Consider the following 72089-nt stretch of genomic DNA (forward strand, 5'->3'; position numbering starts at 1 on the left):
GAAGCACTGAGCACTACCAGTCATTATTACAAGAGTCAAAATTTTCAGACGCACGTGTAGTTTTGCAACACCTACTACACCACAACCAAATCTTGAAGTTAGAAAGGAAGAAAAGAAACCAGGTGAGGGTGGTCAAGAATTTAGTTATCATGGATTTGCATTCCTTGTGCAGAAAGAAATTAATATTTGGTTCAAATAACTATAAGTTACAAGTTGAAGCAGAACTGTTTTCTTAAAAAAGAAAGAAAGATACTATGTTTGTGGGGATAAACAAGGATCAGAGGAGACGAATTGCAGTGCTTCCAAAAAGTACAATATGAGGAATTCCCAATATTCACAGACGAGCTACAAACTAGTGTTTTTCAGGTCTCTCCAAGAAAGAATAGCCCAGTCCCAATGATCGTCAAATTCATTCAAGTCAAAGATTGTTTTTATCCTAAATCAGTTTACAACTAATAAGGCAGGTGTACAGGTAATGATGCATTTATCTACGGTACTGCTACAACAGCAGGACACTCACAAATGATAGAATGGACAGGTTTTAACGATCAAAGTTGTGAGGTCTAGAGTACCCATTATTACTACGTCTAAGGGAACTACTAAGATAGGTGACTACGTGATGCATTTATCTATAGTACCACCACAACAGCAGGACACTCAAGAATGATAGGACACAGTTTTAACAATCAAAGTTGTGAGGCCTAAGGTATCAATTATTACCACGTCTAAGGGAGAAAAGAATCATATTCTCTAATTCAAAACAACCAAGCATGCTGGGAAACTTGTGGAGTTGAAATAAATACCATACTACGATATTATAGAAGGCAACAAGTGCAGGTGGTATGATCATAGAACCATGATACACTTAGAAAAGACACTCACGTCATGCAGCTTTTTGTAGTTCAACCTTTCTATGTGCCTCTTCCCAGAAACAGGAGCTGCACCACCTTGGCCAGGACCTGACTCTAATAAAGATAATAACTCATCTTTTAAAGGTTGTTTCTTTTGCCCATGTCTAGAACTTTGTTTGCCGGAGCCTCTAAGAGGCCCACTTTTGTCCAATGACATTGACTTGGGACTTTCAACATCTTCGGCAGACATATTATTGTCGTCAAGAGAAGCTCCAAGATCCTCAGAGTCAGATGTAAAATCAGAACTTAAACTTTCCTTCTTAAGTTCGTCGGTGACTTCCGGAGCATCAGGATTATAGTCATCATCCTCTGAATCGTCAGAAGGAAGTCCAAAGTACTGCTCGTCATTATTTTTTGGAGTCTCTAGTCCATCAGATGCAGATGCATATTTAGATTCATCATCAGAACTTGATTCTTCTCCCTGAACTTCATCATCTGTTTCTGGACCATCAGGGTCATAATCATTATCATCAGAATCATCTGATGGAAGTCCATGGGTGTGCTCCTGATTAAGTCCTGATGCTGCAGCAGCCGCTTCAGGAAATACCTTCTGCAGATGAAATAGGAGTGCGATAAGAGATCAGAGTGTTTAAGCAAAAAAAAAAACCCACACACACACACACAACAGCTTTTGACCTGACCTCCCAGCTGTCGGCAACAGAAAGATCTGTTCCTTGAGACTCATTAAGCAAATCAAAGCAATCAACCTTGCAGTCACATCCAGGGCATAGCCAACCCTCGTCGTCGGGTGGAACTGCAAGCCAAATGAATAATTGAGCAACTAAGCAATAATAAGTAAAAAAAAAAAAAAAAACAAGGGAGTGCTTTGGACATTACTGTCTTCACTTAATAGTGATGGTTCTAAACAGAACTGGTGGAACCCACGGTCACAAGCACCATCACAGAGTATAATATCATTCTGAAGAGAAACGTCCTTGGATCCACATTTTGCACAGAATATCTGCCCAATGATATAAGTTTTAATACACTGTTACTTTTATGCGCGAAACAGAAAAGAATCAGAAATCAGAACGCGTATGTAAAAAGCACAAATAGAAAAACATAACAGTATTGTCATGTGACTCATGCCAGAGGAAAATTAAATCAGACGACAAATCATGTCAAAGGAGAGAAATATAATTTTCTTAACAAGTGGAACAACTTAAAATTAAAGAATTCTCCTACATCCTCACTGTCAATCTGTCCTTCGGAATCAAATAAAGATTCTGGAAACATTCCTTCAGAACATAGCGAATCGAGACGTTGAAATAGATCTCTTATCTTCAACTTGCGTCGAAGTATTTCAGAAGTCGCTCTTTGAAGCTCCTTCTCTGGCTTCAGTTTTTCTAGGCTGCAAAATTACAAAAGCAATCAGAACTCAGAAGCCAAAGCCCAAGATACTACTCAACATAAAAAGTAGAAAATTAAACATGACCAAATTGCTGACAAAAAAACCATATACCAGAAGACCTCAAGTATTAAAAAATCAAGATCTTTCTGAAACAAAAATATCTAAATCCTCTAGCATATTATAAATAAAGACAACTTATGCACCTGGATCCTTTCCAACCTTCACCGGAGTAAGCATCAATCAGAGATTTCTCATAGCTTATCCGGTTCAGCAAATATCTCAGATGTTTCCTGACTCTTGAAAATTCATCATCTATGACTTTATTCCGTTGTCTCTTCTTTCTCCTCTTCCTTCTTTTGCCTTCAACATTACTTGGATTTGCAACACTATTACTTGATTCAAGAGTTGAAACATCATTACTTAATTTAGGATTTTTAGTCTTCTCCCCTGTCTTTGAGCGCAGAACTCTGTCACTGCCAATGGAAGATTTTGACACATATTTCTTCTTTCTTGATTTTGGATTTTGCTTTTCCTTCGGTGCATTCTTAGATGGCTTTTCCGTCTTTTCAAGACTAGAATTTTGGGTCACATCTGCTGGAAGTGGTTCCATTTCTTTATCAATAGGAGGACTCTTGCTTGCATCTTCAAGGGGTAGTTCCAAATGTCCAGTAGGAGAATCCTGGGTCATAGCTTCAATACAAGGCCTTGATTGTTCAAAAACAATAGAGCTGGGTGCTGCTTCAGTAGTTGTAACTTCATTATTATGAGCAGGTACAGAGTCAAGCTGATATTTTTGTGTTTCTGGTTCACCGTGTACGCTTCCACACCCAAATTCATTGATCTCCTGTAATGTAGTCTGGTTACAGCATGAAACTTTGTCAGTCTGACAAGTCTTTGACAGATCTTCAGGAGGCAGTCCTGCTTGTTTGTTAAGAGAAGTCCTGTTCACATTTTCACTAGATGACTGCAAGTGTTCATTGCTACCACAGATGGGTACTTGAATAATTGCTTGTAACTGATCATTTTGTACATGATCTGAGGCAGAAGGATGCTTTTCTTCAGCTAGTTCACTAGATGAAGTTCCAAAACCACAATCATTTTTCTGTTCCAATGGCAATTGTCCAGAGCATGAACTTTTATGGGTCGGACTATTCACTCCCAGATCTTCACAAGGCATTTCCATTTGATCAATAACAGAATTCTCGCTCACGTTTCCAGAAAATGATTGCAGTTGGTCCTTCATAGTACAAGGAAACACTGCAGCTGTGGTTTGAAACGATTCATCTTGTTTATATCCAGAAATGGATTGATATCCCTGTTTTGCGAAAACATTTTCAGCTCCACTTTGACTACTCTTGCTCACGTCTTCAGAAGGCAGTCCCAATTGTTCAAGATGAGAATTCTCAGTCACATTTTTAGATAATGACTGTGATTGTTCACCAGCATTGCAGATTTCCCGTAGCTCATTCTGGACAATGGCGCACCCAATGTTTTGTTGGGTTGGTTCACTACATTGACTTTCAGAACCAATTTCATGCATCTGTCCTGACGTACCTTCTGCTTGGCATTTTGTTGCATGACTGCTATCAGATTCTGGAGGAATATCCAGTTGTGCAGTATCGGCCATATTACGTTGATAATAATATGCACAGATAAATATCAGTAACTCTGTCTGTTTGATACTCTGTGAAGAAATTGGTTGTATTTTTCCAAGGACTCAATCCCAAGAGAAAGGGTAGTAATGCTATTCAAATAACTAATCAGGATAATAACTGACCAACAACTCTTTCCACTCTGCTATCTGATCATATTTAACAAATATAAAATCTTTAACATACAACATGCCTCACCCCAAAATGACAGTGCAAGTATGATTTCCAACCATACAAACACTCTCGATGCTGTTGCATTGAATGACACCAGACACCTGCAAGCAGGAGGAAAATGATTATAAGATTGAAAGGAAATAAGTAGTGATGAAAGAGTTTTGCAGAACATAAAACTAGCCACTCAATGCAACACCGTCCACACAGATCATGAGAACGAGAATTCCACTGAAAATCTTGTATTTGTAGTAAAGATTACACAACCTATTCTATCGTAGCCTTTGATCCATTGTCCTAAATTTTCTAGTGTGAACTTACTCAGCACCACAAATCTCGCCAAGAGTGTACATATGAAATGCATCTTGCCTATATCTAAATTTAACAGTTAAGATACAGGTTCGTATTGCCACTAAGTACTATACTACTAAGGTTTGGTGGTATTCCTCTTCACTTGTAACTGAAAGGTCTTAGGTTCGAATCTTGTGAATGGACCAAATTAGGTTGCCCATTATGTGGCTTAGCCCAAATCCCCCTCCCCTCCCCTGAGCGTAAAGTATATCGTTGTACTAAAAAATAGATACAGGGTCGTACTTAAAGACAACATTGTTAGAGACAACTACTTATTAGAGAATAAAAATAAATAAATAAATAAATGTTAACGTTAAAAATATTCACGGAAAAAAATGGTCTTAATGCTGAAATTAATAACACAAAACTCAGCAGTAATGCCTAAACGCTTGCAATTAATTACATCAATTCGTAAATACTTATGTCCAGCTACTATATTTTTTAAGGTTGAACCAGCATCCTCAAACAAACCCATTTTTTAACAAACAAAAACTAAAAGAGACAAGCAAAACAAGAAGCATTCTTTCCAGCTCTTAACTCTTAACCTCTGTTTGGTTGCCAAGAAACGCCGTACAAAGAAAAGAAAACTACTTCAACTTATCCGCAGCTGAGCTCACTTCTTCGCCACCGAAACTCAGTGAGTTCAGGCAACTTCTCCAACAATGATCAAAATTGGAGAAGAAGAAGAAGAAGAACAACAACAAGGCCTAAAGCATGATGCTCTTTTCTCAGAAACCTAATTTTTCAGAAAGAAAAAAAAAATTCAAGTAAAAATGTAAGTTAAGCTAAAAAGTTACCCGGTGAAATTAGTAGCGGACACCGCTGGAGAGAGAGAGAGAGAGAGAGAGAGAGAGAGAGAGAGAGAGAGAGAGAGGGGGAAGAGGTTGGGATGGGAAGGGAAGGGAAACGGATCTGTGTTGTGTGGTTGTGTGCGGTCCCGCTAGTTGTTGACACCGCCAAGGGAAAAGAATCGGTTCACACTAAACACAGTCCTCTATAAATCTGGGCCGCCGTTGCGTTCTCGCTCTCTCTCTCTCTCTCTCTCTCTCTCTCTGCTATTTTGTGCTTGCGGCGCGTGTTTTCGTTTACTGAGTGGGCTGGGCCTTGAGGAATAAAGAGACGGTTTTGTTTTTCGTTTGGAGGTGGCGACTGACAAGAACGTGATTGCTTTATTAGGCCCAGGCCCAAGTATTTGCATGGGTTTCTTTCGCATCCTACTCTACAAGCCCCTTTTTGTGCAAGGAGCGAGATAAAGATGAAACACAATGGAAGCGGGAAATGACTTAACGTCGTTTCTAAGGTGCGGACGCATCTTTGCGGATCTTGCGTGTGGACGGAACGTGGATCGTTGGATAAAAATTAAACAGTTAAAAACGAATCCATCATAATGAGTTTAGGGTGAAACCGAGTCATAAATAACCCGTCAATTAATTCAAATGGTACCCGACATGAATTCAAAATTTCTCGGGATTTAAACTATTCCCCTCCTAACATCAACACTTACCGTCTTTAGTAAGTCTTGTCTTTGTCCAAAAACACCTCTCCCATGTTTGCTTATACATTATTGCTGTAAAAAACATCCTTCTCATTCGAAAACTTGCTTTCCATTCCAAACCTAGTTATAGTTGGTCTATGCTTGTGTTGTCCAGCCTTACAGAATCTAGACAATAATGAAGAAAATTAGGGAACTTTGGTTGAAGGCTGTGCAGTTGGTTTCACAAAAAGGACGTGTTTATCGCTTCATTCGAGTTGGGTTTAGAGTGCTTCTGCGATAACTGATGTCATATTTAATTCCACCAGTGAATTTCAAATTTAGTGAGTTTTGAAAATGGAACCCTAGAATTTAATTTTGTTATTTCTGTTAAGTAGTATAAATTAAGTTAGGTGTAAGGTTAACTATGCATGTTCGTTGATGTAATTAGCTGGAATTTGTGGATATATGTGAAATTTTTTAGAAATTTGGGTGGGTTGTGAAGCATTGAAGCTATGTTGACCAGTTGTGTAGAGGTTGAGTCGTTATCTGTTGTTTTGGTAGAGTTGTAGTTTTGAGTAGAGATTGATTTTTGTATCTGAATTATTGTTAATTTTATAGTGGTAGAGATTGATTTTTGTATCTAAATTATTGTTAATTTTATGACAGGACTTGAAATTGCTTAAGTAATTATGCTCTGTTTACAGTAAATGTTGTAGCTATGAAGCTTTGGTGACAGGTTGTTGTTAGGTTATGTGTTGTTTATTGTTGATGTGTGTGTATTGTTATGTGTACAAGATATGGCAACCTAGGGTGTTAAACTAGCAACCAGAGAAGAAGAAACATATAGGGGAAGGGTTAACAACCTATCTCAAGCCCCTTATGTGTCAGGATTGATTAGGGAGAAGTCTTGGTGCCATTAGGGCATTATATTTGGCCACCATCAGGGTAAGGATGAATTGGTCCATGAGTTGTCACTTCGTAGAGTGGCAAATCAAGGGGTTAAAGACCTAGAGAGGCTGACGTATGAATAGGCTGTGAATTGAGCCGGTTCCCCAAAAATTAAGGTTGGTAGGTGAAAGTAGGAAGGGGAGGAAATAAAAAGGGAAAAGTAAAGCCAAGGCTAAGAAAGTCACCAAAAAAAATATCCGTGACTTGTGGGAAGCTTGAAAGGGCGTTTAAAGAGTGTAAAAACATGGACACTGCCTTCAAGTTAGGTTTGGTATACTTTGCCGAGGCTGTGTTAATAGTGGCAAAGAACAATGTTGTTGTGAATCTATACTACCTCGACCTCATGGAAGATATGGCTAGGTTTAATAGCTTTGCATAAGGTTCCATCTCCTTAGAACAACTTCATGACAGCTTCTCGTTTGTTGCCTCAAGGAGAGATAGAGGTGGAGTTAAGGGGGATGTTAAGGGAAATGAAGAGGAAGAAGAAGAAAAAGTTAAGGGAACAAAGAGTGCGCAACTGTCTGTATGGGGTTGCAAAGGATGTTCGCAATCTTTTTAGGTAATATGTGTTGATTTTATTGGTAATATTGTCTTTATTAATGTGATTGAGTATTCATTTATTGAGGAATGCGTGCAGGTGTGGACATACGAAATAATTTCCTAACTTGAGAAGCCCCTACATTACTGCAAGATGGTAGATCCGGTAGCTACACCGAGAATTTTGTGGTGGAAGACAACGAAGAAGTAGCCAATCCATGAGCAACTACAATTGTATATAACCTAAGAGCTGACAGGTATAACTGTATTGCAAAACTTTTGAAGTTTATGAATGAAAGTGAATGTTTATGAATATTGTATGTATGAGGAATGTATTTATTATATGTTGCTTTAAATGGCAGGATGTGGGGATTAGAGAAATTGTTTCGACTGAAGCAGAGAGGAACAAAGAATATTATATGTGGGGGGATGATGCGAATGTTGTGATTCTTGAGAACCTGACTTCGGACACAAAAATGTTGTTAGTGAGTTAAAAATATAGTTGAAGGAGTTGAAGGTGTCATTTGCACGGTTGACCCATAAGAAGGAGATATCAAACATAATTTGTTGAATCACAGTGGAAAAGTTGTTAAAGGTGGTGAAGGAAGTAAGGAGGGTAGTGAAGGAAAAACATGTGGAGGAGAATACTGAGGAAGAAGAAGAAGGAAAAAAAGATGTGGGAGAACAAGTTGAAGAGGAAGAAGAAGATGAAGAAGAGGGAGAAGAAGAAGATAAAGAGGGAAAAGAAAAGGAATGAGATAAAGATGAGGAAAAAGAAGAAGATGAGGGTAGTCAAATTCGTGGTAATGTACAAACTATTGTGGAAGAAGAAGAAGATAAAGATGAAAAAAATGGTTTGGCATGAGAGGAAGAAAAACTAGTGGGTGAAGAGGGGAATCATGAGGAAGAATTAAGGGATGAAGGCAAAAGAATGAAGGGGAAGGTGAGGGATCAAAAGGGAACAAGGTAATATGAGCTATAAAGGAAGAAGGTAATGAGTTTGTATGGACTGTTGATTAGGCCAGTTCCTTAAATGTATGCACGAAGATGGTTTGGTTGGAGAACAGGCACCATAGGAGTATAAAGATGTCAAGAGTTCAGATGATGACAATGAGGTGGTGATATACATACTTAAGGGCCAGCATGTGGGAACCAAGACAAAGGTCCTGTGCATAAGGGCAACGTCAAAGTCTGTGTGAACCAAAATGGGGTAGAGAAAGAAGATGAAAGTGGTTCGCCATACCATTTGATCTTTTGAAGTCACAAAGTGCCAAAAAATTCATGTCAGTCAGCCCAAGAACGATGTTGTGCAGAGAAGTGTTAAATAATTTGTTGAAGCACAATGGAAGAGTTGTCGAAGGTGGTGGAGGAAGTAAGGAGGGTAGTGAAGGAAAAACATGTGGAGGAGAATACCGAGGAAGAAGAAAAAGGAAAAAAAGATGTGGGAGAACAAGTTGAAGAAGAGGGAGAAAAAGAAGATGAAGAGGGAAAAGATAAAGACGCAAAAGAAAAGGAATGAGATAAAGAGGAAGAAAAAGAAGAAGATGAGGGTAGTCAAATTCATGGTAATGTACAAACTATTGTGGAAGAAGAAGAAGATAAAGATGAAAAAAAATGGTTTGGCATGAGAGGAAGAAAAACCAGTGGATGAAGAGAGGAATCATAAGGAGGAATTAAGGGATAAAGGCAAAAGAAGGAAGAGGAAGGTGAGGGATCAAGAGGGAATGAGGTAATATGAGCTATAGAGGAAGAAGGTAATGAGTTTGTATGGACTGTTGATTAGGCCAGTTCTTTAAATGTATGCATGAAGATGGTTTGGTTGGAGAACAGACACCATAGGAGTATGAAGATGTCAAGAGGTCAAATGATGACAATGAGATGGTGATATACATACCCGAGGGCCAACATGTGGGAACCAAGATGAAGGTTCTGTGCACAAGGGCAACGTCAAAGTCTGTGAGAACCAAAATAAGGCATAATTAGAAGATGAAAGTGGTTCGCCATACCATTTGATCTTTGAAGTCATAAAGAGCCAAAAAATTCCCAAGAAAGATGTTGTGCAGAGAAGTGTTAATTAAATCCATGGATGCAAAATGTGTGGTTGAGGTGATGCAATATTTCCATCACTTGAATAAGTTAAAGGAGAAAGACAAGAAGTTACTCATTAACGTTTTGATTTTATGTATTGATGAAATGAATACAATGATGGGGATAATTTTTTGTTTACATTGTTAGTCCGATTGCCTAGTTGGAATTCATGAAGGTTGGACACATTGATTTTTGAAGTCGACTTCTAAACCAGTAAGATTGGTTAACAGACGTAGGTGACTAAACCCTATGTGTTACGTAGTGATATAAATGTGTTGTGATTGTGTTGGTGTGATAGGTGAATTAAATTTTGTATATTGCAACACATTCACTTGCAGTCTTATCTCCTGCGGAAGCATGAGCACGAGGCTCAAAGGATTAAGAAAATGGTGACCACCAACATAACAGATTGGTTAAGTGTGTTTTTGGCTTGAAAAGTTTGGCAATTGTGATGTTAAGTGTGTTTTCGATTTGATGAAGTGTTGCATATGTTTTTTTTTTTTTTATATTTATTTTACACTTTGTGGATAGTTCTTCTAACAATGAAGCTACGATGAAAGGAATGCTGAATTGAGTGGAAAGGGGTCGTGTCCAAATAGTTTGAGTCGGTTCTGTACAAAACAGTGAAAGGGAATGGGGTGAAGTTAGGTGCATCATAGGTGGAGGATGTGGATAAGGTGTACATGTCTCTCAACCTTGATCATCATTGGGTGGCAATAGACTTGAATCTTAAAGATGGAAGAATATCTATGTACGACTTAATGAAGACGACCATCCACACGCGGCAAACGACTACAAAATTGGCTCCCATCACTCATGTCTTGCCAAATGTCCTCCTTAGCCTATCAAGAAAGGTGAAGAAGGGACCTTGGCCGATCAATGTAAGTCCAAGGTCCCCACAACAACAGAAATGGGTTAGTTAAAATTTCATTGATTTGTTATTGAGTTAAATTATTTAATTGTTTCTAAAACTTGTTGAATTGTTGTATTGCATAGGAGGACTGTAGTATTTTCACCTTCAAAGTGATTGAGTTGTTGTCCGCCTGCCTTCCTTTGGATGTAATTACGCCATCCAAAATCCCTGCATTCCAACTCAGGATAGCACTTGACATGTTGCACGGGGTTTACAATGTGTAGAGTGAGTTAAAATTAAGAATTTTATTCTAGTGTTAGTGTAGGGAGATAACGTGATGAACAATGTTAGTCTAGAAACAAAATTTTTGATTGTTGATATGTTGTGATGGAGATCTTTTCCATTAGTTCACAAGTTTGTAATTTTATGGGATGAATTTAATGTATTGGACAATTGCGTGATGACTTGTTACTGTTTTTGGATGAATTAAGTGGCATTCCTCGCAATTTTATATGTTGAATGAATATTTGTGAGAATTTATGAAACCAACTATTATACTAAATAAATGTTTGTGATAGTTTATCCAACCAACCCTTATTTCTTAATATTCTTCTAGATTGGTACTTGTATAATGAATGTATGTGGCAAGTTATGAAACAAACCATATTGTTGATTGGTCATTTATGAAACCTACCCTAATGTTTATGATATTACATTTTTAGTTATCTCTATGATTAATGCGTAAATGACATTTATTTCTCTAATAACCCAACCAATAAGGATTATGATAGTCTCATTCACAGATATTTCTTGTGACCAAATAAAGGCATATAGTAGTGAAAGAAGCAAATATATTAATTAAGGCTAATGAGTTCGAGCATCAATTGTTAAATTCTGAACATTGAAACAAAATTTTACAAATGATGAACGAAGATTAAAGAACCTATGAATTGCAAATTATAGCTACTAGTTAAAACATGAAACATAAATTAAAATGTGTTAAACATGAAATTAAACCATGAAGTACGATAACATACTTTAAACATGAAATTAAACCATAGAGACGCTTGGGATCACTTTCTCTACGTCATGATCATGTCATATGGCAATGTGGATTTTTAGAATGATCGAAACGGTTGTGAATATTGTTTTCTCTAAATTGGCTCTAAATTTGTGAAAAAAATGAAATAATTTGTTCATAAATAGGAAGAATGTGAAAAAAATAATAGAAACCCTTGTATGGAGATAGAAGTCCAAACCCTGTAGCAGAATCTGTAACGGCCAATACTAACCATTAGATTGTTGTTTACGTTTATGACTTGATTGGTCATCGTTGTTACGGTTTTGTAGGTAATTATTTTCCCAAAGTTTCATCTTTTGGTTGAATGCGAGAGATGAGCGGTTTAGATCGTTGACATCTCGTTCGAAATTTTAGGGGTTAGCCAAATATTGGTTGATGTTTTATACGTTTTAGAAATTTAGTGAACATCAAGCAAGATTTTAGCAAACTACAACTTTCCTAATGAGATCTCAATGATCTAAACTGTTCATCGTTTTTTATTCCAGTAAAAGATGATACTTTAAAAATAACCCAAAAAATCTTTGCGGCGATGCCCTATCAAAGTCTATGCGTAAACAACAATCCAACAGTTAACATTGGCTGTTACAGATTCTACATTATGGGTATAGAGTTTGGACTTCCGTCCATCATGAAAGTTGTAGGATGCGTTTCTATTATTTTATTTCACATTTTCCTCATTTATGAAAAAAATTATTTCATTTTTTACAAATTTATGGCCAATCTAGTGAAAACACTATTCACGACCATTTTGATCGTTCCAAAATTCACATCGCCATATGACCATTACCATGACGTAGAGAGTGTGAGCCTGAGTGTCTCCATAGTATTTTTAAATTTTTAGCATTTTCATTTTATTATTATTATTATTTATTCATTAAAATTCAATATTCCTAACATACTTCCACGTGGCATAATCTGAGCACGTCACGTGGATAATTGAGGCGGCAGTTGCGGGGAATGAAAATTTTGAGGAACCTTTTCCCTACAAATCTTTTGGTCTTCACAGAAGGTAGCAAAAAGAAGATTTTAGTCCCAAGTTTTCACCTAAATCCCTTCTAATTGGTGTTAACATAGTTCATTAACTCATATCTCTCTTTAATTGCTAGCTCTCCTTACATCTTTAATTCCCTCTCTTTAATTCCCAACTTTCCTTACATCTGTGATCAATCAGTAACTCCATTCAATCATGGCAACATCACCCAAATCACCTCCTCCAACCCTATTAAGTACACCAACACCAAAAACTCCTTGCGGAATCTTCTTTGATACACCGACAACCATAACTCATCATCCAATCATTGTTAATAACCCACCTCGTCCTATTTAATACTCCCACTCCCTCATATGTTTGTCCTACATCCTATTCCAAATCTCAAAAGCCAATCCCCATGAATAAACCCCTTGGCATAGAACCAAAGTGTGGCAACAAGCGGCCACACTCAGGCCGCAATGATGGTAGGCGTCATCATAACCGTTGAAAGACATTCAGTTGGTTGGGGAAATCGAACATATTTGTCGTGAGTTGAAAAATTGTTGAAAAGGCAAACCAAAAAATATAAAAATATAGGCAAGGGGGATTCTTGCCTCCATCCACCACATGAAATACTTGAACAAAAATAAAGAAATCCAAGAGCCGTACCTACCTAAGGAGGAAGTGGAATTGAGAAAGAAAGTTTATGTGCATGAAGAGGTTAATTCTTTTTAAGTTTTATGCCTAACTTGTTTTGCCTAATGATCAGCCCATTCATGATGTAAATGTACACGAGGTTTTTGTATTTTGTAATGATTCACTGAATTAAGTTTTTGCATGTGGGTTTTGTACATGTTTTTTGGTTCTAAACTATTTCTACAATGTTTGTAAGAGTGGATGTGGTAGTGGGACAAGTACATGATTTTTGGACCACAAATGTTTGTACAATGTCTTTAACATTGGGTGCAGGGGGATGGCAACATGTTTTCTTGTTCTCAAATGTTCAAACTATGTGTTTAACATTGCTTGTAGGAGTGGTGATATGTTTTCGTCTACTTGTCAGATTTTCTATCAATGGTTACTAGGAAAATTTATTTTGTGCTTCTGAAAGGACCTAACTCACAAGACTGTAGCAGAGCAAAAACAAATATTCGTAACTATTGATAAGCCTGCACAAAATCAAAACTAAATGTCACACCCCATTAAATGTGACTACACGTATGGAGGGAGGGAGGTAAGGCCCAATGGGGGCACATGCCCCTTTTCATCCCATTCTTTTTGCATTACAAATTATTCAATTAATCATTCCTATATATATATATATATATATATTTTTTTTTTTTTTTGCTTTGCTGATTATTCAATTAATCATATTAAAATAGTGAAAGTCCTCCTTTAGTTTTTAAATGCCCTTCATTCCTGTATATTTTTCTCACGCACTAATGTCTAAAGTTTGTTGAGTTGCATGCATTTGGTTAATTAGTACAAATGAGCATTAGATTGTCAATACAACAATTAAAGACAACATTAGACAATAAAGTAATAAAATTAGGCATTTTGTAATTAATTTTTTCAGCATTTGTAAAAGAACTAGCTTTATTTGTCCAAAAAAAGAGCTTAAATTTTTTAAGGTGCCCCTTCTTAGTTAAATTTCTGGCTTCGTCCCTAACTACATGAACAAAATAATTCCTAGCAACAACAGCACATCCTTAATATAGTTATAGAAAAAGGTTAAGGATTCTAACAGAATTTGGACTCAACTAGTTGTAAGTTGTATACGAACTGAATATACCTATAATAGATTGTTATATATCAATCCTGTCCATCCAGATTTTTATTGGTGTAGATAATTTAATGACATCTAAACCCTACAAATACAAGCCAAGGAAAATACAGGTCCTAAGACTCACTTCGCCCACAATCATGGCAACCACATATGTCATGTGTGATTCGGGGAGTGATACTAATTTCAATGATCCGATCGATCAAATTGCATAAGTGAAAGTCAAATTCAGAAATTACTCATGGTTCGTCACTGTGTGGCATCAAAAGTGCGACGAACATGAGTCTACCTTGGTTGTGTTACAAAAAAAGCTGTATGAGGCGTTGCACAAATCAGCCAATTACAAATGCCAAATACATAGCCTAAAATGTAAGTTTGATGAACTAGTTCTAAAGGAGGAGGAAGATGTATGTCATATGTCAATCACTTTATGGGCGACAAAGCTGCTTTGAAAAAAGTGTGACTCTGCTTTCTTAGATGGGTTTGAGAAATTTCATTCGTATCTCTATTGTAATTGCAAAGGGATACATATGATTGAGACTGCATTTTCCCTTACACTTGGAGGACATCGTAGGAGATGGTGGTGATCATAAGGAGCACGAGTACGTAAAAGCATCTCACAAGCCACCCAAGGATCCTTGAGGTCAAATATGTCTTCTTATATATTCATGACTTGTTGTTATGTACATTTTGCGCACTTTTTCAAGTATATCATAATGTCAAGCTTCTGTAAGTAACTCAAGTGTTTTTGTCATAAATGTTCATAAGCTGTCACAAGTATTCATATACATTCATCATATGTCACAGTTTGTGTAGCACATTTTCCAACACTGGTGTGACACTGAAACTTTCTAAAACAACCATGCCCACAAAAAAATATTAGTTCATCCCCCATCCAATTACACTTCAATGTCTACTTGCTACAAAACTTCACAACTACAACACAATGTATCACAACCCAACACAAGTTTTATACCTATATATCTGTTTGGGTCCAAAATATTATTGTTGGGCCGAGCAACAGGATGTGCTCGGCCCAAGGTGATGACAAATACTATGGGTCGAATAATAAATCCCGGGCCAGTTGGCTGGGTCGGCCAAATCCTATCCTAAGTAGTCCGGATAAATAGAAGAGGTCAAGGAAGTCCTGGTGCGACCAGGATTCTCGACCGGCAAGGAATAAAGCCTCGAAATGATGGAAAATTCAGAATCCCAGTAGGAGTAGGTTTGTTCGAGTTAGAGGTGAAATGGGACAAGGACTCCCAATCCGAATTAGAATGTGAATTGGTCTCAAGGAATGGGGTGCTATAAATACAAGAAATCACGCAATAAAAAACCCCTTCAATCAGCATACAATTGCCCTGCGCAAAACCTCTCAAACACCTTGAGATTTTTCCTTTTCTTTTCCTGCCGACACACCTTCAGTTTGGCTAAACAGCACTGTGGAAGCACCCGGCGAGCATCTTCAGTTTGGATAAACAGCACTGCTGCAGCAGAATCAGCCGACCGAGAAGCACCTTCAGTTTGGACAAATAGCACTGCGTTGAGGTCGACCGGCTATCTATCTAAGTCTCGGCCGAGAAGGGTTTTCGAACCTTTGTTGGCAAAGGTCACCTTGCTAGCCTTCTCGGCATAGTCAGGTGTTACGAATTGCATTGCTCGGCGTACTGGACGCCGAGTGATTTTATGATTGGATACTCGCGAGTAAGTTTCAGGGTTCGGCACTCCGACGACCGAACTACGTTTACCATCAAGACATACATCGTATTTGAGTACCTGTGCCCATATAGTTTGGTCTCGATTCGGCGTGCTTATACTCTTACGAATATAATCACAGTGACCGAATCAGGCTCCGACGATTTGTGAACTCCGTAGAATTAGTAGCCTTGTCTTCAGGCTATAGAACCCAGAGACCGAGAGCGTTCATTCCTCGATCGCAATCGCAAGATACAAAAGTCAACAGCGCGCTCAACGCGACATCAACAAATTTTACTCCTCGACCAAGCTCAGCCGACGAGTTGGCACGCCCCACATTCAACCGAAGGACGTAGTTAGCTTATTAGTTACTCGGCCTGCGCGCCACGTAAGTATTGTAATTTTTAGAGTCAACAATATCTAAATTTCAAATTCACGATTTCAACCAAGTCTAGTCCAAACCACATACCATTACGGATTAAAATCCCTGATTTATAAAAACCCATTGGAATTGAGCCATTCACCAACAAGCTCCCTCTCTACCTCTTTATCGCCCTGACTACAACTCTCAGTATCCTTCTCTCCGACAAAAACACATATAGCGAACCAAAAAAAAAAAAAAAAAAAAGGTATAAGATTTACCGGTCTCAATCAATCGACCTGAAATTGAACCTTCCCAACTTCACCAGCTCTTTCTTTTTACCTTTCTTTCTCGCCAAAGATAACCCTAATCTCCCCCTTTCTCGCTGACAAAAGCATCCTCACTGAATGAAAAAAATTTAAGGTGTAAGATTATCTCCCCAACTGGAATCAATTGTAGTCGCAACGTAGCTTTAGCCTAACTAGAATTCGCTCCTCACCCTAGCTTCATGTCTCTGCCTCTCTTTCTTTCCCTCTTCAAAGGGCGAGCATATCCCTCAGCTCCCAGCCTTTAACTTTCTCTCCGACAAGTACATACCTACTAAATAGAAAAAATTAAACTTTTAATTAGACTGGGTCACAACAACCTGGTTCTACTGTGAGCTCAACAAATCACCATCGTCTGATTGCAGTCCCCATGCAAAGTGTGTTTTTAACGTTTACACCTTAGAAACGCCCGAAGACTTAATTGACCATATAGTTTAATTGTAATTCAAAAATAAGTTGAGCCTATCCCTCTTCACTTGCAAAGAGGTCTCGGGTTCGATTCTTGCCAAAGACGAATTTGAACCACATTATTGATAGCCCATTGTAACATCCCACATTGCCCAGGAGAGTGGATCCTCTAAGCCTTATATGTATATTCCCATTTTTACCTAGCACAAGGCCTTTTGGGAGCTCACTGGCTTTGAGTTCCATTGGAACTTCGAAGTTAAGCAAGTTTGCCTGAGAGCAATCCCAGGATGGGTGACCCACTGGGAAGTTCTCATGTGAGTTCCCATAAACAAAACCGTGAGGCCATGGTCGGGGCCCAAAGCGGATAATATCGTGTTACGGTGAAGTCAAGCCCGGGATATGGTGGGGGCCTGGGCTGGAATGTGACAATTTGGTATCAGAGCCAATCCCTGGCTAGAAGTGTGTTGATGAGGATGTCGGGCCCCTAAGGGGGGGTGGATTATAACATCCCACATCGCCCAGGGGAGTGGATCCTCTAAGCCTTATATGTATATTCCCATCTCTAAGCTTTATGGGTGACCTACTGGGAAGTTCTCGTGTGAGTTCCCATAAACAAAACCGTGAAGGCATCGTCGGGACCCAAAGCGGACAATATTGTGCTACAGTGAAGTCGAGCCCGGGATGTGGTGGGGGCCCGGGCCGGAATTCGACAAGGACATCGGGCCCCTAAGAGGGGTGGATTGTAACATCCCACATTGCCTAAGGGAGTGGATCCTCTAAGCCTTATATGTATATTCCCATCTCTACCTAGAACGAGGTCTTTTGGGAGCTCACTGGCTTCAGGTTCCATCGAAACTCTGAAGTTAAGTGAGTTTGCGTGAGAGCAATCCTAGGATGGGTGACCCACTGGGAAGTTCTCGTGTGAGTTCCCAGAAACAAAACCATGAGGACGTGGTCGAGGCCCAAAGCAGACAATATTGTGCTATTGTGGAGTCGAGCCCGGGATGTGGTGGGGGCTTAGGCTGGAATGTGACACCATTGTGAGGCTAAACCCACCACCTCCCCTTAATATAGATAATATTGTTTGTTCAACCATATTTTGAGAATTTTGAAAATAAGAGTAAAAATCTTTTTGAGCCTAAAAAAATGTGACTTGTTTCAAACTTCCTGACCTCTCTCAAAGCCACTCATAAATCCTACCATAAATTTAATTGCCTAATTTTTATCATAATTACAAATATTTCATTAGAAAAACTTGAAGTGTACATCAAGATGTTTATAGACATCAAATATACTAAGTAATAAATTCAACTGGAATAACTGCGTACCCACATCACAACATTTAAGCAAGACTCAAAGTCAAGCCCGTATAGTCCACAATAACCAAAATTCTAATGCAACGCATAACCATAAACCTTGATTGGCATCGCACATCAAAGCGCTGACATAGAACTCATCGCATCTCTCCGTAAAAGAACATGTGGAACAATTGACGAACTCGGATTTGATCTCAACGATCCAACTACGAATAAAAGTGAACCCAAGTTTTACTTGCCTATTTTTACTTGTAATCAGAACTTGTATTCTATCTTCTTTTCTACTTTTGAGTTTGATCTTGTGCAATCGTATTCATGTCCATCCTTTTGTTTATTTAGTATAATATTTAGGATTCAACCAACCAAAATGACATATATGTTTTGATTAACTAAAAGAAACACATATATATAGAAAAAAAAGAATATTGAGTAAACAAATTTGATGTCAATGGATGATATAGTATATAATTCTAATAAAAAAAATCCTAGGAAGATCGCATTGCACTTCTCTTGTATTGATGGACCATACTAGTATTAGAGAGGTAATACAATTTTAATGTACAGATATGTAACTTCCTAACACTCTTCCACTTATGACATATGCAAGATGAACTTCATTACGACATGTTGTAAAACTTTGGAACAACGATAAATTGTTCGATCATACAAAGGGTATTGCTATTTACACACCAATTTTTATGTTTCATATGCTTATCTCAATTTTTTATCGTTGGATCAAATGAATTGAAGAAGATCAATGAAAAAAAATTAACAAGGATGTGTGGGAGGTAAAAATGAGTGTGAATATCACTATCCTTGTATAAATCATGTAAAAGTAATTTTTTATTTTTGTTTTTAATTTTGAAAGAGAGAGAAGACGCGAGCGGTCTAACAACGTATATGCTACAAGTGCGTTTGTTTGCCATCATTAACTTTCACTTAACTACTTATAAGTGTAGTCCTGTGTTGGTTTCACGCACGACTAAATTTAATGAGATTAAACAGGACTCCCTCGACTAAAACCCTCGCTAGAAGGTCTTAGTGAGATTTATGAAAAGCACCAGATTGCTAAGACAGTCTGCTTCGCTTCGCCTCGTGCAAGTTCTCGGCTCTGCGCTTCTTCGACTCCATAAAGGACGAGAGCGACGGTGGGAGGCGCATGGCCGAGCTTTGGTTCAACTGCGCTCTCGCCTATGCTCCTTCACGTGCGTCTTATTTCCTAATTCTTCTTTCTTTCTTGCTTTTCTCTGCTCCTTTATATCTGACATTTCTTCAATTCTAGTTGTGCTTTTATAGTTTTAAACTTGTATGTTTATTGCGTCTTCTTTGTCAGGGTTTCTCTCTGATCCGTTTTTCTTGAATTAGAATTGATTGGGATATTGGGGCTTTATTCTTTTGTTCTCTGAATGGGTAGATTTCTGTAAAGTGAGTGGATTTTTAGAGTTAATTTTTTTTTTTGTGGCCAATTTTGACACAATTCCAAATGTTTCTTGAAATTGAAATCGATTATGAAATCTAAATGGTTGCACTGTTTTGTCGAGTTTGATCATCGGAAATTTTGCTAGGTTGTGTTTGCTTCCCAAAAGATTAAGGAATATGAATAACAATTAGTTATGTTATCATTATCATGCTTCCTAGTCCAACACTACACATAACACCACTCAGTCCAGCTTAGTCCCTGAAGCTAGTTTAGTCCAAGATCGTAGCACACCTACAACTAAAAATCTCATGATTACAAGATTATTATAATCAAGATGTTTCTACAAGTGTTCTATGTTGTTAAGTATTGTCATTATTACTACCTAGTGCTATGGTCTAGTGGTCCGGTCATTATTTTTTAATTGCTAAAAGTTTTCGTAAATATTTGCTTGCATGTCATACCTCTTATCTTTGGACAATGTATAATGGACAGGACGAGGAATTTAGAGGGTTTGACTGGAGAGAGTCAGAAACACGAGAAACTACTTGGAAAGTGGTTGGAAACCAGAACCGTGTCCGCGCATGTTAGATCGCCACCGCAGTTTGCCACGTGAATCGGCAACGAGGAAACATCCTTGACGCCGAGGATGCGTACTCCTCTCCCCTAGCTTAAAAACTTTCACGTGCAGAGTTTTTTATTTTTTATTTTTTTTATAATTTTAATTGCCACGGACGGCTTTTGAGTTTGGAGTCAAAACGTGTGGCAAACCAGCAAGACACAAATTTGCTGCTGCTGGCTTTCTCCTTCCACCACACCTTCCTTATTATCTCCACATTTCCTCCACTTTTGCGAATAATAAAAAATCAACTCTCTCAAAGTCCTACAACTTTCTCCATCCAAAATTCCAAACGTGTTTAATTGTTATTCCTTTTGGGGGTCCATCCCTTCTCATACTTTTATGACTAAAAACTGACAACTTTATTTATTTATTTTTTTTTTGTGTGTTGAATGTTGATCATATTTTGATCACAATTATGTGTGGTCTGAGATGAGGGTTCTGCCAACGCCCGTGAAGAGAAAGTCTCGTATGTAATCTTACCCCAAGACTTTTATTGGGGAAAGTGATTGTTATGTTAGCATAGTGCTACATCATCTAGCTAGGTAGGTAGGTGCGGAATATGCACGTTGGTCGTAAGCTGGTTTTGTAAGGGCAAGTTGTTAAACCTAGCATGTTCGTGCGAGTAGAAACACCATGAGAAACTAACCTTGCGAAGTCATTGTATTTAGCACAGCAGTTCACGAATTGCAGCAAGCATAGCAGTCCACGAATTGCAGCAAGCACACAAGCAACGCCAAGAACTCAAGCAAGGCCTTTTGCACACTCACCACCACTGTATCACTTGAACTTGTGGAGAATTCTTCTGAGTTTTGTTTCGGTGGTATGTGCGGGGACCTATGCTTAGTATTTATACTAACTTAACCCTAATGAATCCTCCCATAATGATGTCCTTAGGATTCCTTGTTGTACAAGGATTAACCTACCAAACTCAATCCAAATAGGATAGAATCAAGAGCCCTTATTCTCCAAGATTAACCGGAATTCTTTCTTTACTTGGAGTCCAAGCTACATCATATTAACTAAACCCTAATCCTACTTACATTCCATAACATTCCTTATTAACTGTAATAACCTATTAGCCGTTGGATTAGGGTCTAATATCCAACATTCTCCCACTAGGTCAAACAGTTAATTCAGGAAAGAATTTCAATGAATTTGTAAGCAAGACCACTTTATTTGCCAATGGATTCGGTTAAGCTAATAGGTTAGCTGCATGCGTTTGTCAAAAAAGAAAAAAAAAAAAAAGTTTACTTACTCAGAACTATCGGAGGCAATGAACAAAGCAATTATTCATAAGCTCTTATAATCATTGAATGAGCTCTTTATTCACGTGAAACAATTGATCACAGACTTGGTACATAAGTGAGAAACAAAACCACAAGCCAAGAGCATTGACTCTAGCAATTATTCATAAGCTCTTATAATCACTGAATGAGCTCTTTATTCACGTGAAACAATTGATCACAGACTTGGTACATAAGTGAGAAACAAAACCACAAGCCAAGAGCATTGACTCTATCACTTCCAGGTCAACTTTATCAGCCTCACACCAGACTGCTCTTGAACCATAAGAACAGCTTAAGCAACCTTATATAAAAATCTCAGTTTTCATGTCAAATAACCTGATGACATAAACCATTTCCAGCTATAAGCCTTAGTTGCTGCAATGTTGTACACATAAATTGTATATAACATTTCAGCAATTTTTACAACATACAGGGAACATAACCACATTAAAACAATGTAATTGAAGACTGAATAGCATCCCTTTTTTAAAACCTTCAATTCAAACAAAAGCAAGTAACTAACAAACTTAAAAACAAACTTTGGCAACAAATAACATTCAAAATTAAAAGTACTTAACATCACTCCCTCTAATTCAACATATCTAGGGTTGCAATCACTACCATATTGGTTGCATGCTTGTGAAAAACTGCATTACGCAACACCTTAGTGAGTGAATCAGCAAACATTGAGTGTGTATCAATATAATCAACCTTGATCTCAGTGGACTTCACCTTCTTTTTGGTCAGCATGTACTTGACAAGTGTCTGGTTCCATCAGACTTTTAGAGCCTGTTTGGTATCTTACCATAACACTTTGATTGTTCCTAAAAATAATTTTCAAAAAACATCACTTAAACACAATTTTCTTTTAAATCTCAAAATTTCAAAAATCTGTTTGATAGAATTTTTAAAAATAATTTTTTTAGTTTGAATTCAAACTACCTTGAGCATAAATTGGAGGAGAAATAGAATTGGGAAAGAGAAAAGAGAGAGGAAACAATTGGTGAGGAGAGAGAAAGACATGAAGAGGGTGAGGAGGTGAGGGAGAGAGCAGAAAATTAGGGTGAGAAGGTGATGTGTCACATCCCGGCTCGGGCCCCCACAAAATCCCAAGCTTGACTCCACCATAGCACGATATTTTCCACTTTAGGTCCCGACCGCGCCCTCACGGTTTTGTTTCTGGGAACTCAAATGAGAACTTCCCAGTGGGTCACCCATCATGGGATTACTCTCGCACACTACTCGTTTAACTTCAGAGTTCCGATCAAATCCAAGGCCAATGAGCTCCCAAAAGGCCTCGTGCTAGGTAGAGATGAGAATATACATATAAGGCTTACAAGATCCTCACCCTTGGGCGATGTGGGATTTTACATGAGGAGTGAGAGGAAAGAGAGGGTGATGAGAGAAAGAGAGAGAGAGAGAGAGAGACAAGATAAAGGTTGTGGAGAGAGAAAAGATAGGGTATGACAAGGGGAGAGAAGAAAGAGAGGGTTGGGAGAGATAAAAGAGAGGGTTAGGAGAGAGCAAAAAAAAATTGTTGGAAGAGAGCAAAAAACTCTAAAAACTCACCTTTAGTGGTTTTAAGAAATAACCTATGTTTTTAAGTTAGTTTTGAATCCAATTTTTAAAAAGAATCATACCAAACAAAGAATTCAAAGACTAAAACTCAAAAAGTGTTTTTGAGTAAAAAAAGTTGAAATCAAGTAGGATACCAAACAAGTCCTTATTGTTCTTGGAATAAAAGATAGCAGCCTTATTGTCACACAAAATTTGAACTGATCTTGATATAGAATCCATGATCTCAAGACTGCTTATAAAAAATTCCTCAGCCACATTGTGAAGTGGCTTCATAACAGTTTACAAATTTAGCTTGCATAGTGGAAGTGGCAACAATATCTTGTTTCACACTCTTCCATGACACCGCCCCTTTCAAATTGCTTTGGTATTTTTAATGTGCTTTGGTATTTCTAAATTGCTTTGATATTTTTAATGTGCTTTAGAATTTTTTAAATACGATGGCTATTGTAGCAAGTTTTTTGAGTAGCTTAAAATTATCAAACTCACTTTTTTTCTTAACGGGTTACCCGTGGGTAAACTTGTGTTCTTAATGTTTGACTCGACAACGATCTGATTAGTTAACGTGTTTACCTAAATCCCGTAATCTTCGTGTCATTTCGGTTCAAATTAATAAGTCGCGTAAGAAATTGCTAGGTCTAATATTATTATGGTCAACAAGTAGTTGTACTACTAAAATTTTGGTGAAACAAGTAGCCAATTTATAATTATAGATGAGACTAATTATGATCAAGTTGAAACCGGGGCAATACTACCATACAGAAACAGATTTATAATGGCCAGCTAATACGGAGGCTGTTCCGTAGTTCAATCAATAACTAGTTTGTACGGTCAAAAGGTCGGTTGGATATAATTTATATTCATTCGGGTTATATGGTTGAAATTTTATCACTCGGGTCTAATCAATTTTTCTGGTCTTGCTCTACTAAACTAATAACCGACCAAAATGATTAATTTGCAAGTATATAAATACAAATTGAATACATGTTTGAAACATTCGTCTGTTTTTTTATTATTAATATAAGAAACACGTTTATTTTTATTTTATTTTTCTAAAATCGATTGAAATTGTGAATTTCAAATTTTGATTAATCGTAGAATGGAATGCATTCGACAAACAACAAATAATAATCAAAATAAATCATATTATCTACACTAAAGAGGTACGGGAGTGGGTTAAGCTCCACACTAGGCTAGCCATAATAATGTGGTTCAAATTCTTCTTTGGCGAGAATTGAACCTAAAACATTACTCTTACAAGTGAAGGAGAATATTATCATCATTTCAACCTTTTCTATTTCCTTTTGAAGTTCTTCACAAATACTAGTAGTTACTTTGTTCTCGTTAATTTTATACTGTATATTTGTTAATCCTCTTCTTGCCAGCCAGTTTCTATATTTTATCATGCCAAATTCATTACTTTTCTGTCTGAACATGTTCTTGGTTTTCTATTCTTGGTGCAGGAAAACAGGAATTGATGTCCACTAAATTGGAGTTTGTGACTTTGTCTACAAGATTAATTAGTTGTTAACCAAGGGTTACAAGCATATGCAAGCTTCCTAGTCAGAAGCACCTCAAAAGTTTGATTAATCAAGTTAACTGTAATAAATAGTTCTTAAATAATCTTTGTTAGAGCACTTAAATTAGATGCTGTCGTCCAAGCTGTGGTCTAAAAAAAATAATTTTTATGCAGAATGGCACAAACCAAGTATTTTCCTGCAACATTTTTTATTTTTTTTTATCTTCTGCAGTCAACACTACTTCGCTACCTTCATTCATGCAAATACATATTTAATATCCACCCATTCCGCTATTGGTCTCCCAAAGGCGGGAGTTTTGTTGTTGAAAAAATTAACTTGTATTTAAATAAAGGGTAACAATTTCTTATTCTGTAAATAGTCTAAAATGTAATATGTTGTGCGTAGGTTAAACACATGTATACGATCAGGTTCTTTGAGCATGTCCACCTATTAGTGGAAGGTAAGGGTAAGTGTTGATCTTAAAAACTATATAGCCTATGTGGCGTGTATTCCGAATATTTAATAAACTAATTACATCCTTAGGTTGAATGTGGGACGTGCCAACTCATCTGCCGAACTTCGGGGAATGAATGAACGTTGTTGTGGTGTTGGGCATGCTGATGACTTCTAAATCTTGCGATTGTGGTCGAGGAAGGACCACATCTCGGCCTTCGGGTTCTAGAGCTTGAAGGTAAGATTGTTAATTACTATGAAGCTCAATATTAGATTTGGCTTTTAGTGTGTTGAATACTAAGTGATTTGGTAGCACCCTCACTTGCCGAAAGGTTAATGGATGACCTCTTCCAACAAGGACTCAAATAAGCCTTGTTGACAGAGACTTGGATAGGTAGTCAACCAAACCAAAAGCAATGATGTTTATCCAAATGGAAGGTGCTTCTTGGTCGCCTGACTCTACGGCTCTAGTGTTGTTTGTCCAAATTGAAAATGTCGCCGGTTGCCTTCACAGTGATGTTTATCCAAACTGAAGATGTGTTGGCAGGAAAAACATGTTGCCATGAGTGGTTTTAAAAAGGGCATGTAAATATATTGTAAATATTAAAATCCTTTATTAGGAAGGATATGTGTGTGTCCTTTATTGTTTCCTTATAGAACAAGGATTGCATCCTGTATATATTGTTTATTATGCAATACAATGAGAATTAAGCCTTAAATTCAATTTGGCATCAGAGCTAAGCATAACCCTAAAAATTCCCACTGTGCCGCTACTACAGTAAAAGCAAAAAAACTTCGAGAAAACCCCTCGCACATCTGTGATCTTTGTTGTGTTTTTGCAGCAAGTCTAGACTGCCGTGTTGCTGTTGTAGGAGACAAGGACCACATTAGATTTTAGGGTTTGTCGTTGCATCCCTGTAGCAAAACCGTGTGCTTTCTGCTCCGTACCGTGTGTAAGGTGTGTATTGTGATTAATGGCGAGTGACAAATGAGAGGCTGTGCTAAAATTGGAGGGTAGGGCATCTAGCTCTACCCACGGGTCAATTGTCAATCATGTGGTTATTCAAAGTGATGCTTCAAACGTACCAAATACCGTAAAACTCAATGGATCAAATTACCCTATTTGGTCGAAAGTATTAGAGATGCATATTGCTGGGCGTGGAAGAAAAGGTTTCGTGACAGGGAGTATTAAGGAGCCCAATGAAGACAATGTCGAATATGATGCTTGGGAGACAGGGAATGCAATTGTGAAAGAATGGTTGATTAACTCCATGGATCCTACTATCATGGGTTTTTTCATTCATCTTCGTACTGCTAAGGAAGTATGGGAATAAGTTGCCAAGACGTATTATGATGGATTTGATATCTCTCAGATTTATGAATTGAAAGTGAAGTCATTCTGACTTCGCTAAGAAGAGCAGAGAAGTCCAAACAAGATGGAGTGTGTACTATGCCGATCTTAAAGTTGTTTGGCAAGAACTTGATCAGAGAAGACCAAACAAGATGGAATGTGCTCTTGACTTGAAGACACTTAGGGAAGAAGTTCAACTAGACCATGTGTATGCTTTTTTAGCAGGCCTCAATGATGTTTTTGACAAGGTCCGTAGTGATATTCTGAGAACTCAGCCTTTACCATCCGTGGAGGAAGTGTTTTTAGTAGTTAGGCGGGAAGCTCAACGCCATGCTACTATAATGGGAGGTAGTGTCACTGGGAACTGATAGGAGCATATTCATGCGACTTAATTAGCTTGTTCTCATGCATTTATATTGTGTTTACTTAGTTATTTTAGTGTTTAAGGCCACTTTTGTGTATTTTCAGATTATAAGGCCAAAGTTGCAAGAAGATGCAAATTGGAGCCTTTTGGAGCGAAAGAGGAATGAATGAGTTGAAGACTTGAAGAAACGACGAATTCCTACTCCAACGACGAATTCCTACTCCAACGATGAATTTCTACCAAAATGAGGAATCCTACTCAAACAAGGATTCCTACTTGAAGTAGGAAAGTTAACCCTAGGTTTCCCGTTTTGCCACCATCATACATATATTCCCCCCTAGCTGTCACTCCCATCATTATCCAGCCACATATTCTCCCATAAACAATTAGCCACATTCTCTCCCTTTTGCCGCAGCATTCACCCTTAATTCCAGCCATCTTCTGCACCTTTTCTCCTCTATTGCAGCCACTCCAACCATTCCCCACTCCATTCCACACATCCACATACCATCCACACTCCTTGCCGCATCCCCAACCCAAAATAACATCCAAAACCTCCCTAGACCATCTCTGCCGTAGCAAGGAGAAGAAGAAAGAGGAGCCTAGACGCGCATAAATTCAAGTGGATTCGTTGGGCATTCTAGGTGTAATCAATCCTTTGTTCGTTATGTTTAAATTCAATTTTATTTCTCTTTCTGTGAATATGAGAGGCTAAATCCCTAGTGAGCTAGGGGGTGATTCGAAACCATGTTTATGCTTGCAATATGAATTGATTACATTTGGTTGGAATTTCATGAGTTGTGGATTCAATTTGTTTAACTGTTTGATTGATAACTTATTTATGTATGTTTATTGAGAGTGCACACTTAATTTTCATGCATGAATATGACGCTAGAATATAAGTGAGTTTCACCTAATAGTTATGAACTTATATTCACAAGTAATGGAGGTTGCTTATAAACAATCGCGTTAAATGAATTCTTGGCACTAGTTTCATGCTCATCATAGTAACGAATGCCTCGTCAACACTTATAGTTTTCATGATGCTTAATGATCTTTGATTGTATCTTTATTGTGCTTTTCACGTAAAGAACTTTTGGAGAATGTTTTGAATTGCGTTGCGCTAACCCATCCAATTCATTAACTTAAGGAGAACTTGACGGTTAATTTAAGCGGACCTAATTAACCCGGGGTGTTGAGTTTCATAATTCATCGAAAGACCAACTGAAAATCATCTTGTATGCAAGTGTAACATGTGTGGAGAAGAACCTTCTAGCTAGCATTCATCCATATTTTCATCACATTCATATTTACATTCTGCCCTTAATTACATTCTGTGCATTTAGTAGTTAGGCGGGAAGCTTAACGCCATGTTACTATAATGGGAGGTAGTGTCACTGGGAACCAAGGAGGAACCCTTCCCATGGCTATGGTGTCACGGCCTTCTTCTTCTGGCTGTTACATCGTTGGTTAGGACATGTTTCTTTTGGTTATTTAAGGCGTATGTTGCCTAATATGTTTCATGAAATAAAGGAATCAGACTTACATTGTGAAGTATGTATTCTTGCTAAGAGCCATCGTGTTTCGTTTCCTTCTAGTATAAATAAAAGATTGCTTTCGTTTGAGTTTGTGCATTCAGATGTTTGGGGGCCTTCACCCGTTAATACAGTTTCAGGAGTTAAGTGGTTTGTTACGTTTGTTGATGATTGCACTCGTATGACATGGGTGTATTCATTGAAACATAAAAGTGATGTAAGTGCAATTATTCGGTCTTTCTCTCAGATGGTGGTTGTTCAATATTCCTTCGTTATTAAAGTTCTTTGTACTGATAATGGGGGAGAATATATTAACTCTAAGCTTTCCAATTTTTTCCATGATCAAGGAATTTTCCATGAGACAACTTGCTTGTACACCCCACAACAAAATAGGGTTGCTGAGAGGAAAAACCATCATATTTTGGAAACTGCTCATGCACTGCTTATTGGTGGGTCTGTTTCGAAGAGTTTTTGGCCAGACGCCATCACCTATGCTGTGTATGTTATCAATCGTATGCCATCCCCAGTTATAGAATTTCGTACTCCACTCCAAGTGTTGACAGAGTATGTTCCTGTTGTTTCTACCAATATACACTCACTCCTCGAGTGTTTGGATGCGTGGCTTATGTTCATATTTAAAAGATTCATCGTAGTAAATTGGATCCTTGTGCTCTTCGGTATGTCTTTGTGGGTTTCGCATCTACCAGAAAGGTTACAAGTGTTACCACCCTGCCACTCGCCACATGTATATCACCATGGATGTGATCTTTTTTGAGTCTGAATATTTTTATATTCCCATATCACCACCTTTTGATCACAAAATGGAGAGTTCTAACTGTGATCTTGATGGTGTTCTCGGATGGTTGGATGTACAAGAGGAAACATCTTCAGGGGGAGTGCACGGTGTGCGGAGGGATGTAGGTGATGATGCTCAATCTCCTTCTGCCGAGCCTGCTATTGTGAGGCAAAGTCTCACCGAACTTGCTCTAAGTATCTCACAGTTTCTCACCGAAGAAAAGACAGCTAGTCTATGTATTGGTGTTGCCGAAGGGAAGTGCACTGGTGATCAGCCAACTATTGCCAAAGCTTCCCCCTCTCTCTATCTCAATAGTGTCGTCATCCAATGCATTTTCTCTGGATATCCTTGAGGTAAAGACTAGTGATACTCATGCAACTAATGATATTATAAGTACATATAAATTGCCACCAAGGCAAAATCATGGTGTACCTCCAGATAGGTTCTCTCCAAAAGGAAAAGTGAAGTATCCCATAGCCAATTATGTGTCATGTAAAAGTCTTTCATCCGAACGTCAAGCATGGGTGAATAATGTGGACTCAATTCAACCAACTCGGGTCGAAGACACTTTGAAGAGTTAAGAGTGGGCTGAAGCAATGGATAAGAGACAAGGGCATTGCAAAAAAATAATACTTGGGAAGTAGTTGAGCTACTAACGGGAAAGAAACCAGTTGGGTGTCGATGGGTTTTTACTGTGAAATACAAGGTTGACGAATCACTTAATAAGTATAAAGCAAGGTTGGTGGCGAAAGGGTATACTTAAACGTACGGAGTTGATTACCATGAAACTTTTTCTCCCGTGTCTAAGATGAATACAGTATGAGTTCTTATCTCACTAGCTGCAAATTTGAACTGGCCACTGAAATAGTTTTATGTAAAAAATAGCTACAAATTTGAACTGGCCACTGAAACAATTTTATGTAAAAAATGCATTTCTTCATGGACATCTGGAGGAAGAAGTGTATATAGATTTCCTTCTAGGGTATAGCAACGGAGGAAAAATTGGAGTGTGCCAATTGCGGAAGTCTCTTTATGAGCTTAAGAAGTCACCACGTGCATGGTTTGGGAAGTTCACTCAGGCTATGAGAAAGAATGGGTATTATCAGAGTCATGCTGATCATACTTTATTTATGAAGCGAAGAAATGGTAAAGTAAAAACCTTGATTATTTATGTAGATGATATGATAATAACAAGTGATTATTTAGATGAAATTGTCAAATTGAAGAAGAACCTTTCTATCAAGTTTGAGATGAAGAGTTTAGGTCACTTGAAGTATTTGCTTGGTGTGGAAGTTGCTCGTTCGTCCAGAGGTATTTTTTTTGTCTCAACGGAAATATGTTATGGATTTATTGAAGGAAACAAGGATGCTTGGTGTAAACCTGTGGATACTCTTATTGTGGAGAAACATTACTTGGGAATTTATTTAGATCAAGAACCAGTGGACAAAGGCAGATATCAGAGACTGGTAGGAAGACTAATTTACTTAGCTCATACCCGTCCAGATATAGCCTATCCAGTAAGTGTGGTGAGTCAGTTTATGCACTAGCCAAGTGTGGATCATATGGCAGCTATTATGTAGATTTTAGCTTATTTGAAGTCGGCTCCAGGAAAAGGAATTTTGCATAAAAATTCTGGTCATTTGAGGATTGAAGGATTTACTAATGCTGATTGGGCAAGTGATGTAACTGATAGACGTTCTACTTCTGGGTACTTTACATTTGTTGGTGGAAATCTAGTTACTTGGAGGAGCAAGAAGCAAAATGTGGTGTCAAGATTATCAACTAAGGCCGAATTTAGAGGTATGGCACATGGAATATGCGAAGTCCTTTGGTTACGTAAGTTACTTGGTGGTCTAGGTTTCAAAGCAAAAAAGGCGACAAGTTTGTATTGTGATAATAAATCTGCACAGGAGATTGCAGAGAACCCGGTACAACATGACAGAACAAAGCATTTAGAGGTTGATCGTCATTTTATTAAGTGGAAGCTGGAGAAGAAAATTGTTTCAATACCGTTTGTGAACTCGGAAGAGTAGCTTGCGGATATCCTCACTCATGCTTTGTGTAGTAGATCTTTTGGTGACTCACTTGTCAAGTTGGGCATGTGTGATATCTATGCTCCAACTTGAGGGGAATGTTGCCATGAGTCGTATTAAAAAGGGCATGTAAATATATTGTAAATATTAAAATCCTTTATTAGGAAGGATATGTGTGTGTCCTTTATTGTTTCCTTATAGAACAAAGATTGTATCTTGTATATATTGTTTATTATGCAATACAATGAGAATTAAGCAGTAAATTCAATTAAACAATGAAGTAAAATTTCTCAAGAGGTTTGAGAGGATTTCCGTAAAGCGAGTGTTTGCGTAAGGTACACAAATAAAATTTCTTAAGAAGTTTGAGAGGATTCGCGTAGAGCGAATATTTACTCAGGGCAGATTTGTGTGTTGATTTGGAGGGGTTTTGAATGTTGCTCTGCCTTATCTATTTGTAGTGATTATTCATTGTGGGACCGAAGTAGAATCCCACTCAGATCGTAATTCTTTTGACTTCTCCTATATCCTTTTTAGATAGGCTTCAGCCATTTCTATCAAACTTAGGACCCTGAACCCACCATTTTTCCATTTTAGATTCAATCTTTGGCTTCAATAGACACTCCTTGACTCTTAAAGTATCATTGACATTCAATTCAATCCTGAAGACTCCTCCTTGTATTAGGATTTAGACAACTCTATCTAGGCTTATAAGGAATCTGATTCATGGTAGGACTTGGCCGCTCTTCCTTGGGCCTGGCTTTACTTGGGAATATTCCATGTTCCCTAAGGCTTTTCCCTTGGGTTGAGCTAATGATTGCTCTCGGCCTAAAACTATTAATTTGGGTCCAAACAATAAGGTAAGGGTAAGGGCAACACAATTGCCCTTACTATTCACTCTAAATAGTAATTACCTTTGTGAAAGTCTAATTGTTTGGAAGGAGGAAGGGCAAGGCAAAGATGATTACTATCCATAAATATATTGTTTATTTTTCTAATGTTTTCTTGGTCTTATCCTCCACATGTTAGTATCGTTGTAGATTTTGGTTAAGATTCTCAACTATCCATGTAGTGCTATGTGTAATTATCCATTAGTAAATATTCGCTCAGATTTTTTATAAGATTCTCGACCATTCATTTAATGCCACATGTCATTATCCAATCTTATGATTTCCTCATTTTTCTCCACATAAACCTTTAAACCACCAGATCTACTCACACCATACCTACTCCATCATCTTTATGCGTCTTAGTTCATAGATTTTTACAAAACAAAATTCTTTGAACAATGGATTTAGGAGATTTAGGATGTGACCACAGTTATTCAACATAATTATGATTGCTATTTGCAACCATGATAATTACTTTGTTCAAAAGAAGGATGGTGCGTATGCTTAGGTTTTCTTGTTGAGCAAAAAATCACGAGTCTCTTGTGGATGCTTGCTTATGGGTGACCGATTGATGAGATAACAAGGATGAGGGGAATCCACTATTTTGAGGTACTTGATAGGTTCTGCTATGCAATCTAATATTTATACACCATAAGTAGACAACTAAGGTTCAAGTTTTCTTGGCATGATTGGAAGTATTGAATGCATGTATTGGCAGTGGAAAATTGCCCAAATTCATGGCAAGGAGATTACGAAAATTAAAAGGTACAAAAGTATCATTTTAGAGGCAATGACATCATTTGATACATGGATTTGGCATGCCTTCTTCGGTATCCCAAAAGCTCAAAATAACCTAAATGTTCCTGGTCAATCATCTATTTTCAACGTGGTGCTGAGAGGAGAGTCACCTCAAATCATGTATCAAATCAATGGTACATAGTAATCAAGGGCATACTATCTAGCTAATGAAATTTATATCTTGTGGTCCACTTTGGTCAAGACAGCACCAAATCCACACATAGCGAAGGAAAAACACTTTGAGACAAAGCAAGAGGGGTACATGAAGGATGTGGAGAGGTGTTTTGTTACTATTGACCCTAAAAACTACCAAGCTTACATGGTGCACAAGCTGAGTAACTAATAAGCTAACTACGTTCTTCAGTTGTGTGCGGAGCGTGCCAACTCATCGGCTGAGTTTGGTTAGGGAGTAAAATATGTTGATGTGGCGTCGGGTGCGCTATTGAGTTCTTGATCTTGCGACTGCGACTGAGGAAGGAACATGTCTCGACCTTTGGGTTCTAAAGCCTGAAGACAAGGTTACTAATCTCTTCAAAGTTCACAAATCGTTGGCGTCGTGTTCGGTCTCGATAATTATATTCATGAGAGTATAAGTAGGCCGAATTGGCACCAAACTATACGGACATAAATACTTGAAAAAGATAAATGTCTTGATTGTAAAAGTGGTTTAGCCGTCGGAGTGCTGAACTCTAAAATGTACTTTTCAAATATCTACTCATAAAACAAAACTCGGCTTTCAATGTGCCAAGCATAGTAACCTGGTAACATCTCATTTCGCCAAGAAGGCTGATGAGATAACCTTTACCAACAAGGACTCATAAATCCTTGTTGACTGAGACTTGGATAAATAATCAGTCGGTCTCGAAGCAGTGTTGTCTATCTATACTGAAGATGCTTTTTGGTTGGCCGATTCTACGGCTCCAATGCTATCTATCCAAACTAAAGGTGTGTTGGCGGGAAGAAAAGGGAAGAGGAAAAAATCTCAAGGTTGTTGAGAAGCATTGCGTAGGGAAATTTGTGTGTTGATTTGGAAAGGCTCTAAATGATTCATTCCCTTCTCTATTTATAGTAGCGAACCCCCCTCATGGCCGAACTAGAAATGTACTTTGATTAGAACTCTTTAACCCAATCTGATTAGGTTTCGGCCAATCCTAACCCCTATAGGACTTTTAACCAAACTCCTTAACAAACCATATTCATCCCCTAATTCTAAGCATCTTCAGCTTTAAGACTCCTTGTTACATTAGGGTTCGACTACCTTACCCTTATCTAAACCAATCCTTATAGCAACAGGATTCGACCGACCTTGATTGGACATCACATGACAAGATTCTAGATGAATGTTACTGGGCTAAGAATAACTCTATGCTTGGCCCGAAATATTATTTTAGGCCTAAACATTACCCTTTTGTTCCTGAGGTCTTCGACCTACAATTCCTGGCAGACCCTTGACCTTGAAGAAGTGATTCATTGCCAAAGAATAAACCCTTAGCATATTCCTTCTAGAAAAACCAGAGAACATTGCAAGCCTCAAATACTTTAACCACACAAATGCATTTATTAAGCACGACCTCTCACCTCTGGCAGTTTTCTTGACTCGTGGCAGCTTTTCATCACAACTATCCATCTTTAATAATGCGTACCACTTTGCGTAGCTTGATTTGAACTTTCATGCTTTTAACTTTTAGAAATTCTTGCCATTTGCTCCCAACCTAGAAAAAAGAACCCAAGCCTCGAAACCCAGAACAACTCCAAACCTTCATCAATGGCCTCTAATACTTTCATCACTAAGCTCACTGAGGAATGTAACAAATGCCAAGACTTCATCAATCGGAGTGCCATCAAAACCCTTCGATTTGAGGGTGATTTAAACACCACTCACCAGATTCTGGGACCACTCTTTAAGGACAACGTCCTAGAAATCATCACTGAGGTGCTGAAGGCCCATTGCCTAAAACCCCTATTCCAAGGGTATGATTGGTTGAAGTGGGAATCGACTAAACCTCAAGGAGCTTGGCCTTCGACCCCCGTAACTTGGGCTGATTAGGTTACTCAAATAGAACCACACTTTTGGTGATGAGTGAAAGACTCTTGGCATCTTTGACGCAATCAAACTCTTGACCTTTGAAATCAACATAGACCGAGGCTCCTGATGGTAGCCCTGAGCTTCTGGTGTTTGGCCACCAACACTATGGTTCTTCCTCTCAGACCCATTGGTCCAACCATGCTGGGCATTATTGCCATACTCGATATTTCTCCTGCCAGTATCCTAAGTGATACCAATGTTTCTTGGTATCAGTTCAATCTGGATCTAAAAGCAGTCTTCAACGATCGTACCATCGAGGTTTTGACAAAGAAGGATCAACAGCCATCAAAAGAAGATGTGCACAAATTGCACAAAAATTTCTTCAACTACAACACCTTAATCAACCACTTTGCTGGTCCAGAGAAAGAAGATCTTAAAAAAAGAGAGCACAAGGTCTTCTTGTTTTATTGGTACAATAAATTCATCTTTTGTACCAAGTCGAACAAGTGCTTGGTCAAAAATATGCCAATGGCAGAAGCTCTGGCCAACGGCCATATCCTGGCCCTCAGCCCGACCATCCTCACTAACCTCAATTGGTGCTTGGCCTAAACTTCTATAGGGAAGATCGATCCACACCAGAAAGGCCCACTATGGGTCTTCCAACTCTGGCTGCAGGTCAACTTTTCCACGCTGAGGCCAGAAATCCCAAGCTTCAACTCTTATGAAGTGATGGGTCTTCAACTGGCCTCGTAACCTATTCCTACTCACCCGGTCGAAAACATCTTTAAGTATTTCTTCGGGTTTGAAGATCTATCAGACGATGAATTTCTGATTTGCCGCTGCCAGAAATATCCATCTTCCATCAAACTCTCTACATTGGCATGGGAGGAGACTGAGGAAGCCGACCTTCGATAGTCTTGGCGGTCGCTTACGGGCTCACGACCTTCTACTTAGTTGCGATGCTCGATGAACTAGCTAGAAAGTCTACCATCCCAACTTCGTGGCTTGTCAATTAAGCTTCTTTCAAGGCTATCCTATGCCACTCCTCACTTCTCACTCACTTTTGAGCTAAGAACGCCTTTCCAGCTCTTCAGAGAGGAAATACGAGGAAACCGAGCAAAAATTTCAAGAACTATGTACCAAATTCGGCCTTCGGCCGAATACTCCAAAAACCCATAATACTAGCACTTGCACCAATTAGTGGGATGCTTATATCAATGAGAAGGCAAAGAAGGGAGAGTGGAGAGTCAGAGATTTAAGTTATTTCAAGTTAGACCACAGAAACAACCACTCTTAGTATCATTCTCTATTTTCCTGTTATTCAAGTCTAAGTGAAAAGACCACAAAATCCTTTGACCCCAACCATGGGCCAGGTGATCGAGGTTCAAGCCACCACGCAAGCTGGTGTTAAAGTTGAACCAGTCATCACCCCAATGGTCGAGGAACTTGCGATCCCAGAGCTGACCGTTACCCTTGCTGATGTTGACCCTGTAACTGCTACTCTGGAAAATGTGGCAACCACAGCCGAGAGAAACTTTTTCCCCCAATCCAAAGAAGAATCCAGTGATCGTCCTGGAAGAAGAGGTATGACAATTTCCTTTAATAATGTTTTCCTTTCATTTTGACTAGATCTCCCAACTAACGAACAATTTTCTTTTATGATCAGGAGAACGAGAACGAAATACCCTAGCTAGTGAGGCGCCATCGACGGGTTGAACCACTTACTATAAGTTCTTTGCCTCTGAACAATGGTAAAGGTGTCGCATCCCCTCTGGGTGATCTCTAACTGGCGGTCGAGATGGCTAGCCAGATCAACCCCTAAGTGGTCGAAATAGGTTTGGGATATGAAGCAGCACATTCTGTTGAACCAGAAGCAACAATAGAGACGCCGATTCATCCCTATGACCAGAACTTCGATATCCCTTCTCAGAAGGTCACTTCGACCTTTGTAAGACTCATCATCATTTTCTTTTATTAATTTCTTGCCTTAGAACTCTAAACCAAGAAAAACATTAAATGCCAAGTGCCCAATCGCTCATTTCACTGAAAATTCTATGCGTCGAATTTATATTTCCTTGCCATCTGATTGGCCATCAAACATATATAACCTTCATTGGCCGCATGAATTGAAAAGTTGCCTTAAACACTGGGCTCGGCCATTAAGCTTTCTGGGTTTGACCAACGAACCAGCAGACATGGCTGAAGTCTCTTCTTGGTAGGTCTAACACAACCTCTTTCTCTGCCAACCTTTTGAATTATCTTTTCTCTAACAAATCTTTTCTATGCAGCCTTCATGGGAAGTCAAGCTTGACGCCTTTCTCTCTAGCACTTCAGGGACAGCTGGGCCATCTGCAACCACGGTCGAGTCTAGCGTCTTCGCCAAGCTACATGAATGACCTTGCCATAAATCCTTTAACGTAAAGGTCTCAACTTTATGGGAGAGTGCTTGAACGACCTTGCAACTGACAGCCTGCTGAGCAACGAGAGTGTTATTCATCTGTCAACTGTCCTGGAAAGAACTCAACAATATCAAGCTGTTTTCTAGAAGGCTCTTCAAACAGAGGACGACTTCAAGGTTGCAATAACTGCCCACGAAGCTATCTGACTAGAGCTCGAGGTAATTAAGGCAAAGAAGGAGAGATTGGCCGACCTTGACCGTCAAATTGTTGAACTTTATCATCAGAGATCGAGCGTTGTTTTTGAGCTTGAAAAGGATTTTGGGTCGAATGAACCTCAACTGGTAGAGTACATAGCTGGTATGAAATGGATAAAGCAACTAAAGGCTAACAAAAGAACACGACAGGCCGAGGTCACGATAGGCGAAGTGAAGCTTTTCTTCCTTCGACTCCTTAGGATTTTTATGTGCCAGCTTGTAGCCCGATCGGTTTCTTTTTGTAATTTTACGTGTACGCCCTTTGAAAATTAATGAAATCAATCCTTTATTCTTGCATCTCCCAAGTGATCGGATAATATTTCTTTAAGAATTTCCCATTGATTGGTAATTTATGAATTAAACCAGTTCGATCCTTGAGGTGGTATGCCTCTCTGCCGAGAACTTTTTGGACGATGAATGGACCTTCCCAATTCGGCAACCATTTCCCAAATTTGGGTTCCTTAATCCTTATTGGTAACACGGTTTGCCATACTAACTCACCTTCACTGAATGTCTTTTGCCTAACTCGTCGATTATAAGCCCATTCTGCAAACTTTTTCTGCACCAATAGTAAATTATAGGCATCGAGCCTAGCTTCCTCGATATCCTCTAACTCTTGCCTCATGGCCTAACAATACTCTGCACTGAACAAACTACTTTGTTTAATAACTCTTAACGAGTTTATGCTTAGCTCGATTGGTAGCATTGCGTCGTGTCCATAAGTTAATGCATATGGGGTCGTCTCTGTTGTTGATCGGAGTGAAGGTTAATATGCTCATAATGCCTTGTATAACTTTAAATGCCATATACCAGGCTTTTCTTTTATCATTTTCTCAAGGATACCGATTAGAACTTTATTACTTGCTTCGGCCTGTCTGTTTGCTTGTGGGTAATACGGCGTGAACTGTTCAAGCTAGATTTTCAAACTTGCTATGTATTCTTTAAACCTATTGATTGTTAAAATCATGTCGTTGTCCGTTATAATTGTTTTTGGTATGCCGAATCTTGTCACAATGTTTTCTTCTACAAAATTGCAAACTTTTTTTGATGTTAACTTGGTGTATGATTTTTCTTTGACCCACTTGGTGAAGTAGTCGGTCCCTACAATTGTCCATGCATGCTTTGCCGATCTGGAAGACGGCGTAATCTTACCGATTACATCTATGGCCCATCCTCTGAACGTTCATGGCTAGGTGACCGAGTGAAGTAATTCGGTAGGGACCCTTTATATGGGCCCATGGATTTGACATTGTATACAACCTTGCGCGTATTCAATGCAATCTTTTAACATACTTGACCATAAATAACCATGTCGGCAGAGCAACCAACGTGTTTTGCTTCCGGATTGATGAACCCTGCATATTCCTTCGTGTACCTCTGTAATAGCTTAGATGACCTCATCCGGGCCGGGGCACAATAATAACATACCGTCTTCACCTTTTTGGTATAGTTCATTCTGGTATATTATGTAATTTGTGGCTTGTACCCTTGTCTTGCAGTCGTGTTTGCCACTAGGATTATCAAGATACTGTATGAATAATCTTCTCTAGTCGTTTGATAATGTCTCAACCGCGCAGATATCCATAAGATCCTCTTGTTCCAACAATGAAGGTAGGGACATAACTCGTGTATGGATTATGTGGTCGTGTTGGAGAACTTGTTGATCAACTAAGGCCGGGTGTAGATGTTGCACCACTGGTTAGACCTGGCCCTGTTTGCCCCTAGGAGTTGTGTTCCGGAAGCTATTTAAGCTAACTCGTCTGCGTTAGTATTTCAAACTCATCAAATGTGCTTGAACGTAATGCCTACAAATGATTATCCTAAATAGCTGGCAACCATATGATAGGACGCTAGAGTACAACTCATGCAACGATAAGTCCCATTGAGTTGGTTAATCACAAGTTCTAAATCACCGAGAACGAACACATAGGCTGCCTTCAAGTCGTGAAGGACATTAAGGCTGGTAATGAGGGCTTCATATTCGGCCTGATTGTTTGTATAGTCAAAATCCAACTTGAGAGAAAAATACCATCGGTAGTGATCAGAGGATTGGATGACGATTCCAACGCTGGCCGAGGTCGAGGTACTAGAGTTGTCAAAATACATCGTCCAATAATTATCACGTGTTTCCACCATGCTAATTTTGACGTCGTTGCCCCCAAAACCATATAGAGAAGGATGTTGAGCTAAGAAACCGACCAGCGCCTGTCATTTGATAGCTTTTTGGGGCATATATTGCAAACTAAATTTCGATAGCGCCATTGTCCATTTCCCAATTCGGCCTTTTACTATCAATCGAGTGAGAATATAGCGAATAACATATGTCTAGGCGATGACCTGAGTAATAGAAGGGAGCATGTAATGCTTGAGTTTAGACGCATCAAAGAACAAAGCCAAACAAAGTTTCTCGACGGCTGAGTAATTTATCTTAGCTGAGTTCAAATTCCAGCTAAGATAAAAAATGGCATGCTCCCACCCAGTGTCGTTGTCTTGCGCAAGAAGACAACCAATGGATTTCTTGGCAGCTGAGATATACAACTTAAGAGGTTTACCGCGCCGAGGTGGCACGATGACATCTAGGGTGGTGAGGGAGACCTTAATTTGCATGAAAGCATCCTGATGTTCATCGCGCCATTCAAATTTTTCAAAATCCTTAAGTTTCAAGAGTGTGGAAAAAACCTTCATTTTCCTCGTTGAGTTAGAAATGAAATAGTAGAGGAAATTAATTTTGATGAGTAAGGATTGTAATTGCTTCTTGGTTGTTGGGGGTGGAGCATTAATGATCACTTGAGCTTTATTCTCATCTACCTCGATGCCACGATGATGTACAAGGAAACCCAATAAGTTATCTGCCGATACACGAAATGCGCATTTGGTAGGGTTCATTTTAGGGTTATGTTGGCGCATACAAAGGACAACTCACCAAAAATCTAAATGCGTTTGGCGGTGCTTTGATTTGACCACAACATCATCGATGTATACCTCAATGACTGTGCCAATCAGGTCATAAAACATGGTATTTATAGCGCGTTGATATGTGGCATCGACATTCTTAAGTCCAAAAGGCATGACGACCCATTCGTAGGTCCCGAGTGCCTTGGGGCAACGAAAAGTGATTTTGTGGATGTCGACCTCAGCAATGAAAATTTGGTTATAACCAGCGCGGCTGTCCATGAAAGATAACATCTCGTGGTTTGCTGTAGCGTCAATTAACAAGTCTGAAATTGGCATTGTATATTCATCTTTAGGGGTTGCCAAGTTCAAATTACAAAAACAATGCAAATACGTATAGTACCATTTTTCTTTAAAACTAGGACAATATTCGCCAACCATTCAACGTATCAAGCTGTCTGAATAAAACTGGTTTTTAAAAGTTGAATGAGTTTATCTTTTATGCCGAGATGAACTTCGATCGAGAATCATCGGGGGGGGGGGGGGGAGATTTGGCGAAAAGGTTTACAACCAACCTTGATGCATAATTCGTGCTCGATGAGTGTTCGATCCAGGCCATGCATGGTAACTCTAAGTGAAACAGTCTTTAAATTCTTTGAGCAATTTACAAAGCTCAGCTTTCATAGGTTGGGGCAACAAAGAACTACTAAATAAAGGCCGAGGGTCATCAGTCATTCCAACGTTTATTTTATCTAATGGATCTTTGACTTAGGGACGACTGTCTTCGAGCTCGGCTGGGGCAGCTTGGATTTTATCAAGTGATAGGGCTGGATCGTTGTCTCTTTCAGCAAGGAACTCTACTAAGTTCATGCCAAAATTTGGTTGCTCGGAAATAGTTTACTAATTTACCAGCAGGCGTTCCATGATAGATGAAACTACGGCCGGGCGTCTATCCTATTTGGTATCAAGTATCAGGATCGTTAATTAGGTTAATCAACTCGAGTCTTGCTGAATCCTGCTAAACAGTCTAGACGCCAACCTCGATGGCTTTTTGAACTAAGATCCGAGTCGGCCATCATTTTTCCTTGAAACCTTGTAGGGTGATGTAACCGACATGATCATCGTAATAGCATGCTTGAATCATATTAGCTTTGAACGGCTAATTATCGGCCGGATGAACTACATCTGATTTGCAGTCCTAAAAGATGGGGACTTAACATAATGATGAGGAGATACAGCCAGTTTGGTGGATCCAATCACGACCAAGCAATGCATTATACTCGATCTTTGAATCGACTATAAAAAAACGGTCATGTGATTTCAACCTGCGATAGCCACCTCTAAAGCAAATACTCCTTTGGTTTAAGATTTGTCGCTGACAAAGCTGCTCATGGTTACCCTTGATGGAATGAGTTCATCTTTGGAGTGATGTAATGCTTTCATGATTGAAACGGGCATGATGTTGACTGTTGCTCCACAGTCGACAAAATTTTTAGAAATCGGGTATCTTTTGATATGGGTTGTGACATACAACGACTTTAAGTGATGAAGGTTAACGGATGAAACATGGGGAAACAATTTGGTACGAGCTGCTTTAAGTTTATCCTCTTTGCTCATTTGCTTAATTTTTTCGGCGACCACAAAATCGACTTCATGGCCTCCTCAGCAATCATGTCACTGTCCAGGACATTTGGTTGGGATGTGGTTGGCCAAAATTCTGCAAGTAAGACATGGGCCATGCTGATTTTTATGTTGTCGAAGACCGAAGGGCCTATCAGGTTGTGATCTTCGTCCTTTGGATTTTCAGGCAAGGTGTTTTGCTCCTGGGCATTATTAGTTGGGTCTTCTTTGGTTGCAGTGAAAAAACATTCATGCGGTATGTTTGTCTGAGTTGTTTCGTTTTGAATTTCGACCACTGGCTCGCTCGGCATTGGGACTTGGTCTTGTGCTTATAAAACCTTATGAGTCTGCTTCTGATATGCAATGCAAGCGTCTCTTGTGTCCAGGTAAGCATCTAAACATGCCACGCGTTTTTTTCATCGGTCGTAAGACCGAAAAGAGAAACAGCTAAGAAAACTTCAAAATGGTAGCGTAGATGTTGGAACCTAGTATATGGTTCTACCCCAAAGCTGAGAACTCGGGCCTCATATATATGTTGGAACCTAGCCTTCATTCCCAGATCTGATCACTTTTGGATAATCTATTCGGCATTGGGGCAGGTTAACGCTAGATTAAAAGACTCTTGGCATGCATTTAGCAGGCCGTACAAGTCATTAGCCAAATGCTTCTTATGAAAATTCTGCATGTATTCAAAAGCTTTGTCGAGAAATGGCGAGTGGCGATTCCGTTTGACTTTAATTATGGCTCTTATGGAGGTACCATAAGAAGTTTGCTTTTGGCTTCTTTCTGGAAGTGCTCAAGGTGAGGTTTCATCTCCCCAGGCCGAAGAAGGAGTTTGATTCACTTCTTGGACTCTTCAATTGTGGTTTCAAAATCACGATCGATTACCTTCTTTCCTTGAAGCAGTTCAGTCATGATTGTTCGAAGTTGTCGGTTATCATCATTTCCCACTATTTCTTTCGGTTGCCATTTGGTAGCTAGGGTAGCCTGGGATGATTGTTGGTGAGCCATATAGTCAATTTTTTGGCGACGACATTTCTGCGATTTGGACAACTACGCAGTATATGCACCAGTAGAGGAGTTGTAGCTATACCAACGCTGGTCATGTGACTTAGGTGGTTTGAAGGTTCGCCGGTTCGCGGGTGAACTTGAGCTGCCAGAGTTGCACACATAATAATCTTTATTGTAAAATGATGCATCGAAATTAAGTTGTTGTATGGCCGAAGACGGCTTGTTATTCTGTGTTTGAAGGCCGAGGCTATCGAAAACTTTCTAGCATTGGCCTGCATTGAGCACCTTTTAAGATGTTGTCACAGCTGTAAAGGCTAGTTGTGGTACTTTAGCCCGAAGTGGCTGTACCTTCGGCTCAGTTATGATGATGTTTGATTTACACCAACTACATAAAACCATTGGCCCGTTAATTTCCTCTGTGTTGGAGTCTGACATTGACTCGGTATAAGCTGGGTTTGAAAAGTATTTATATGGCTCGTCCAAGGATATATCAACTTTCAATAGCGGCTGAAAATTCTACTTAGGGACATACTGCGTTGGGATGAATTTGACTTTTCCCTTTCTCTTGTCCTTGGGTAGATGAGCATTTACCATGCTTACCATTATCGAAGGGAAATGATCGGTGTCAACGACCATTGGAGGTTTCTCGGGAAACTTAAGTTTGCCATTCTCAATCCAGCTTTGGGTGGCGTCGCGAAATACGACACAATTATTTGTCGTATTCTTGTTTGAGTTGTGGTATTTGCAATACATCTTTCCCTTCAAATTTTTGGCCTTGGAAATATTATGTCCTGGCCGAAGCTTGACGATTTTTGCAAGTAACAACTAGTCGAAGATGGCATCGACCTTGGTGATTTTGAAAGTGTGGACCTTTGACGTTTTGACGGCAGCTTCCACAGGGCCAACGCCTTGCATACGTATGGTTTGTCAATTACTATCTCGACCACATCTATACTGGCATATTAGGACTCTTTGTCTTCGACCGATGCATAACTTACTATTGGGTTTTTATAGATCATCCCTTGAGATTTTCTCTTCTTTGAGTAAATAATCATATTGCATGACATATTGAGCCAGTTCATACATATCACAGAAGTTTGCCCCCAAGAATTTCTTTTTGTATTCCACGTCCAGGCCATTCAGGGCAAGCCTAACAAACTTGACTTCAGTGAAGGGTACTCGGCATCAATTTCTGGTCGATCTAAACCTCGTAAGATATTCCATTAGTGACTCGTTAGATGATTGAGCCATTCTGGCCAGAGAAGAAACTGACATTTCCATCCTTGGCCAATAGAATTGCTTATGAAATTTCTCGACTAATTCCTTCCAACTTTAGAAGGAGTTAGGTGGGAGGTTGATGTACCATGCGAACGCTGAGTCGATTAACAAGAAATTGAGTAGTTGTAGTTTATGAAAATCACTGTAAACATCTCCACATTGAGCAGTGAACCGAGCCACGTGTTCTAACGAGGACAAAGATAATTCTCCAATGAAAAGGCTAAAGTCTGGAATCTTGAATCCCTTAGGATAGTCGAACCTTTCTACAAAGCCTGGATATGGGTGAATGAATTTTGGAAACTTGGGCTTGTTTTTTAAGGTCGAATCAATCATTCTTTGGACTTTGACCATGTCAACAAGCGCTGCTTCTGCTATTTAGTCAGTTCTGACCTATATGCCGCTTGATTCACCATTTTTCTCTAAGTCAATCATTTTGAGCCCAGCAGATCCTGTCTCGGCCTGTATCACTTGCAGGGGATGATTCTTTAGAAGAGGCAGCTACTTGGGTCGATCGACGAGTCAAATGTCGTGGACTTTATTAACCAAAACTTCGAGCAATTTGCTGTGCACAATGTTATTATCACACATCTCTTCAAGTATGCTTTTTACCTCTCAAACTACCAAGATTGTTCTTCAAATTGTCGCTGAAGGAAATATCTAGATGGTGGATCGAAGGCCTCATTATCGTCATCATCACAATCCTCCACTAGTCCTTCAACCAAAACGCCTTTTGTTGTTTTGGTAGGGATTTCTAGATCATAAGTCTGACCGCTGAGATTAACTTCATTTTCTCAGCGTGTTGTACTTGTGGCTTCAGGTATTACGGCAACAGGAAGATTTTGTGTGACAAGTTGTCTTTCTTGGGCTTTGGACTGTAGGTGGAAGATTAGCCATTGACTTACCCATGACTGTTTTCTTTTTTAACTAACCATGTTTCAATGGTCATGAAATTCGTAGCTTTAGTGATGTGTCCCACTGGGCATGCCAAAATGTTGACCCTAAAAACTGCCAAGCCTACGTGGCGCGTAGGCTAAGTAACTAATAAGCTAACTACGTTCTTTGATTGTGTGCTGGGCGTACCAACTCGTCCGCCGAGTTCGGCCTGACAAGCCATCTTGTCTTGGGTGCGTTGTTGACTTCTTGATCTTGCGACTGCGGCCAAGGAAGGAACAAGTCTCGACCATTGGGTTCTAGAGCCTGAATACAAGGCTACTAATCTCTTGGAAGTTCACAAATCATCGGCACCGGGTTCAGTCTTGATAATTATATTCGTGAGAGTATAAGTACACTGAATTGGCACTAAACTGTATAGACACAAATACTCGAAAGAGATAAATGTCTTGCTTCTAAAAGTGGTTCCGCCATCGGAATGTCAAACTCTAAAATATACTTGCAAATATCCAATCATAAAACAAAACTTGGATTTCAATATGCCGAGCTTAGTAACCTAGTAATACCTCACTTCACTGAGAAGGTTGATGAGATGACCTCTACCAACAAGGACTCGGAAATCTTTGTTGACCGAGACTTAGATAAATAATCAATTGGTCTCGAAGCAGTGCTGTCTATCCAAATTGAAGATATTCCTCGGTCGGTTGATTCTACGGTTCCAGTGATGTTTATCCAAACTGAAGATATCGCTAGTTACCTTCACAGTGCTGTTTATCCAAACTGAAGATGTGTTGGCGGGAAGAAAGGGGAAGAGCAAAAAATCTCAAGGTTGTTGAGAAGCTTTGCGCATGGCAATTTGTGTGTTGATTTGGAGAGGGTCTGAATGATGCATTCCCTTCTCTATTTATAGCAGCGAACCCATTCACGGCTAAATTAGAAATGTACTCGGATTAGAACTCCTCAACCCAATCTGATCAGGTTTTGGCCAATCCTAACCCTATAGGACTTTGAACCAAGCTCCTTAACATACCAGATTCATCCCCTAATTCTAAGCATTTTCAGCTTTAAGACTCCTTGTTGCACTAGGGTTCGACTACCTCACCCGTATCTAAACCAATCTTCCTAGCAATAGGATTCGGCCGATCTTTACTGGACAACCCATGACAAGATTCTAGATGAATGTTACTGGGCCGAGAACAACTCTAAGCTCAACCCAAAATATTATTTTGGGCCCAAACAGTTACACTCCAAGCTCGTTAGGCAATCATTAGAGGATTTGCTCGACTGTGGAATGATAGAGCACTTCGAAGCATCATGATGACGTGCATCATCCTTCACAATATGAATGTGCAAGATGAGTATGATTACGATGAAGAATATTTGGACGAAGACACAATGAACAATTTAAAAACTAGAATTTATCAAGCCCATGACAACACTGAAGAATTAGCCAAACATCCATTAGAACGGGATTGATGTTACCTCATCATGGTCATTCATCGTTACCACACTGTACATTTGACTTATATCCACAAAAAGAGTCACTGTGACTTTTTTTTTTGGTTGGGTTCAACATAAGATTCATTGATGGAAGTAAATGTTACAAGTGAGAAACTTAAATAAAAAGGCTGCTAGTAGGCATAAGAAAAAAAAGTCGTATGCAAAGCACATGATGGCCCAATTACCACCATGTACCTCACCAATTTGCTATTTGGGTTAGCTGATACGCGATCAGCACTGACAAAACACAAGGGCCAAAGTACAAAACCACATATGCAAACAAGTCCCAAATGACTTGATTGAGCACATGTGGGCGATCAAACTTGCTTGAAATGAATGAAGTTCATTCTCATGCTTAAATGTTAAACTTGCAGTATTTTATTTTATAAATTTTTATGTGTAATTTTAATTTGCAAATTTGTTGAGCTTTGTAAGATTTTTTTTTTAAGTGTGAACTTTATGAATTTTAAAAATTTTAATAATTTTTTTAAGAATATTTTTTGTAATTTTTGTGAGTTTTAATTTTTTTAGAGTTAGATTAATAATGACCATTGAATTCTCAGTTTTTTTGAAACCAGATACCATACAAAGCGCCGCGTGGCGCAATAGGGCTCCTGCCTTTCACCTAACTGCCCCTCCTTTTTTCCTCCAATGGATCCATTTTCTTTGGACAACTGGGATTATTGGAGATGCTCAAATAGAGAGGGATATGTGTCACAAACTTTAGTAAACGAATTCACTTTTATCTATTCGAGACATATTAGACGATCATACACAACTATTTCCTTCAAAATCTCTTAATCATAACTAAAATTAATATACACTTTAACCACTCAGTATTACGGTTTAGTGATATTCATTTTCACTTGTAAGTGAGAGGTCTTAGGTTCGAATCTCGTTGATGGTGAATTTGATACCAAATTAGGCGGGTCATGGTGTGGCTTAATCGAACTGCCCCTCCTCTTAGTGTAAAATATATTGTTGTACTTAAAAAAAAAAAATTTAATATACACTTTATAGCAGCATTATTAATTAAAAGTAATTAATTTGGAATTCATATATTTTGAAAAGATATTGAATTGCTATGTCCAAACCCATGAGATAGGCATGCATTGTGTTTAAAATTTAGCTTGTTATGCCCAAGCATATTTATAATGGGTTAACCCTACCATCTCAATTTTGTGAGACACCGGCCAGTCTAATGTTTAATCAATTCAGATCACACACTAATCAGATGTAGGAATATTATTATAATCAAATAATGATGTAAGCTTAACTTAGCCTAATGATATACTAATATGTCTTGTGTGGTCCAAATATTTGTCAAATATGACTAAACAAAAGAAGTGAAAAGAAAAGCTCCTTTACATGTCCCTTTCTTTTGCAGCTTTGCCAGGGATAGTTGTTGACAAGTCAAGATCTTCAAAGCTATATTTTTCCATGAAAACCTAATTTTTTTTTTTCTTATTCCAATCCAAACTCTTGTCCCTCAAAATTTGACTGTTGAAAAAACCATGGGTCGGTTGGGCATGCCGGCCTCCAAATTTTATTAAACAATTTATTTCATATGGATACAGACGTTGCGTAAAATAAACTGACACATATTGTTATATAATTAAAACGATATGTTGAAATGATTATATATCTAGATTATGCAAGTCTTTCTCCAAATGCTGCTACTATACAAACAAACTCTTCAAAACCGGCAAGAAATATTGTGGCGTGGCTTTTGGTACACTCCACCAAAATAGAATTTATTATACAATATTGTGTGTTCCATACAAAGTGATATAAAAGTCCATAAAAATTAGTTATAATTTGGAGTTCTCCCAACAAACTTTGATTAATTTTTTTTATAGCAGTTTCGTGAGCATTCTGCATATGGTGTCTGCTACGATTGGTTATCCCGACTGACCCCAAATTGAAAAATGCATGCATGAATAATGCATTCGATTAATTATTGAGTTTCAAGGGGAAAAAAAGTAATATTTTTCAAAGATAATGCTTTGAAATTGTGGAGGTGACTTGAGAAAGAGGTATAAAATTTCATGTGGAAGACTAAAAGGGATGATGAAATGTCGGTTGAGACGCATTAGAAAATATCAGAGGTTCTTGTTCCAATATTTTATGGGAATTGTTATTAGCACTCCAAAAATCTCATTCTACACTCCAAACTTTCTATATTAGAAAAGAAAAATACACTTGTAAGGAGTGTAAAATGAGATTTTTAGAGTGACAATAACACTTCCCCTATTTTATTTATTATTATTATTGTTAGGGTTCAGATTAGGGTTAGGTTTTTATATGATTGCGACGGTTGCTAGATGCAGTCTTAATTTAGTTTTAGTAGCTCATGTTCCCATTGATCAATTAACAACAAAGTATTAATTTTTTTGTTTCTTCTGTTAATTATATATAATGGTATAAAGTAGTGTTAACTCAAAGAGGCAAACCCCTACATTTATGCAAGGGAATAAAATTAAGAAATCAGGGCCAAAATAAGTGAAACGAAGACGTACAGATGCTCTGGTTAGAAAATGTGAAAATGACATAAAGACTCAGGGCCAAATGGGTAGAGGAAGACCTAGCAAGACTTAGAAAGAGACTCTAAAAAAGACTTGGACTACTTAGTTCTAACGAAAGATATGGTACAAAACCAAAAATGATGACGTTCTAAGATTCATAAAACTGATCCCATTTATGAATTAGATTGGGTTATGAATTTAATTGCTTGATGCTCTTGTTACCATTGCTTCTAAATTTCCAATGAATAATTAAGCTTCGTTCTTCTTGAAACAAAATTAACAAGAGCATCCAAAAAGCAAGGACTGTTCCACATCACAATAATATAATACATACTGGAATTTGCATGCATGTGATGTGAATTTAGTGTTGTTACTGCTCTCTGCAGCCTTAAGGAGGAGAGAGGAGGACTACGTGAGTCAGATGCCAGCAGAGTATGAGAGAGGAGGCACCTAACCCCACATGCCCGCCTCATTTCAGGCCATGTCTACGTGTTGTGGGGCCCCCCTTGTTCCTTTTCTCTTAGACCACCTTTCTTTTTTATTTTCCACGGCTCTCCGTTTTCCTTTCTCAGCTTCCCCATCCCTCCCTCCCAGCACGGCCTCCACTCCCTTTATAAAGCCCTCCAAACCCGGTCCCCAATCCCACTGCACCAAACACAATCCTCCTCGATCTCTCTCTTTCCTCTTCCCCTCACTGCCTTCTCCTCTCTGTTTATAACCAACACGCAACAAAAGACCCTTCATTTCAAATTGACTTGCGGCCCTCGCCACTCCAAAATCTTATCTTCAAATGGCTGTCGACTCCTCACTCTCTCCCCTCGGCCCACCGGCCTGCGACAAGGACGCCAAAGCGTTACAGTTCATTGAAGAAACTACCCGGAACGCGGACGCCGTCCAAGAGCGGGTGCTGTCCGAGATACTAGCTCGCAACGCCCAGACCGAGTACCTTAAACGCTTCGAACTCGGCGGCGCCACCGACCGCAAAACCTTCAAGTCCAAACTCCCCGTGATTACCTACGAGGATCTCCAGCCCGAAATCCAACGCATTGCCAATGGTGATCGCGCTCCCATCTTGTCAGCTCATCCCATCTCAGAATTCCTCACCAGGTAATTGATTACTAAATCACAAACTAATTAATCACCCGTATAATTTTATTCACAAAAATATGTGAATTAATTTATTCATTTTGTTGACTTTTTATTTTTTATTTTTATGGAAAATTACAGTTCTGGGACTTCAGCTGCAGAGAGGAAGCTGATGCCAACAATTCAGGAGGAATTGGATCGCCGCCAATTATTATACAGCCTTCTCATGCCCGTCATGAACCTGTAAGTATTTTAAAAATAGTTATTTAATTAAAATAGACGTTTAAATTTGTTTATTTATTATTTAATTAACTTATCATTTTCTAATAAACTCATTTTTTCAAAATGGAACAGTTGTGTGCCCGGGCTGGACAAAGGAAAGGGCCTATACTTTCTGTTCGTGAAGTCCGAAACAAAGACGCCGGGCGGGCTTTTGGCCCGACCCGTTCTCACCAGCTACTACAAAAGCGAGCACTTCAAGACGCGCCCGTACGACCCGTACAACGTGTACACGAGTCCCAATGAGGCAATCCTTTGCCCGGACTCCTTCCAGAGCATGTACGCCCAAATGCTCTGCGGCCTCCTCGAGCGCGAAAAGGTCCTCCGCCTCGGCGCCGTTTTTGCGTCCGGTCTCCTCCGTGCAATACGGTTCCTCCAGCTCAACTGGCAACAACTAGCAGAAGACATCCGGACCGGAACTCTCAGCTCGAAAATAACTGACCCGGATTTGAAATCTTGCATAGGCGGGATCTTAAAACCGGACCCGGAGCTAGCGGATTTCATGTCCAAACAGTGCGGAAACGAAAATTGGGATGGGATTTTAACTCGGATATGGCCAAACACGAAATATCTGGATGTGATAGTGACTGGCGCGATGGCGCAGTACATTCCGACGTTGGATTACTACAGCGGCGGATTGCCGATGGCATGTACGATGTACGCATCGTCCGAGTGTTATTTCGGACTCAATCTCAACCCGATGTGCAAGCCTTCCGAAGTTTCCTACACGATAATGCCAAACATGGCCTATTTCGAGTTCCTCCCTTACGAGCCAAACTCGGTGAGTGGCGGCGGCGAGTCGGGAACCAGACTCGTTGACCTCGTCGAGGTCGAGGTCGGAAGAGAGTACGAGCTCGTAATCACCACCTACGCCGGGCTTCACCGATACAGAGTCGGGGACATCCTCCGAGTCACCGGGTTCCACAACTCGGCCCCGCAGTTCCACTTCGTGAGGAGGAAGAACGTTTTGCTCAGCATCGACTCGGACAAGACCGACGAAGCAGAGTTGCAACTCGCCGTCGACAACGCCTCCAAGCTCCTCAAGAAATTTAGCGCTAGCGTGGTGGAGTACACGAGTCACGCCGACACGACGACAATCCCGGGGCACTACGTGATCTATTGGGAGCTTCTCGTGAAGGACTCGACGAACTCAGAGAGCGAATCGTTCGACTCAGTGATGGACCAGTGCTGCCTAACGATGGAGGAATCACTTAACTCGGTGTATCGGCAGGGTCGAGTGGCGGACAACTCGATCGGGCCGCTAGAGATACGCGTGGTGAAGAACGGCACGTTCGAGGAGTTGATGGACTACGCGATCTCGAGAGGCGCGTCGATTAATCAGTACAAGGTACCGCGGTGTGTGAATTTTACCCCAATCATGGAGTTACTGGACTCCAGGGTAATTTCCAAGCATATCAGCCCATCTTTGCCGCACTGGACTCCTGAAAGGAAGATGCGGTAAAAATAAAAGTCAACAAGGTGGTGACTGTTATATAAATTTCTTTTCCTTTTATTTTATTTTTTAGTTTTGGGTAATTTATGGGTTAGGACTTTTTATTATTATTATTATTTTTAAGTTAAATGGAGAAAAAAATTGTAAGTTGGGATTAGGACATATAAGGTTTTGTAATGGGGTTCAATTCAGAATTGAGTTGCGGAAACAATGTAACATGTTTTCAAGATGTGCGTTTGTTGACGATGATGAATGGTGGCTTTCATAGTCAGTGGCTTTTTGATCATCGTCCATCCAATGAATGACATGACATAATTCCAAAGCTTAAGACATAATTATCAGAATCGTTTAATTACTGTTTCGTTTCCATACCTCTGATTTCGTATTTTGTGTTGTAAATAGAAGAAAGAATGCGGAAGATACGATTATATAAGAAAGAATGAACGAAAGACTGTGAAAGAAATATATATTGAATGACACACAACATTAACACATTCTATTTTACCCCACATATAGTGTTAAAAACTATTCAACAATTGAAAGAGTATGTGAGAAGTAAAATTACGTGTGAAAATCATCATCCTTAAATGTGACATTTTCTAGTAAGCCAAATATTTGTCATGATGTGACCGTTCGAACTTTGCTTCACTTATAAAGTACAAAAATTATATATATATATTTTTGCATTTTAATAAAAAGAGTATCAAGAATGATTAAATTTTTCAGAAGCACCAATTCATATCTCAATTTTTTAAATCTTAACCGATGTGATAACATTGTATTAGTTTACATATCGAATTATGAATTATTATTTATATACAAACAATAATCAACTAATATGTAATGTGTCACTAATATTAAACATTTAAGAGAACATGTTTTTAAATAATTTGAATGCCTACACCCTAAGACCCTTTTAAATAAGTAAGACCCACAATTGGGGAGACAAGCTTTTGGGAATATACTTGAAGACTTTGGTAAGCACTAGTGATCTCCCATTCCATCAATTTGTGTCAAATTCAAATGAAATTATCAACATAATTATACTACTAGTTGACCTGTTTTAATTTGCTTCCTAAACCCAAAGAGCTTCGCCACAAGAATCTTATCAACACGATCGTATTACACTTGAGATTTGAGATCAAAATCAGAACAATGGAAGCAAAGGAGATAATAAAAAAAGTAATGAAGGATAATTTTGATTAAAGGTATGATATATTGTCAACAACCCCTTTATGTTGTTTGATGGTAAGTGGCAAATTAATCACTAACTCTACCAACGCTTGACAAAGTAGGCCTCCTCAACGGAGTGTAATTCTCAAATCGGAGAGTTAAATCCTAGCATAAGCAATCAGGTTAGATCAATGTTCTAATATAAGAGGATTAAAGCAGACTATCCATACATTCGATTTTTTTTTCTTTTCGTTTCGTCGTTCTGTTTAAGATTCACAAGAGTACCGATCATGCAACCAGAGGATGTCGAATGTTGAGAGATCATATCAAAGGACTGCTAGATTAGGGCTGGTAGTTTGTTAGGGACAGAGCAAGAAAAAAAAATTTGGCCGAACCTGGGGACAGAGATCGATCCGACAAGCACACTAACGATAAGGACCGACGTCCGGCAAAGAAACCAACCATCAACATAAACTACATCAGTGAAAAAAGTGAGCAGGCAAGGGAGACGGTCGTCAGAAACTCGATCCCAATTACCCTAAGGTGGATCCCCTGCCAGCATCTCCAGGTTAAGTAAAGGCAAAGGTAACATGAACTACACATGGTTTGATTTCCTTCTCGAGATATGTAGACAGTCTTCTTCGAACTTAATTGCAACGTCGCCATTTGCATGAAGACAAGTGGAGAACTCATCTCCTTACGCCCCTCCATAAGGTTGTAGTCAAAAGTGATCCCTGGTGGAATTTTTACATCACATCATCTTTTTATTAGAATTACACCAGTGATTTTATTCTCTATCCCAGAGATATGTAGGCAATTATTTTCGGATTCAATCACACCCTCTTGTCAATCAATTATGCTTCAAAATATTAATAAAGAAAATTTATTTGTTTTGAGCATCTGTTCGTTCATTTTTTGTGATGCAGGAAGAACCCTGCTCGTTCAAAATAGGGCCTAAACCTTGAAAACTTCGCATATCTACATGTCTAAAAAAGTTCAAAGTTACATTGTTAAAGGAGTTTCCCTTAGCCTAGTCCGTCTTGAAAGGTTAGTAGCTTGGGAGACTCAAACCATAATAAGCGTGGTAACGATTGGTGGAATATGGGCACCGGCACATGACACCTTGACCTAGAAGTCTAATGCACCATCCGGCCTCTAGAAAGTTTTTGCAACCAGCAAGGTTGTGGGTTATAACATTCAAACCTTGGCTCTATGCCATTCAAAGAAATAGTCGAAAAGGCGATCTGGAAATCATCCGAGGGTGGCTCTAAACTTCGATCCAGAGTACGACTACTTCCATCCCAAACAGCATATAAGGCAAATATGTTTTGCAGCACCGTGTGCTAACAGGTTTGAATAGGGCATACAAACTAGGTAATCCTCAAGAGGAATTTTATTCCAACAGAGCTCAGATATGCGAAAATGCTTTGGTCAAGCCAATTAAGGTAGTCCGATCGGAAACGCTCAAGTCTGATGCATCAAGGGTTTCTCCATGGGTTCAAATACCTTATACTGGAGTAAAGTGGTACTCCAGATATTGCGATGGGTGTACCCTTATGGACACTAAGTTTGGGAGATGATATTTTTCCAAATCAACATCATCGATGAGGGTTGTTATGCTCTGTCCTGGGCCTACAAAGTTACCTGTATTTTGCCTTGTCTCCCACTATTCTAAAGTTAGCTTACTTTGGAAATTTGGCTAAATCGGAGACACGTTTAGCGGAGCAAATAGAAACAGCAACAATGATGCACGCCAACAAGAAAATGACCTTTAGATAAAGTTAAAAAAATTCAAAGCCCGGACCGAGGCAAGATTTTCAAGTTGAATGGGACATGCCCCCATTCTGGCCTAGTAAAACATAAAGGAATAACTACTCTGCACCATCAACATTTACTGCATTCTCAAGATCAGTTGAAGGGGCTAACAGGAGGAACGTTATTAACAATAGTGCCCTTCTCCTTCAACGACCCATCAGACCTGGAAGAAGACACTGATAAATCAACTTCTTATATCTCTTTCAGTAAGAGAGCAGTGCCCCCATCAACTTCTCAAATCTCTTTGGTTGTATTCATGTGTAATGTACTCTTGATATTGTCTCCGAAGCTCTACGATGTCTTCCTCATTCTACTGAGAAGACTCTGCCTAGATTTTCTCTGCTTAACTTATTTCCTCTCAGTTGCATCTAAGTTCGATTGAAGAATAAATCTGTTAGCATCCCACGAACGCCTGAAATTGGCACCAAGTGGAATAACCTACAATTTAAAAACTATATACGTGCTTGTCTGACTAGATAGCAACACTTATCAACTAAGCGCAGATATTTTAGTTTACTCGCAGCGAAAGAAGTCAAATTGAAGTTCAGTTTACTAAAAGGTTCCTAGTTAACTAAGGTCTAGTTTAGTGTACATTTTAATACTGACAAACTTAGTTGCAAGGACTTTTCTATTTATGGATAATGAAGAGCATATATCACAACCAAAAGGAAGATAAGTAAACTAATAAAGCAATAAATTGCATGGAATGTTTTTGGTCGAAAAAACCCACCTCTGGATTAAAAAACCAGGGACTCTCCACTGAGTCCAATTTACTAGTGAAATCAAGATTCTTACAAAGTAACCACACAAGCTTAATTCTTAGATCTCTATCTACGGAGTAGCTTGTATTGTTGGAAGTATGCCCACAAAGCCACTCATTTGATGTAATAGTTTTTGGAATACTTATTGTGTTAAACTATTATATGTTTAATGAAGGGCAAAGCTTATTGTTAATCACTATTTATTGTATTATGTGTTTAAGCAATAAGGGAATCCAAGGGATGTATTTAATCTAAGAGAGAAGTGATCTAAGTAAGTTAGATTAACGATACCTTTCTCTTATGTTCATTCTTAAAACGTTCCTAGCCATAGGATTGCCAATTAGGCATTAACAACCCGCTAAGGTTAGTATGTGTTATGTTAACTTAAGCGTGAGTATGACTAGTCTCAAGTCATTTAGTGTTGGAGACTGAGACAAACACATAGGCATTCAAAAGGTAATTGAGTACACTGAACAACGATCAAAAGAGAGTTCGAACATACATGTCATGTAAGAACTCGTAAGTTGCAATATGAAAAGTAGTCCTTTGACCTGAGGCATCATAGATGTCTAATGGTTAGGTCCTTGATCTTTGACCATGGCAAAGGCATTCCATCGAGAGTGTCCACGACATTGTTAGGGTCAAGCTATCCAGTCATGTAGGCATATGAATGCACAACAGGGGATCTCTAACCTTCCATGGTGGAGGGAGAATACTCTGAGATATGATTCGGGAGTCTTTGGCCAAAGCATACGAATATGACTTAGGAAGTTTGTTCCAAATCATATTCAATTGAAACATATAGAGAAATATCACATTGGATAGTAGACATGAAACAAACTATCACTCAAAGAATGTGATTAAGAGTATTGTATTAGAGAATGACCGTATTACATTGTAATTGTAACTGGATAGGTTCTCAAACCACTTCTACTTAGCTTGGGTAGTCATGACATACTGCTAGGTGTCACTCATTGTTTGTGGAAGCCCTGAAGATTAGAAAATACTAATCTTCGTCAAAGGGAGAATTCAATTGTAGTTTCAATTCACAATCGATTGTTAAGAGTAACAATCGCCCACTGCCTCGCTAATTGGAACCTAATGAATTGTACATCGAGTAAGGATGAAGGTGAAGAAATATAAATGAGATGGATAAACAATTAAATGGTTTAATTGAGAATTGTCAAGATTAATTAATCAGTTCATTAATTATACGAAAGGTTCGTATTGGGCTTTCAAGTTAGTTTCGGGTCTCAGGGCTCAAAAGGGTTTTGGTCCACAAGGCCCATTAAGTTTAAGTTGTATGACAACTAAAACTAAATGAAAATTAACCCAAATACAAAGTCAAAACTGGCCATAGGGTGAGTGGTAATAAACTTGGGTTAATTGCAAGTTTGCCACTCATATGTGAGGTGGTATAAAGGCATCTCTATAGTCATTCTCTCACACGGGTTTTCTTTGAGGCAAAAGAGAAAAACTCTTTCTCTCTTTGTCTTCCAAAGAGGTCAGCCATACATAGAGGAAAATAGCTAGCAATCTTCCTTCCTGTAAGTCATCCATTTCATCTTCACACTTCATCCTTGGTGTGGAGAGTTAGAGACCCGAAACCTTTGGTATTCTTGGAGATCCTTTCCTCACATCCTTAAGAAGCAAAGGAGTATCAAAAGGAAGAAAATCACAAGGAAGATCTAAGGAGCTAGGAGGTGACTTGAAGGCCCTCCACTTGGGTCAATCCCTTGTGTAAACAAGGATGAGCTTCAAGGGTAATGAATCTTAAAATCATTTCTTCTCTTTAATGTTGTTAAAGAGTTTTGTGGTTCACCATTCACTAGGCTTTCAAAGTCAAGGGTTTTAAAATTGTTTTTGAATGCATGGCTACTTTAAAGTGTTATTAGTTTGCTTATGTGTTCAAATGTTCTCACATGTTCTTAGTTAGGACAAAATTTTTCCTTCATGTACCTTTGTGCAACCTTGCCTTTCACGAGATAGACTCCTTCGATCTTCATGAAGTGGCAGCTTTTCCTGAGCTTTTCACCTTGTAACACCAAGAACCAATCAACTTATGGAAATGACATTATGATGAAGTTGATACAAATCTGGATTCGTTGTCTAGTCAGTTTCACCAGTCAAACATTTGAAAGATGAAACTGACACGAATCCAAAAAGAGGTTAGCTCAAAGATTTAAAACTTATAAAAACTTGACGTGAAACAAAGATCAAAATCACAAAAGCAATGCTACCCTAATATGCAGTGATGTGGGTGTTTAGTGCATGGATGTGATTTTGTGGCTAGGGTTTTCAAGTGAGAACCAAATGGCAGGTCCAAGCTGAAATCAATCTTTTTAAGAAAATTAAACTTTCCTAGCCAAATTGAAATGAAATCCTAGATAAAGCTTATATAGAGGGCTTGATTCAGACAAGAAAGGGGACAAAAAAAAAAAAAAGCCACGTGTCATGTGCCAAAGCAATCTGGAAAGATCTAGGGTTAAAAAACCTTTTTCAGGAAAAAGCTGTTAGATGTCCTATATGGGTTATCTTAAAGTGTGTGCCTAGCCCGCATGATAACAGCGAATAGTTTTGACGAGACAAAACCATTAGACAGAATGAACTGGAAATAATGACATGAAATGCATATGAATGAACAAACCTTTGATGTAAGAAGTTTAGCTCTTAAAGAGATATTTCCATCAGTATGATCCCAAAAGTGGCATTTTAACCTAAATCTAACTAGAGCATGTGTGGTACAATTTACAACTTTTGACAAAGGAAGCCAAACACTAAAAACTAGACTTCACACTCTCCCTATTTGGATTTCCTTGACAAAATAACCTAAGCCCTTTAACTAAAATCACCCAACCTCACTCAAGAGAAAACAAAAGGACGAATCCTACAATGAAGTACTCCTGACAAAGAACAAGTGAAAAGTTATCATGGTCAAAGCAACTGCACGAAAGTAAATTGTTTAGCATTGTACATGATTGCAACACAATAAAAAAATTTCAAATTTTAATTCTCCCCCATTTTTTCATGGCAAAGATAAAGGATGTAGAATGAATGAGATGCCATTTTCATTAAATAGAAGAAATGGATATGTTAATTAAGCTCATCAAATAAATATCCAACCATAAATGAAGTACATAAGAACCAACAACAAAGACATCAAAGAAGTTTAAGCACAAGGTACAATTCTCGGTACCAAAATATTAAAAACATAGGAGCATGTCAATGAAATCTGTTCAACTCACCCATTTGTTTAGGATAGCCAACAAAAACTAAGCCGAGAGTAGCATAACAAGATACAACACAAAAAGAGATTCAATTACAAAGAAAGTACCACTATTCGAATAACCAACAAAATAAATTTAACTCCCCTAAGATTAGTGCTCTCGTAAGAAACTACACTGCAACGACACTTCCCCATAAGCTTACTCCCCAATAAGCTAGAACTCCTTGAATTGAGATGATGCATTCAAGTGAAGTGGTGAACCAGTGACCTCGGTTTCTTCAGCAAGGTTTTCTACAAGATCATCTTCAGCTTCATCATTCTTATCATCCAAGTACATGAACCTGATATTCTTGGCCATGAAAATAAGGAAAGAAGACAGGTTCGATGTTTCATGAGAAGCAATCCCTTTTCCTTTAGCAACATAGGCTGCACCTATCTTCGCAACAACATCTCGAGAATAGGTAGATGAGATGGTAGTGAAATAGGATGGTGACGATGGCACAATTTAAGGCTGAGGAATAACTATGGGAGATGAAGGAATCATTGAGCAATTGGGAGTTAATTTAGGAGGACGTATGGTAGGCTCAGGCATAAAAAAATATGGATTTTGGGAAGACTAACTCAATGACTGCGCATGAGTGGTGTGACTGACATGAGGTGATGAGACAGTTTGACTTACAGAAGATTTAAACTCAACAAACTGATTTTCGAGTGACTTCAGCTCAAATTTTAAGAAGGCAATTTTTCTTTCTTGTGAGATATTTGGTGGTAGAGGAGTACGAGGTTCACCATGAGCTACGGCACACATCACGTCACTTAGGTTCATGAGACCTTTGCTTAAGTCTTTGGTACATTGCAAACACACATCACTAGGATGAGTTGAAACATCCACACACTGACAAAAGAGTGTAATAAGATATAGATGAATAGTGGAACCCCTTTGTTGTTTTCCAGGACTCTTGGTTTTGGAAAGGATTGATTTAAAGATTAGGTAACCAAAGGGTGAAGGGAAATGATGAGATTTATAGTGGGATCTAGTGACTAGCATGCATATACAATTCTAAATCTATATACATAAGCAACGGCAGCATATTATCACTTATTATCAAAACTATATTCATGAAATCCCTTTCAAGAAGCATAGGTTCATATATGATGCATCGATCAGAATATGGAAGAACAAAGTGAAGGTTGAGTTTTATACCTCTTGATCTAGACTTTAGACCAAGGATGGACCACCTCCAAGCTCTTTGTTCTTGGAACTCCTTGAGTCTGGCCTCCCTCCTTGTTTCCTCCACCTTGGTAGATTTGGAACTCCTTTGATTCTCCTCTAGTCTCCAAAGCAGAAGACCTTTAAAGATCCACACCCACTAGTGTAGTGAGATAGATGTTGGAATAACCAAAAGGAGAAGAGATGATTAGCTATTTCCCCTCTTGGTAGCCGGCTATGTATGTGTGTAGAGAAAGAGAGAGACTTGTTTTTCTCTTGTTGAAAAGTTCACATAAAAAGCTCTTATGAAACCTTTCATTCAACTCTCTTTATAAAGGTAAAAGAAGTAAGTCAACTAATTGACTATTTCTCTCTTTTCTTTCCTCATCTGTGGCCAGCCCCTTAGTGTAGGTGTGGACTTTGGGTTTTTATCATTTCAAGTCATCCTATGCTTGAATAAAAAGCCCAATAGGCCCGAAACGATCTTTCATCACTTTTATGATTTTTTTGGACTCTCTAATTAATCATAGCACTTAATTAATCCAATTTATTAATTCCATCATCCTTTAGTTGTCTCATTACAAGAGTGTATCGGTTTACAATTGTTTTAGGTTCTAATTAGCGAGGCAGTGAGGTGATTGGTACCAATCCAATTGATTAGTATTTATCCAATCACTTAGTGAATTAAAACTTACTTTTAATTCTCCTTCTTCTTTGATGACTACTTATTTAATCATCTAGAAGAACCCACAAGCCATGAGTGACATCTAACCATATATCATGGCTACCCAAGCTAATGTAGAATTTGATCAGAGAACCTATTTAGTTGAAATTACAATGTAATTTGATCCTTCTCTAATACAATACTCACAATCACATTACTAGGGTATGGATATTTAATGTCAAATCCCTAATGTGATTATACTAGTTATATGATTTAATTGAGTTGTATAGGAACGCCTTCCATCATTACGCTTGATACTTCAGCTGAAGATTCCCAAATCATATCTTAGAGTATTCTTCCTCTCATAACGAGGATTAAAGATCCATTGTTGATCATTCACATGCCTCTGAGAATAAATTACTGACTCTAACAATGCATAGAAAAAATCCAAGATGAGATGTGGTCACGTCTCATTATTAAATGATCAACAACGTATCCTTAAGACAACTATGATGTCTCAGGTCAAAGTATTACTTACATTATTCCAATCAGTATAGTTACTTGCTTGACATGTAAGTACACCTCCATGCTAGTATTCCCGTTTGATTGTGTTAAGTGAACTCATTCCCTTAATGAGCACCTACATACTTGTTTTAGTGTCACTACACAAATGGCTTGAAACTTTCCATCATTCCCATTTGAAAGGGACATAGTATGTACTGGTCTATGTATTGTTAGTGTCCCTCTAACAATCTTATGACTAGGAACCTTTTGGACGTATGGTTATGTGAAGAAGGTCTATGCGATCTAACATCATTAGATTACTTCTTCCATCGATCCATTATCCATGGATTCACTATTTTGGACATATATCGTTTAGTGAGATAGTCCTAATGAGTGACTTTGCCCTTTTGCTATATTAGAGTTATCTACACATGCAGACATTATCCTGAAAGGTTTCTTCTAAAGATTGACTTTCAGGGCATATCTCCAACAAAAGGAACATCAGACAAGGTCAACATGGCAAACAAAATTCTTGCAGATTCTAGAGTAGGATTCCTATTGTTCGAAGAACCTAGGATATTTGTACAAAGGAAATCAAGAACTAAACAAATCATAGAAGCATCAAAATGAACTAAAATCCTCGGACATATGCTTCCCCTCCCAAATCTGGGAACTTAAAGGATACACTTGCATAGAATTCTTGAACAACAGTGAGATTGAACATGGGAGAATGAGAGTTTACCTTATGGAGTTTGTATCTCTTCATAAGATTATCAGAGAGGATTGCATCCTCAATTGGAAGATCATCCTAGACAATTCTTTGTTCAGAGACCACTTGCAGCGCTGCCACGGTTTCAAAGAACTTCTTGGCACGAGTGGTGGGAAAAGTAGAAAGAGATTCATTTGAGGTTTCGTCCGCAGCATCTCCAGTTTGAGAGCGAGTTTTTCGACGAGATTGAAAATTGGTGAGACAGAGTGATAGCCGACTCGAAGACATGATGGGTAAAAGAATCTTGGTGGAATTGATTGAAAATTGAGAGAGGATAGGCTATAGGGACGAAAACTAACGGCATAAATGAGGGTAAATGTAAAAAACCTAGTAAGGTTGGTAATTGCCTAGGACACTATGAGATTAATCTGGACTGTAGAGATGATATCAACGGTTTAGATTGGAGGGTTAAAATATAAAGTGCAAAGATAGAAATACTCTTAATGTGTGGAATGTATTTAAAAGATGTGGAGACGACTTTCAATCGTCCTCAGTGCGGGGGTGTGCGAAAGGAGAAACTTTCTGTTTTTGCCCAAAGCGCATGACCCTTTGGGGATCGTGTATGGGGAGAATCGTTTTCCAGAAATGACATGGAGGTAGTGCATTGGTTCATATTGAACAATTGTGATGAGATAATGGCTACTTAGATGAGCATGAAGAGATGATGAAGTGAGAACATCCATCACATTTGTATACCAAGAAACACCAAGAATTGTTTCCACAGTAGTTTCTCGAATATGTAAGTTATAAGTGTTTTGTATTTGACATATATATTGTAGTATTTAATTTTCTCAAACTAACATGTGTATGTTTTTGTATAATATTAGGTGAATAAATTGAAAGCATCGAATTCCCCCATTTATAGTGAAGAGTTATATAACTTGGTGTTCGGCCCAATTCGCACTTAATTGTTCTCAGGTTGCCCTGTTAACGACATCAAGTTTTTGGGGACTGCACGAGATGACAAGTTGTGTATGCAAAACAACGGTGTCTATGTCCTAGGTGGAGGCAAAAGTATAGACATTGATTTCTATGGCAAACTAACAACTGTCGTGCAATTTCTTTACAAAGAACGATACCAAGTGATCATGTTTAAGTGTTGATGGTTTGATACAAACCCAAATAGGCAGGGAAATGTTAAAATTCACCATGGCTTACTATCCATGAACATTAACAGAACTTGGTACGATGACGACCCTTACATTTTGGCAAACATGGCAAAACAGATTGTGGATCTGGACGACCCTAAAGCTGGGAGAGGTTGGAAAGTTGTTCAAAAGATGGATTAGAGGAACGTGTATGCTATACTAGAACAAGACCCAACTGACTACGACTTCGACAACGTCGTTGACCACGTTTACAATCTTCAATGGAAAATGATGTAGAAACACTTCGAGATACAAATTTTATCCAAGAACCGTTTCAGATACAAGGAGTGTCTTTAATCGAAATACCGATTCAGTCAATTACAATTGACCTCGGTGACCTTTCGCAATACGATGTTGCAGTGGGCCCGAATGACGACGGTGATGTAGTTATTGAGGAGGAGGATTGGGAGACCGAAAGTGATGATACCGAAAGTTATTATAGTTCAAATGATGAATAATGCAATTTATTTGCGACTTGCCATGTAAAACATAGTAAATGAATTTTTTTTAATTTAATTATCATATGTCATAAATAAATTGGTTTTGTTTGAAGAAATATAAATTTTATAAAATTTACCGAGGTAAATTAAATTTTCAGCTCATTGCGCGACAAAAAAAATATTATTCGTTGTGCGAATGGCATTTGCACGACAATTAATTACTCTTTGTTGCGCAATGAGTTGAAAATTAGGCGGCGCATGAAAATAATTTCGTGAAAATTTGAATTTATTGCATGACGAATATCTTCAGTTCGTCGTGCAATAACCTCAGGATTAAACTGAAATCGCAATCACTTTTCCACTTTCCCCTTACCTCTCCTCTCTGTAAACTCTCCCTTCGACGACCATCTCCCTTAGCTCTCCCTCGCACTATCTCTTCCTCCTCCAACAACCTTATCTCTTCCTCCTCTAACCCCTCATCTCTCTTCCTCCTCCGACATCGCTTTTCTCCTGAGGTAAATTTCAATTTACTTAACTCTATTCAAATTAGGAATTAGGGTTCTAATGTTTTGAATAATTGCTTTGATTTGATGATTGCTTTGAATTAGTGTTCTAGAATTAGGGTTCTAATGTTTTGAATAATTGCTTTGAATTAGTGTTCTAGAATTAGGGTTCTAATCTGCCTTAGGGTTCTAATTTGACTAGGTAGAATGGGTTTTAAAATTCACGTCTATAACGCAAAGTAAAGTTTAAAACTCCAATATAGAATTTTTTTTTTTTTTTTAAATCCTCAATTTGAGTCATAAAACCCTAACTTCAGGAAACCTTTAATTCAAAATTCCAAACAATAACATAGAATTAGGGTTCAACAATTAGGGTTCCAATGTTTTGATGCTTGTTGCTTCTACCTCAGGAAACCCTAACTTCAGAAAACCCTCAATTCAAAATCCTCAATTCAGGTGTCGCCCATCTCAAAAGGTCAGCACCTTTAACTCTCTCTCTCTCTCTTTCTCTCTCTCTCTCTCTATATATATATGTGTGTGTGTGTGTGTGTGTGTGTGTGTGTGTATGTATGTATATTTGTATAGGACTAAACCTCTATGTATAATTGAATGTATGTATGACATGGTAGTTTTTTGTATATTTTTGTAAATCTCTGTTGGTTTCTTATATTGCGTGGAATGCAGATTGCAATAATGCAATATTTGCATGCACATTTGTCAGTTTTTCTTGTTCTCTTTCGTTCGGTTAGTGTTAGATCTTGTGTTGTCGTGTATTAGAGGCTGTTTTTAGGTTCAGTCCTAGTAGGAAATTGAATTTTTCGAGCCTTATATTTCTAGAAGTAAATTAGTGAACATTTGAGCTCTAAACATTTTGAAATCAAGCTTGAAAACACTGAAAACTCAGTGTGACCTATTTGCAGTACTAATTAAATTGCGAAACAAAATTGAAAACTTAGTTTGGATTTATTTGTATTTTTATATTTTATGAAGTGTAACCTAACCTAAACTGTCATACACAAGTAGTCTTACTACGATATAGCAGATGGATACCACAAATTGAACAGAAAATTCTTAATAACATACATATATTGTTTAAAGTCACACATGCGAGAGTCTTGATTATAGAAAAATATGAAGTACGTACTGCATAAAACCAGAATGAGAGATTATGTAACTAAGTGGATCTACTAATTGAAGCACTATTGCGGTTGAAATCACGGAACCACTTAGCTGATTGCTTTGGGTAGCGCTTGTACTTGTCATCGACATCAACGTAATAGAGTCCAACTTGCTGAGACAACCCTTTACCCCATCCAAAGTCATCGAACAGAGCCCAACAAAAGTATCTTTTGACATTTGCTCTGTTCCTGCGATAAACAGGATAAGAATGTGATTATACATTGAGTCAATTTAATTGAATGGGGAAATGCATATAGGGAAGTGAATTGTTTTTTTGTTTCTCCTTTAATGAAATGCAAATAGGTCAAGATGCTTTTATGGGGTTGGTGTGAGTGATATGCCACAGAATTAGGCATGTTGAAGGATATGTTTGTGTTTATGTTTCAAGGCCTACATAAGGCAGCTGCTGCCCAAGTTAATTGGCTCTAAGTACCATATATATTTTTGTTTTCTTGTTGTTTAATTGAATGGGGAAATGCTTATAGGTATTGGTTTTTTGTTTCTCCTTTAATGAAATGCATATAGGTAAGTGGATTGCTTTTTGGTTTCTCCTTAAATGAAATGCGTATAGGTAAGTGGATTGGTTTTTTGTTCCTTCTTTAATGAAATGCATATAGGTCTAGATGCTTTTATGGTTTAATTGTCTGTTTTATGTTTAACGGTATATATGTGGTTCAAATGCTTGATTTAGTTATGCGTGGGGTTGGTGTGAGTGATATGCCACATAATTTGGCATGTGATGGGATTTATGTATACTTACCGAATTTTTTTTTTTCTAATTGTGGAAGTGTCAAACCTTATTAGAAGTCATAAGGCGGTGATGACTGAACCTCGTTTGCCTCCATCGGCTCATCCGTCAGTTGCCACTACTCCAACATAAATGGACCAATTGCCGGTTGGTCCCGGGGTCTCTCAAGTGCCGACTTCATCAACCTTATCAGTTGCGCTAGTTGTTAGTGTCAGGCGTGGTCACTGCCACCCCCGCATGCTCGACACACCATCGGCATCCACTACTGATGCCTTGGGGTCACAACAAGGTAAAGTTTAATAACGCCTAGCATGTTGATAACTGTTTGTTTTTCCCACAGTGCCTTGGTGATTTCTCCATATAGACTGTTGTACGTGATATTGGATTGCCTAATGATGCTAGGAGGGTGGTCATTATTTCTTTGTAGAGAACAACGTCTCTCTAAAAAATTTTGTTCAATTTTTCTGCTTAATTCTGAGTTTTATTAGTTTAATTTTGTTCAAAAATTTGAGCTCCAACTGTTCTAAGTTCGATCTTTAGTTATTTAGGTAAGTAGAAAGAAAATGTGTAAAGCGGACGTATTGTGCTTTTCAAATGCATATGCCGCCTTGAACTGAAAGTAATTGTTGTTTACTTATGCAAATCGCGGAGTTGGATTGTATTTACATTTTGTAATAGTGCATACAATGTTGGCAGAAGTACAAACCTTATAAGGAATACCAAATGTGAAATATGATAAGAATTTGGTTAACTTAGTATTGTTATTTTAGGTTTAGTTTGTTAAGTTATGTCATTTAAGGATTAAACAGTTATGATATATATTGTTTATTGTTGTCATTGTTCTAAACATATTATTAAACAGTTGTGATCAGTCTGTTGGATACATATATTGTTGATGTTATTTTTAGGTTTTTGGGAAATGTTTAAATTATAGGGAGGTTATGCCAAAATTTTAGTAGGATTTGTTATTAGTTTTGGGTTAACGTTAATTATATATATTTTTGCAGCTAAGAAAAACAACTGGAGACCATGTCGCCAGTTAAAGACGACGAATATCTCCCGAGTGACCAATGGACGTATCACTATCAGATATGATGAGCAGCATCGGGCTGCACCAACGGCAGAGCAGCATAGAGCATTGGCCTTGTAACGACCCATCCCCAAAAACTACGGTTTTTATAATTTTAATGTGAAATTTCAAAAATGCCCTTTGAAGCTAATGCATTGACTTTTGTTGATCGCCTTGTCAAGTCACGTAAGACCCATTTTCTTGGTGTATCTTATAGTACTTGTCGCTACGAACGCGTGGGTGCAAACGGAATGTAATTTGGAGTTATAATGAAGGAGTTATTAACGAATGAAGTCGAGTGAAAAATTGTAAATTTATTATTTTCTAAAATGCTTCAAATTTTTGGAGCAAAATGTGGAAAGCCACATGTGTGGCCCAGATTAAAAGGGAAGAAAAGTTGGGTGGTGGAGATGGAAGATAAAGGAGAGAAAGGAATGAGGAACCGGACCAATTAGGAAAGGGAGAAAATAAGGGAAACTAATGGGAAAACAGGAAAGAAGGAAGAATGAGGGAAGAGGAGAATGAGGGAAACCGAAGTAGTTTCCCCTTGACCCGTGACACGGTGGCGACCCGTGAGTTTCTCCGATGAAATTCATCGTTTTTCGACGAATTGAGCTGATCTACCACTCCCAATCATCATATCAACCCTTCTTCTACCATTTCCACACCAAATTTCGAGGAGATTAGGTTCGGGATTGTGGACAAATGCATCGGTGGGTGAGAAGGGCTTTGAGAATTTTTAGAAATAGTTGATTTTTCAGGCGAGTCGGGGCGGCCAACCTCCGTGTACGGTGGCTTGTGGGCCGAGACCACTCCTGACCTTCCTAGGATAAATTTAATACCCCAATTTTATATGTGAGGTCTGATTGATGAAATCTCATCGTTCGAACATAGTTTTGTTAGATATCGCCACTTGATCCTTATATGAATTGATGATCCGACTGTTGGATCGTCACCAAACTTTAATGCATTATAGTACGTAATATTTAAGGACAATAGGAACTTATGGATCGGGAATCGGACGTAGGGATTTTCCTGAATTGGATTTGTAAGCTCGTAAAATAAAATGTTGGCCGCCACTTAATTTTAACAATTGGTGGAGATCCTACTGTTGAATCATTTTGAAACTTTAGGATGTTGTTGTAGAAACATAATGTGGATCCTTGGAAGTTACAGATCAAAAATCTGACATGTGGATCTTCCCAATCAAGTTACGTAGGGTCGTGGACCCTACCGTCGTTCTTTGACCGATGGTTGGCTTTTGGTCAATGGATCTCAAATCATTCTAGAATGTTCTTGGGGATGTGTTTTATGTGTTACGTGTTCTATTGACAAGAATTCTAAGAAGTGATTTGATAATTGTTCTAGGCGCTGATCGTCTGAGATGCTTCTGTATTCGTGCTAGAGAGTTGTAGCGCGGACCTCAGGTGAGTGGGCATTTGCTTTCTATATACATACATACATACACATATATATATATATATATATTGTGGTTTCTAAAACATTTTTGAAATGATTCATGCTTTAAATGCCATGTCGAAAATGAGTTGCATTTTAAGTATTGCATTATTATAAATCATGAATTATATCGTTTAATGCTGTGGAGGCTCAGGTAAGCTTCAGGTGAGTATATTGTGATGGTATTGGTTGTATGGCACATTGTTATGCATAAATGCATTTAGAGCTCATCATTACTGCACCCCGGTGTTAGTGCTCCCGCTCGAGGCCAAGGCACAATCATTCATGTGATGTTCACCTCCTGCACTGCACGCTCACATTGGATCCAAGTTTGGTGCTAGCCCTATCATACAGACCACAATAAGTGGTTCCGGCTCGTAGGTGAGCCACGATTATTTGCATAGCACTTGAGCGTACATATTTACACCCAGCCCTGTCGTACATACCACAATAGGTGGTTTCGACTCGTGTGGTAGCATATATTGATGAGCTAAAGGTCCAATTGTGTAGGTCACATTAGGTGACTTTGACTGGCATATTATTTTATATTGATTTCACCTAGCATACATCTTTTAGTGCTGAAACATTATGGCATGGCATACTTTAATTTTTACTGGTATTGTGCATTGGTATTTGTATGTATATACGTAGTATTATTTTCTGAAAACTATACGGGTTTTACAATGAGGGGTTATTACTTTTAGAAAAGAGAAATCTGTTTTCTAAAGCTTTGTTTTTGCCCACTCACCCTTCTGTTTTTCGCCCCTCCAGGTTTTAGTAGCTGAGCTTCTATATCGATGAGGATTCTTAGCATATCGCATTATAGGTGGCTACCTATGATGGTATAATCCTTATCTTACCTTATTGTACTTTACTTATGCTCTGTAATCATGTGTGAAATGGGTTCATTCCCGCTCACAGCACACTCTTATAATTAGGCACTTTTAGGTTTAAATTTATTCACATTCCACATCACTACACTTTATGGTTTCGCCACCTTCTAGGTGTCAACCAACACAGCTCAATTCGGAGTCCTAGTTGGCATTCTGGGTCAGGATGTGTCTGGTATCAGAGCATAAGTTTGGACAATATTGTGTTCATCACATGTGTAATGTATGCATTCTTGGTTCTTGAGCCTAATTCTCAAATCTTGCCACCTCATCGAGCATGAAAAATGTGTTAACTTTTTCTAAGTTTAAGTTACTTAGATGACTTATTGTCATTTGAGAAAAATATTTGATGGCCACCCCTAGTCTTGAACGAAGAATTTCCCTGCCAAGGAAAGATGTAGATTTGAGTCAAGTTATAGACCCTAAAGCAGGGCTACTATATTAGTAGTTGTATATCATGGGAAATTAGGTCACCAAATCCACCGCCATCTAGTCATTTATACCAACCCTTTTGAGAATGAAAGCTAAGAATAGTTTTGATCCCTCGACAGAATCCATTAGCATACCTTCTATCAGAATTCCTATGAAGTTGTACTTTCGTCAAAATTTCCAGAAATGTCTCTAGTGACAATGTGGTGCTAAAGGGGTAGCACTCGATGGAAGAACATCTTCAGACAATCACTTTTGGTTCCCGATAGCACTAATCTTTTCAAACGCACTGGTGATCATCCCGAATCTTCATGAGGAAGATCGACTTCTGATTAAATCCTTTCTAAAATAGGTTTTTGGCGAGTTCTTTTCTGATCTTGGAACATCTAACCAACCTTAGTTTCCAGAATCGCTTTTGATGTTGTGCTCATTCACCCGATGGGTATAGGCATGAGAGTATGAATTGTTATATCTTCAGGTAGCAGAAAATTGAGAAACGGTAAGTAGTTTCCTTTTGAACCAACGAAACCAGTTTAAGGAGCTAGTTCCTTACCAATCTTCTGAAACCATCCAACTGAGCGGGCTTTAATCTGTAATCAGCCTATGGTGGTGCTACTAATTGACGATACTATCCGATATCTTGGAGTTGTCAACCAGTATTCAGACTGTATGATTTCTGATACCAGACATATGCTATGCTACCTTCACGCCAGAATGCTGGTTCACAATTTCAAGGTAACGAACAACATCAAAATACCTTGAATTCGTTAATTAAGGGCACGACTGATAGACTGATTAACGGATACTATTTGAGTCGAAGAAATTAAATCGTGGAAACTTAGGAGCAAGCCTTGTAGGAGAACAGTAGACTTACAACTGTGTTAACTTTATCATCGTTCTAGACAATCAAAACCTCTTCAATCAGTCACTTTTCTAGTCACCTCCATCGACAAACATTAGAAGTGAAGCACTAGTCAATTACCCATTGTCAGGGCGAAACAAGTACGGGGAAAGGTACAGAGACCTAGTAGCAAGTGTCATAGAGAAGGAAGTATAACAGTACGTTTTGAATACACATATCTTTGGAGTCACTTCTCAAAATTTTGTCTAGAATACCACTGATGCGAAAGGTAGATTACACCATCAATCCATTTTCTCGTACTGCATCAGTTTCTCTTGCATTTTTTTTTTTTTTACACACAAGAAATTGAGAAGACTTAGTTGCAAAAGCCTACTGAATAAGAATTTACCCAACCAAATGCTTTGTCTTAGAAAATCTCAAACCTAGTTTGAAAGACGAAAGACCAAACCTAGGGTTTACACTTGGTTTTCTAGCAACTCATTCGGGTAACGATTAAAAACCGTTAACTCGTACTTCGAACTGACTCTCTAACCAACTTCTAGAATCTGAGTTTTTTCCTTAGTCTGTAGAATTGGTAGTAGGAATTCTCACAAAGTGTTGTGAAATTCGAGATATTTTTGATCTTGTTGATTTATCGATAATTTGTTGAGCGATCTTTCAGCTAAAGTGTTTTCCTTTACTTACGACTGAGGAAAGTTAGTTTCGTTGGGTTGTTGATTATGAATAAAATTTCTAACAACTGAATTGTTGTCTCATTTCACCCATTTTACACTTATCGAGGATAATGATCATTTTGGAAATCCATGATGACGTATTCTTTGGATGTTTCAATTGTGTTGAGGCAGCATGACAAAGTATTCTTTGGTTTTATAGTGAGGCATTATTACTTTCAAAAAAGAGAAATGTGTTTTCTAAAGCTTTGTTTTTGCCCACTCACCCTTTTGTTTTTTCGCCTTCCAGGTTTTAGTAGCTGAGCTTCTGTATTGACGAGGATTCTGGGCATATTTCAGTATAGGTGGCTACCTATGATGGTATAATCATTATCTTACCTTACTGTACTTTAGTTATGCTCTGTAATCACGTGTGAAATGGGTTCATTCCCGTTCACAGTGCA

General features: G+C 38.6%; 2 protein-coding genes across 6 annotated transcripts in view; one reads left to right on the forward strand and one right to left on the reverse strand.

Moving 5' to 3' along the window:
- The window catches only part of LOC103942701 (homeobox protein HAT3.1), a 7194-nt gene extending 1743 nt beyond the window's left edge, over positions 1 to 5451 (reverse strand). The window contains exons 1-8 of one of the 5 annotated variants that reach the window (XM_048570788.1): positions 5234 to 5451; positions 4982 to 5143; positions 4113 to 4189; positions 2466 to 3971; positions 2097 to 2262; positions 1749 to 1872; positions 1553 to 1665; positions 883 to 1461 (exon numbers count right to left, since the gene is read on the reverse strand). In XM_048570788.1, the coding sequence (XP_048426745.1) occupies positions 883 to 1461; positions 1553 to 1665; positions 1749 to 1872; positions 2097 to 2262; positions 2466 to 3971; positions 4113 to 4147 (2523 nt within the window). In that variant the 5' untranslated portion in view covers positions 4148 to 4189; positions 4982 to 5143; positions 5234 to 5451. Of the gene's footprint in view, positions 1 to 882; positions 1462 to 1552; positions 1666 to 1748; positions 1873 to 2096; positions 2263 to 2465; positions 4190 to 4974; positions 5144 to 5233 lie in introns of all 5 variants that reach the window. The other 4 variants (XM_048570786.1, XM_048570790.1, XM_048570791.1 and 1 more) reach the window with 4 other exon arrangements.
- A 44647-nt stretch (positions 5452 to 50098) lies between these two features.
- Positions 50099 to 52356, forward strand: LOC103942180 (probable indole-3-acetic acid-amido synthetase GH3.1). The gene is made up of 3 exons (XM_009352385.2): positions 50099 to 50416; positions 50537 to 50638; positions 50750 to 52356. Exons 1-3 carry the CDS (start codon positions 50100 to 50102, stop codon positions 52134 to 52136), a joined length of 1806 nt encoding a protein of 601 aa, XP_009350660.2. The 5' UTR covers position 50099; the 3' UTR covers positions 52137 to 52356.
- Positions 52357 to 72089: the final 19733 nt, after the last annotated feature.

Source organism: the organism of the source record quoted next, unplaced genomic scaffold (assembly GCF_019419815.1).
Source record: "Pyrus x bretschneideri cultivar Hongxiangsu unplaced genomic scaffold, Pyrus_bretschneideri_v1 Contig55, whole genome shotgun sequence".
NCBI classification, from domain to species: Eukaryota; Viridiplantae; Streptophyta; class Magnoliopsida; order Rosales; family Rosaceae; genus Pyrus; species Pyrus x bretschneideri.

Bases quoted from the DNA above. Each gene is read 5' to 3' on its own strand.
- LOC103942180 (XM_009352385.2), top strand. From the start codon at position 50,100: ATGGCTGTCGACTCCTCACTCTCTCCCCTCGGCCCACCGGCCTGCGAC. The intron at 50,417-50,536 runs GTAATTGATTAC...GGAAAATTACAG, and splicing joins ATCTCAGAATTCCTCACCAG to TTCTGGGACTTCAGCTGCAG. The intron at 50,639-50,749 runs GTAAGTATTTTA...AAAATGGAACAG, and splicing joins CTCATGCCCGTCATGAACCT to TTGTGTGCCCGGGCTGGACA.